Source organism: Ammospiza nelsoni, chromosome 4, assembly GCF_027579445.1.
Source record: "Ammospiza nelsoni isolate bAmmNel1 chromosome 4, bAmmNel1.pri, whole genome shotgun sequence".
Lineage (NCBI taxonomy): Eukaryota > Metazoa > Chordata > Aves > Passeriformes > Passerellidae > Ammospiza > Ammospiza nelsoni.
This window is the reverse complement of record NC_080636.1, coordinates 65,605,554-65,677,642: the sequence shown is the minus strand read 5'-3', so window position 1 is coordinate 65,677,642 and position 72,089 is coordinate 65,605,554. Positions and strand designations below refer to the sequence as shown.

Sequence of the window (72,089 nt, the reverse complement as noted above, 5' to 3'; positions counted from 1 at the left end):
AATTTTGATTTCTTCAGCATGTTTGCAGTGTGTAACAGAAATTATATGGACTTGATTGTCCAAAACTGAAAACACACTGGAACTTGCAGACTCTTAGCAAGGCATTCAGAATCACAGTGGGAAACCAAAAGCTTCACATTCAGCACCTCCAAAGTAAAATCAATAAGACAAGACAGTGCCACTGGAACTAATCTGAGACATCATGATGAGTCTTTTTAAGGTGCAGCCCTTCCATGCAAATTCTGAAGTGGGAATTATTAATGAGGATGGATGCAAAGATTTACCATTACTGGATTGAAACAACCTGACAAAGACTACAGGGTGGCTACAGAACCATACAGAAACAATTAACTTATCTCTCAGTGTTGTAAAAGACATAACAGACTCACTCACTGGAAGAAAACAGAAATAATTTTTGGCATTTGAATTTGGTTTTTATGTTCAGTTAACAAGGATACTACTTTTTATTTATATATAGATATCACCAGAACAGACATTTAAAAAACAGATGGCCACAAAAACACTACACTCTGTTTAACCAGTATATTCCAACAATAAAAACACAATGTTTAGAGCAACTGCAAACAAAGTCAATGCTTCTTTAATAACTTCATGTGAGATCTGAACCAAAATGTCACAGTGCTGCCACTATTAACATACCTACGACAAACAGATTGAATACCAGCAGCAAAAATTTGCCAGAACAGAGGCTTTTCTGTTTTCCTACCATTCATTGTTGGAATGTTGTTTCACTCTCAGAAAATGGCTCATGGCACCTTTTTGTATTTGTATTAAACTAAGGACCTACATTATGGAGTACATCTCATCTTCTAAAACCATGCTTTTTTTGTGCAAACAAAAACCAACTATATAACATGAACACTGTAACCAAGAGTGGTAAAGCAACCTCTGGGAGGTGCAAACTGTGTATGGAATGGGACAAGCAAAGCACATCATTGCTCCACTGCACACAAAGGCCTCTTTATCTCACCTCTAGCATGTCAGTCTTTATACTTTTTATCCATTCTTCTATCTCTTGTCCAACGCTGTATGAACACAGGTCCAAACACTCAGTGTTTTATGCCAGACCCAATTCTAGCCAGACCTAATGAAGGCACACCTGGAGAAGGCATTCAGCTGCCTTGCTTTCTCATCTTTCTTTTCCCTCTATCTCTCTCTTAAAGTTCTATTCTTGCCACATTAATCTCTTCTTCCTGGGCTGCACATTACTTCTGCTGTGTTGTCCTTAGGCAAAGAACATTCTATTTTCAGCAGGCCAAACCTCAGCTGAGTACAGGCACTAAAGAAACTGGAAAGTGCAATTGGTCGAGCAATTCACAACCAAGAGTGTGAATCCAAAAGAATAGTTTTCTGGAAGTATAAGGCCAGAAAATAAAGTGGGAGCAAACATTCCTATGAGATGATAAGGATGAGAGAAAGGGCCTGACAGGGGAAAAAATGAGAAAACACCCGAAATCTACTAATACCTGATCTTACTTCTCTGTCATAATGGGCAAATTTGCCAAGGGTGGGGCTTTTAGTGACTATTCAGACATTGCTGAGCAGCTGAAAATTTAGTATCTGATTAAATGGAGGTGGGGAAGTAGGGGGTGTGAGTTCTCAGCCAAATTTTGGCATTTTAACCTAACAAAAAAATTAAGACATATTAATTTAGAAAAGAATAAAAAAAGAAATTTAACCATGCAGAAAATCAAAATACTATGTTTTGGGAGTATCTACTAATATTTCGCAACATTTTGCACTATTTACAAAGTCATAAGAAATTAAAACAGGAAATTAAAAGTAAGAAAGGGAAACCAAACCTCTTTGACTGAGATTTGAAAGCAAAGAGTATACAAGCAGAAGAAAAGTACAGTTGGTAATATTCTATCAAAAGAGTATTACATGTGAAGCTATTGAACCAGTATATCATAACTGGGGCTTTTGGAAGCCAAATTATAAGTATAAACTGAAAAGGATATTCTTCTGGCATGAGCAAAAAACAAAATAAAAGAGTGAAGTGTTTAAAAGATGGATGTAATGAAACTATCATCAGATTAGACTGTTGCCTTTTAATCATCCACTACTTAAGAAATCAAGGATAATGTGAAGCAACATTTAAAAATTAAAATGAAACAAATATTTCTAATATGCCCTTCAAGAGACGGTGAATTTTTTTTTTTAATTAATCTTGGGATCTTGATAAGTGCCAAAAAAAACCTGAAGTCTTCAGTAGGCCAGATATCTTGAGAGGACTCCAAGACATTAAACTTATGTGGATTAACTTAATACAGAGTTAACAGGAGTCCTCTGCCTTTTCTAATTTTCATATCCAAATATATTTACAATGATTTTCAGAATCCTTGATAGTGAATCTAAAACCCTAAAAAAGTGGGTTTTTTCTTCTTAGTCCCTCTTTTCAGGCTGTGTTAATAAATTTGTGTACAGTAGACAGCTACTGAACTTAGAAATGTAACAAAAGCCAGTTGATAGTGTTTGGGAAAGGAATACTCTTAACAAAGTCACAAAGAATTCTTTCTTATTCCAGAAAATGTAACTGCATGGATGAAACAGATACAGAATTTTATGACATCTCTGATTTCATTCTACATCACATTCAGTTTGAATCTTGAGCAAGAGAAAGGCACCTTAGAAGGCTTAAAACCAAAGTGTTAGTGTCAGTATTAGAAAAAACATCAAACTGCATTACTTGTGTGGGGCTCTGCAGTACTAAATGTCACTCAAGCCTTGTCTACACACTCCAGAAGTCCTTAAGGATGATGACAATAATTATAGTAAAATGCAGCAGTTACAAGGATGACAGGCTTTCAAGACAAAAGTCCTGAATTTCCTAGTAACCTGCCTCCTTTCAGATTGCATTAATTTCTTTTATGGGAAATATGTAGTGATGCATTTTGGACTATGACATGCAGGCCATACCTACAAGACAGGGACCAACCATCAGGAGAAAACTGAATTAATGAAAACCAACTTCTCAAAGCTATGCTGTGACTTAAGAAACTGTCATGCCTTTCAGATGTATTAAGAAGGGAATGCAGGGGAGAGCCAAGACAGGATCTCAGCTCTGCATGGAACAAAGCACAAGGGAGCACCTCATCCACTTTTGGTATCCATGTTTCCTCTGCATTTTTCAGAATTGTTCATAAAGGCATAAGTACAACTGAAAGCAGATTTTTTTGTTTCCTATTCCAAAGTAGAATACAACTAAGAGACGAATCAATATTTTTGGCCAATTTCAGCACATCATACAGTATTTCTAGGAACTGTTCTCTGAGTTCTCACTCCATCCTACTCTAAGCTTTTCTCAGTGTTTAAATGCTGCTGACCATGTGAATGACTTACTGACATTCAATCATGCCCATCCCTGCCACTGATGAAGGATTTTTATGTCCAAGTTTTGCAAAACACTAGGGACAGCTTACCTATATACTGATGTATAGGCATACATTTACATATATTTATATAATAACAGAAAGTGCCAGAAGGCAATGCTGAACAATTTCCATCCAACTTTGTTCAGGAATGAAAATTTCCTTGTTCTAATCTGCGTTAAGACAACTAATTAAAAGGTCCAATGTCAAATCCCTTGAGTAAAATCAAATTATATTAAAATTAAGTATTTTATTCAGATGCCTGTATCTGTAATAGAATTATTTTGTTTGGAAAAGACTTTTAAGGTCAAGTCCAGCTGTAAAACTAACACTGCCAAATCCAGCACTAAACCATCTCTCTAAGTGCCACATTGATACATCTTTTAAATATCTCCAGAGATGGTGACTCCACCACATCCCTGGGCAGCCTCTTCCAATGCTTGACCACCCTTTCAGTGAAGAATTTTTTCCTAATTTCCAATTAAACCTTTCCTGGTGCAAGTTGGAGCCATTTCCATTTGTCCTATCCCTTGTTACCTGGGAAGACAGACCAAATCCCACCCAGCTACAGCCTCCTTTCAGGCAGTTGTAGAGATTGATAAGGTCACCCGTGACCCTCCTGCTCTCCAGGCTGAATAACCTCCTCTCCCTCAGCTTCTCCTCAGAGAGCTTGTGCTCCAGACCCTCCCTCAGCTCTGTTGCCCTTCTCTGGCCACACTCCAGCAGCTCAGTATCTTTCTTGAAGTGAGAGAACCAGAACAGGACACAGCCCTTGAGGTTTGGCCTCATCAGTGCTCATGTATTGTGTGACTCCACAGACACAAGTACACTTAGAACATCCCTTCTGCTATGCACCATTTGCTTCCATTTTCACAGGTAGTCTAGAACACGAATCAGGATAATAATTCACAGGGATAATTTCTCATTCATCATGCTGAAAATAGCTGGATGGAAGGGGACCAATCATATTACCTCTGCCCTTCATGCAAAAGTCTAATAAAGGAAGAAAAGTGCTTACATTACTGTGCCAAATATTATTTTACCATTTTCTACAAAGGAAAATATAAGAGAACAAATACATATGCTAGCTAAACAATGCATGATCTCATTTGCAGTGCATTAGGAAAAATATGTCCAGCAGCATATTGTTTGGACATATGGGTCACATTGACTTCTTGACTGCTTATCAACAAATGACAAACATGGGCCTGCAGAATAACATTTGCTTCTTTCATTCTCCAGCTAATGAAAAGCATTCCCTGAAGGTACTTAAAACATAGGAACCTTAAGGAACACAAAGGCTTCTCCTGCTGCAGGACCTGCTTTTAAAATTTATTTTGTAATCTAAATGTCTTGATATCCAACATGCAGAAAACAAAGAAAATATGAATAGAGGTCTCATTTCTGATTAAACATATACCAGCTAAAAAACACCCTAATTAAGGAATTTGTCTGTGGTTTAAAGACATTCCTATTTTCTAGATTATTTTTTTAATCTCCAGAGTGGACAGATTTACCTGCATAAAATAGAAAATGTTAGCAGTTTGCAGCTCATATGCATTGTTTGGCATCATTTTTTTCTACCTATAGCCTGAGTTGTGTTAGGATGTCAGTGCATTCAAACAAGATTATTGAGAATCCTTGCAATTTTTCAGCCTCTCTAATGCTCTCTTTTGAGCCTGTTACCTTTTAACTTCATACTCTGTGAACATAAATACATGAGCATAATTCTGGTAGTCTTCCAAAGGATAAAATACATTCATATCTTTCTGATGGTCTTCCAAAGAATATACCCAGTGCTTTCGGCACGTGGCAGATCACAAAGTTGATCAAATGAAGGGAGATATGGTGGCTGGTTTTTTTTATTCCTGCCTGGGTAAAGTGAAAGAAGTGGTGACTAGAATCCACTTCTTTGTTTTATATATATTTCTTCTTCTCAGCTCAGTTTCTGATGTTTAAGGAGAATTATTCTTCTCACCATGCCATCATTTATAGAACAGTTCATTTATGGCAGTTTCCTACATATTATACTGCACCATGTTGGTGAACATATTTATTGTAATAAATTTGTTACAAAGAACTTTGTGATACAGTAATAAGACTTCCTTCATTAAAGTACAAACCTTTACTACTCCAGCTACTGCAGAATCCCAGGCAGCACATGACAGCTACACAGTTGTATCCAAGCCCAGCCATAATTTCCTGCTGTTCAACAGAATTTCAGTCTCAAATATGAGTAATGTTGTACCTTTGTGAACATAATAAATTAGATTTCATTTCTCATAAAAAGGAGGAATGTTTTGTTTGTTTTCTTAACATAAAAAATAATATTCCAATGCTGTCTCAGAGCATTTAGTAAGGACCTAAGCAATTAAGTTTGGACCTTTACTGCAGGAAGATACTGTATTTTTTTTAGATTAATTTGCATTTTCTTTCCAACTGACCTTAGTCAAATAAACTTTTTATTCCTCAGATCTTGTCTGAGTTTTCTAAGTCTGTGGAAAGCTAGTCTTATATTAATAGGGCATACCTGGCTGGACATGAAAGCAGGAGGGAGGAAAAAACCCAGCAAAAACAGCATTGCAGATTTGCATTAAGAAATTTATATCTGCCTTATTCATGTGGTTTCCATTCAGCACTGAAACATAACTCTGCATGGAAAAAAAAGAGGTTTGTCAGAAAGTTTTGCTGTTGCTAAATAAGATCTAATTTGCATCTGCTGACAAAAGGTTTTATTAGCATAACACTAGAAAGCCAATGAAACCAACATCAGCAAAATAGCAAACTGTCCAGACAACTTTATTTTTGTTAATGACAAACAGAAAGAACTGCATGATTATTGTCAAACTAGCTCTGGGGCTGATTCAATTCTGTGTGATGTCTGCTAAATTTCAATATTTGACTTCAAGAAGAGTGCTATTATGATTCAAGTGTGTTGCATTGGCAAATATTATAATTTTTAAAAACTCTATCAGATTAGTTGGCTGTGACCTACATTTGGTAAACCCATTTTGTACTTAATTCCATTCTTCACTTGCCTTCAAATTATCCTTTCCTTTGGAATGCTGGATTGGGTTTGTATGGCAAGGTTTTGGTAACACAGGGGTAGAGGGAGGTACAGGAGTACAGGGCTGGCTTCTGTGAGAAGCTGCCAGAAGCATCCCCCATGTCTGACAGAGCCACCAGCAGCAGGCTCCAAGGCAAACCCACTGCTGGCAAGGCTGGGCCATGCCAGTGATGGTGGCAACAGCTCTGGCATAAGGTATTGAAGAAGAAGGAAACTAAAGTTATTGCATAGAAGTTATTGCAGCCAGAGAAGAGAGGAGTGAGAGGAACAGCCCTGCAGACACCAAGGTCTTGCAGAAGGAGAGGCAGGAGGTGCTCCAGTTGCCAGAGCTGGGATTCCCCTGCAGCCATGGTGCAGCCCATGGTGAGGCAGCTGTGTCCCTGAAGGCCCTGGGGGTGCAGGGGGGAGCAGGGACCCACAGGCAGAGTGCGGGGCACAAACGTGCTCTGGTAGAGTGCAAGAACAGGGACATGGGGTCACATCAACAGGCCACTGAGCCCCTGTCTCCAAAAGTGGTCAGACCTGACAAGGAAAGAGTGCAAGAACACAGCAAGCAGCCTGGGACACTGCTCCACAGCATGCTTTCAGCTGCTAATGTTCCTCAAGTTTCAGAGATTTCACAGTGCATTTTCATGAGTGACACTATGGTTACAGCAAGTAACGAAGACTCACTGACCCTGTTGACTAATACAAGTGATCTGCTCAGTGGTTGTGCTGAGAAAAATTTTGTCCTGTATTATTTGCATAGTACAGACATCACAAGCATGGATTTTATGCTGTTTCTTCCATTATAAGAGAGTAAGGCTGTTCTCAGGCACATAACCTCCACTCTAAATGACATTCTAAGCAAGTCTCTATCACTGCAAGTTTTCAAGGGAGCAAAGAAACATAAAAACCACAACCACAAAAAGTAACACAGTAGATAAGAACACTTTATCTCTCAATTTTAAACTTAATAATCAAAATCAACAACAAATATGAAATATTATATTGATCTGTGAAATATTCTGAATATTAAAACCAGATATATAACTTACAAAAAATAATTTGTAAATTTATTTGTAATAAATATAGAAGGGGAATGGTAGTTGTATAACATTTAAATTAAAACACCAACAGTCAGCTGGAGGAAGGATTTATCAAATGGAGTTAATGTTTTGTGTAACTATATTGCAACAGTGCCTGGAAGACCTGCTGAGAACATTATGTATTAGGAGTTGTGGAAAAATAAAATAAAACAAAACAAAGCAAAACAAACAGCTTGAGCTTGGTCCCCAAAGACTTCTTTCTCTGAGAGCAAAGCAGGAAAGCATGGCACAAAGTTACATCAGGTCAAGGACCAAAGAGGTGGTCCTCTGCTGCTAGTTATGTAAAAGTCACAGCTGTTAACAATGTGCTCTTATACTGTGCCCTTTACAGTTAGACTACTGGAAAAATATAATGGATGGAGAGAAATTTAGATATTATAATTACAAAGATGAAAGAGAAATTTAGATATTGTAATTACAAAGAAATCAATCATAATTAAAATATTAAAATTAGAGCCTGGTTAGAAGGCCTTTTCAATTACTGACAGTGAAAACATGGAAATTGGAACTGAAAGAAATATCAGCAGTATTTTTCAAAGTGAGAGAGAACACAGTTATATATTATTAACATGACTGTAATGTCACCTACCCTCAAGGGTAAATATCTACAGTATTTGCACATCATAAAGTGATTGCATTTTTTTTCCTTGTGCAACAAGATCAACTTCTTCATGTCCAAGTGTAGGAAATTATAATCACTTTACCAGATAGGTAACATTTCCTATGTTACCTTATGTTACCATATGTCTTCATCACTGGAATAAAGAAGAAAACACCAAAATGTAACAGAATCTGCTTCAATCCACAGAACATCAAGTAGAACTTAATAGAAATTTGCATTTTTCACACACTACTATAGATTCCTTTCACTGTGCCTATGTGCATTAAAGGAGGTATCAAGAAGATTTGCTTAGTTGTCTGTTATACAAATGACATATAATTATTTAATGCCCAAGCCATTTTAACTCTCTTTGAAATGAGCTATTTTGCTTTTGGAATTTTGTTCATCATAGACTCAGACACTGGTTTAAAGAGAGATGTTTGTTTTGAGTTTTACTGCCATTGTAGTTTTCACACCTTTTAAGCCAGGTCCTATTTTTTTATGCCAGAATGTGCAATTATTTGAAAAGTAGAAGAGCCTGACTTAAACTTGTGTCCTCAGTGCTGACTTCCCAAGGGGGATCCATGATTAGACACTGGAGGGTAATTAAACCAACAACATCCCAGCAAGTGTTTGCTTATCCTGTACTTGTCAGAATGTATATAACACAGCTTTCCTCTCTGACAGGAGCCCTTAAAGCTCTGAAAAATTGGAACCTCCTGCTTCAGCTGATTGTTTGGCAAATTATTCTTGTAAAACATCTGAGTGCAGTACTTTTGACTGCAGATAGAGATTATTCTTACAATTTTTAAAAACACAAACCACTGACAGATTTTTTTTTTTTTAAGTACAGTTTACTGTTGGCTAGTTGAGTGTTTTTATGCAAAGTCCATGCCAGAAAAAAAAACAGTTTATTCCAACAGTTTGGATTGGGACTGAGTGAAAATAAAAGATTATTATTCGCTGAATTGCCAGAGATAAAAAACACTTCAGTGAGGTCCATGCTGTGATATAATCTTTCATTAATAGAATGAACTATCCAACCAAAGTTGCCATTCTGATGCAAGCTTGTTATTGAAAGGAAAATCAGTTGGAAACAACTCTGAAGTCAACATCAAAGATAGTGTTGAGTTTTAGCACAAAAGATGTCCTATCCTCCAGTCTTCACTAAGAGGAACTGCAGTGGAAATTTTTTCTGAGAAAGCAGGACTAATTATTACTGCTCTTAGGATCCATAACAAGTTAAAAACTAGTAAAGATTATATGCTTTATCTCAAACACTGACAAGACTATTGATGGCTTTCTGGGGCCACGGATAGTGTTGCCAAATTTCTGAAGAGCACTTCAGTATCTGATGAACTTTCTGATCCTTTAAACTACTCTTCATGTTCTTCATTAATACTGTGAAGTAATAATTATTAGTCCAACAGATTAGAAAGCGAAGTATCGGGGAGTAATTCTGACCTTCAACCCCGCTTGCTGTGCATTGTCAGTAAATGACTTTTTCCCCGTATTTCTCACTCCTTCAGTTCTACCATTGAGGAATGTTAAGAACCATTTACCACTATTAAATGTGTTTGTATGGCAGGGTTTTGGTTTTTCACTGGTCATCCACATTGGATTGTTATACGGTGACACTTTTGGACATGGCTCTGAATTTCCATTATGTTGTTTATGATTTTCTCTGCTTAAACATGAGGCCCATATTCCAACATGAGTCAGTGAAGACTAGGTACTGATATGATATTTAATACTACTTCACACTTGGAAATGTAATTAAATAGAGTCTAGAAAAGTTAAAAATTATCCATTGAGGAGTCAGAAATAGTAAAGTCATTTATTCTCTGCATCAATTTTGACAGAGATGTCTTTTAATTCAACTCCAAAAAGACATGATTATTTGCATTATATAATTCACTAACAGCCACAGGAAAGTGGTGTTGGGTTACAATATAACTTAATATTTAAATAGAGAGGAAAAAATTCCTTCTAGAGAAAAGATCAACAGACAAATAATGCAAGGCTAGGAACAATGAAACCAGAAGGAGCTAGAAGCCTACGAAGGGCTGGATTCACCAAAAAGGCAGAAGCAATAGCTGGGGTAGAACAGAGAAGCATGAGGTCTCCAGGCTGTGGAAAAGCTGCGGCCCACTCAGCTGGACACCTCTGAACATCAGGTCCAGTTCCTTGCTCCAGATCACAAGGGAAGGAGGCAGCGAAGCCAACGGTGCAGGTGCACCAGCGGCACCACCATTCTTCCAAGACACCGTCTAGCTCTTCACCATAAGAGACCCCTTCTTTTGGAGGGTGAATTTACTAGATTTAGAATAAGAGCAGTGTACAAACAACAGAGACAAGAAGCACGAGTGCTAGGACACAGATGCAGCTTCCCCCCCTCCCCTTGCAGCAGTCATCACTGCAGTCAAAAAGTTTGGGCATCTTTTGTCTTGGGACTTCAGTTTAGTTGGGGAGGGTGGAGGTTGAAGGGGTGGGTGTGAGCTGTTAATTTGTTTTTTAACTAATGCATCTGATCCAGAAGACATCAAGCATTAAAAAGTATAAAACTTCAGTTCCAGATTTCATATTTCCTATGCCAAAAATAAAAAAAATTACACTCACTATCAATGAGTAACCACATCAAGCAAATAAACCACTGTAGAAGGTTACTCCAAGTTTTAAGACAGTCTCAAGTTTGTTAAAAACCAAATTAGTACTACCCATGGTATTTTCTCAATTGCTTTTTTATGAGAATACTTTCCGGGTTCCACCCAACATCGGGATCTGGCAAAGATGTTGAAATAAAGCCAGAAGGACACTTTAATGCTTTTTCCAGCTCCCATTGAGCTTCTGGCATGCAACTTGCTCAGCTGTCTGTGGGATGAGAAGAAAGTGGCAATGAAAAGAGCACAGGCATGACAGCAGTTGGTCAAAGACAGTTCAACAAGGAGACCATTTATGGCATTCAAAGCATCAGGCAGAAGTGGAAAAGAAAAGCACATCCTAATCTGGCACAGTCATGCTAGATGTGATCATTCTGATTTTACCTATTGTTCTGTAGCATGAACCTACACGAGATCTAAGCTTTTGGCTGTTTTGTTAAATGAATATGTCCGTAATTGACATTTAAAAGACACATTAGCAAAGGCCCGTCTTGGATATAATCATAAAGCCGAATCTGCGTGGTACTGAGTGCTTTAGCAACCCTTGAGTTCATTGTCAGTCAAAAATCTCCAGTGCTGCTCTGCAGCAGATGCAAGAAGGGCAGAGATTTTGGGTGGAAACTGGTAGTAATCTGACACAGCTGCTATGTAACAGCTCATTAGTGACTTCTGACTGCTCCAAGGAAAGTTGGTAGATACTTATTTAGAATGAACACATAAGGGAACAATAGAATCATTAAAAAAGGCTAAGAGAAAAATAAAATAATAAAACAATATGCATACAGTTGTTCAACACAGTTGAGCCCTGGTACAAAACACACTTGATGTTCCCTTTTCTGTAAAAATAAGAATACAGGTGAAAGGAGTTATCTCTCGACTACAGTGAGCTTATAGTGGAAAAGAAGTAGCAAAATATTCATTCCCTCTTGACTTACAAGTTCAAGAATCTAGAAACTCAGTTGTCCAACAACGTAAGTAAATCTTCTTAAAATCCCAGCTCCTTCTTCTGCACACAGATCAAGATGGTAGTTTAATATCCTTTCTCCTTCTCCTTAGGAACCATACCATGCCTTCTTGTAAGATGTTCTTTACAGAGAAGCTCATAACAAGAGAAACTGGATTTATGTCTAAACCTTGTGTGACTGACAAGATCATTATTTTCTTTTCTTTTTTCTACATTTCATTGTTCCTCTAAGAAATTAGGTGGACAACATGAAGAGGGGTGTAAAAGACCGTGCTTGGCAGACACAAGGCAGGATTAGTGGAAGAAGGCCAGAGGGATTACAAGACACAGCAGGCCAAAGAGTTCCAGCACAAAACTTCATATAAGGGACAGAGGCACTGAATTGACAATGGTAGGGACAAGCCTGTAAAAACAAAACAGACAGAAGAACTAAGAGGGAGTGGGAGCAGGGGAAACTTTTAAACTTTTCATGCCTCTTCTTACCAACCATCTTTCCTTTACTCAAAAAGTTATTTACTCTAGTTTTATTTTTATTAGTTGGGGTTTTTTTGTTTTTTTTTTTTTTTTTATTTACTGTAGTAATACCCTGCCTTGGTCTTAAATGCATGTGAATCCATTTAATGACAATCATTGGAGGTCTAAGGCAATCTTTGGTGACAAAGTGTTTTCTTACAGTTTGCAGGGATAGCTTCCTTAAGTGTGAGAAAGGCTACAATGAGAAAACAATCAAGAAAATGCTATTTTTCCTAGGTTTTTTTTCTGAAGTTCATTTTTTCTTATCTTTTTTCCCCCTTTTTCCCATCTGCAGATATAATTTAATGAAGATATGGTAACTCCCATTGAACAGATGTTCCCTACAGCTGAGGAAGGTGAAGAAGTACAAAGATAAATAACTTTGTTGAATTATAGGCTGGGGGAAGAGTTCATCTGGATTTTTTTTCCAAGGCATCTCTCAAAATGTCCAGATTTTCTTCCATGGGTCAGTTTTAACACTGCAACACACAATTCATATCAGAGTCATAAGATTATTTTTTTTTAAATAAACCCTTTTGTTCTTCCCTTTTCTCCCCCAGGGTTCATAGAATAATTCAGAAAGGATCTCTGAAGTTCATCTGATTCCTTGCTCATAGCAGGTTACTCAGAACCCTGTCCAGGGGAATTTCTAATATCCCCAAGGATGGATATTTCACCTCCTCTCTGAGCAGCTAGTTTAAATATTTGACTACGTCTCGCTGTGAATATGATTTTTGCTAAAAAACTTCATTAGCTGCCCCTTGTGTCTGCTGCCTCTCAGTTCTTGCTAGGTAGCTCTTTGTCTTCTCTGAACCCTCCTATTGTGCAGCTGTGGACAGACACAAGGTCTCCCTTTAGCTTTCCCAAAGCCTGTTCCCAAAGGCTGAACAAAGCCTGCTCTGCTACAGATCTCTAATGATACTGGTGGCCCTCCCATGGGCTCGTTCCAGTGCATGGCCACACTTGCTTCATGTCCTCCTTCCTGTTTCCTAGGAATCTCAGGTCCTTTTCTGGAATAGTTGTCACTTAACCTTAAAACAACAACAACAAAACCATCATTTTAGGTAGGCACCCTTGTGAAAGATCCTACTGCTTTTCTTTAGCAGGGTCTTAGAATTCTATCAGTCCTCTTCCTGAAAAGCTTGTATCTGGTCTGAAATTGTGGAAAGCTGACTGGGCAAATATTCAAAGAGTCTCAAAAATGCCCTTAGTATACAAAAACTACAATAACACCACTCCTGCATGTGCTATTTGGGCTATTCTACCATAAACTTGCATGGAGAGTAATGAATCAGATATCTTTACTTTCAGTTCAATATCATGTCTTAATAATCATATTTCTATGGAAAATTGAATTGATTCAATGTGAGTAATAAATAAGGGCAATAATTTAATTTGTTTCATTTACAAATAACTTTGGGCTGAAACAAAACTACTTAAAATGTTGACTTAAAAGGTCAGCTAACCAATACTTATTATAGCCAAGGGACTTTTAGCTTTCATAATACCAAGACACAGGAGGAATTTATGAAGAAACTTTTTTGATAGAAAGGCCCTCTGGGGAAAAGATTATGCTATCCTCATCATACATTTTAAAAAAGTATCTATCATTTATTAAAATATTTAAGCAACCTTTACAATGTTTTTTAAACATTTTCATCCTACATGTTGAACATTTACATTCCTGTGTTCACTTATTCAATTTTGCATGTCATAGATAAGTAAGTCTTCCCAGAGATGATTTGCTTAAAAAACTATGATACTTGTAGTAAAACTAATGGGGCCAGGTGGTGTTCATATGAACCTTCCACCTCCTCCCACAACTGTACCTAGCACTGCTTATCAAAATTAATCAAATCACCACCTCAGGCCTCGTTCTGAGGGTAAACAACAGTAGAGTTTTCTTTCAGGCACAGAAAAAAAATAGAGAAATTCAAGAAGTTAATAAATCAGAAATACACTCTGCATTTGTTTTTCATCACAGGATGCCTTATTACCATTACATTTTCTTATCTTGCCATGTTTTCTTCTTGTATGATACTTAAAGGCTGAAAGGTCTGGAAGCAGACTGTTTCCCATTTCCCTCTAAAGCACAATGATCATTTCAGCAGGCATGTGCAATGTACCCCAGCAATAAAACAGCACCTGCGATCTCTGAGATTCTTTTCACCCTCAATAATGGAATGCAGTAACAGCACACTTTGGACCGTAAGATTTTAAGTTATTTTCATTTCAGTCAATTTAAAGGCATCAATAGGTGTGACAACCCATACATCTGAAGGGACTCCCCAGTATACAGAACACAGAGAAGAAGTATTTGAAGTTCTTGCACATCAATTGCATGCAATAGTTTATCTGGATTTTTAGAAAGATTTTACATATATTTTTCTTCTTTTTTATATTTTAGACACTTTTTCTGTATCCTAAGACTCCATTTTTAAGATTAAAGTCTGTGGCAAAAGAGTTTCTTTATCAGAATTACATTTTAACATCCATGGTATTCTATACAGTACAGTTGGTACCATTTTGTGTGTGAGACAACTGTCTAATGGTGACATCAAAATCCATTCTTCAGAATCCTCAGGATTTTGATAAAGAGCTGCAATGGGGGATTTTTTCAAATTACAGTGTTAGGCTAGCCATGGAAATGCTTCAGTTCTTGTAAACAATGTTTTCAATGCAAAAAAAAAAAAAAAGGTTTTGATTTGATCAATCAGGAAAGGTATTCTGACCACAGCAAGGACAGGAGTTATTTTTTTACTAATCTCTGTCTTGCACCTACTTTATACTGCTACTGCTCTCTGTAATAATATCACACTGGCATAGCAGAGCACATAAATCCCAGGATTTTTATATAAATGTTTACTTTCCACTCATTTTCCTACCACCAGATAACAGCGCCCTAGGTAGGGGCTGGACCGTGTGGCTACAGCAACTCTGCAATTCCAAAAGAGCCCTGGATGTGCACACTCAACTTGGGTTATTCCTTCTGAAAGAAAAGTAACTTACCCCGAGGCAGCAGAGGTAAGAACTTGCACACACACACAATTTCCAGGGGCCAGCTTGTTCCCTCTGTGATAAAATCACTCTGCTACCAGACTGTGAGTTTGCACCACTGACCTCTGGGAGTGAATCAACTCTGTCCTTTTGAAAACACTCTGTACACCAGAAGCTGTCAAGCAGCAGTTCCACAGAAAATCATCAGTAAGAACAGTATGTTAAGAGGGCACTATTTGATATAAAACATTCAAGGTTTTTTATATTTTTTTCAGCCACAATGGAGAATCATTTGCAGTTTATGAGCACGGATTTTCCAAAAATGAAGAGTTACAACCCTCTCCAAGCAACAAAACAACACAGTGCTCAGGGCTGGCAGCCATCATGAGAAATTTCAGCTGGGTAAAATTAGAAATGCCTCACATGTGGGAGCTTTGGAATTGACATTTGCCTGGTAAAAACACTAAAATTCTATATACAAACACTTGTTCTAGGAGGTTTTTAAATGCCTCAATACCACAGACATTTATTTCCATCTTTGCAAACTACAGTGAACCAGATTTTTTGTTCAAGGCTTGTATTCATACTTTGTTACAAGAAACACTAATTTTCATAAAGGTTTATTGTGTTTTGGGTTTTTTTAAATTTGCAATTACATTTTCTGTTAGGATTAGATAAACATCCAACCTAGAATTTCCTTCCATCTTCATGTATTTCCTGCTGAAAAATCAAAGTGTGTCTCTCCTAGGTTCTCTTGTTTCTCTGATATTCACAGCAAATGGTTGCTGAGAGTAGTCACTGGAAAACAGCAAAAAGTACAGGTGCTAGCTTTCAAACACAAAGCCAAAGCAGTGTATTAGAACCATCCACACACGTGCATTTCACACTTGCCAACCAGAAGTGTAGAACGGATATTACTGTTTAATAATATGCACATTTTCAAACATCTAACAAGCCATTACCAACAATGGTGGGTAACAAAAATTCAAACTTAACAATGGTAAGCAGCATTATCTTTTGAGCAAAAAAGAGCTAAAACACAGTTTAGCAGTTTTAACTGTGAAATGAGTTCTCACTAGAACAGTCTGCCTGCCTGCTGTTTATGACTTCCATATTCCAAGTGTTTTTCTGTAATGAAGCCACAAAACCACCAGGCATTTACCCCTATTGGCTTTTCTGGAGTTCATAGATACATAATCAGGAAACAAGTTGTTCCACTTTTTACATCAGTATCCTGCTTATGCTCCCCTCAGCCTTATAGGGAAGAAAAATTTGGTCACATCTCAATGTTGCTGCAAGTCTTGTTCCTTTGTCACTGCAGTCAGAGTGACAAATGCAATCTGGGAACTTCTCATTTAGGACACATTTTAGCAGAGATGAATATTTTCTGTAGAGTCCTTCCTGTGGATCAGCTCTATGCTCCTCCTCATACCTACACTATTTCATCTGGATTCTCCTACATCAATCCCAGTTTTGTCTAAATCACCTTTCAAAGGCTTATGGCCTTCTTATGAAACAAAAGAAAAAGAAACCATCACATCTCTAGGTAATCTCATTCAACTCATAATCATGCTAACTAAAAAAGTGCATTCCTATTTCTCATCTTAATTTCTTTGACCAACAGCATGCTGGTGCTGTGTTTCTCTCTGTTCCTTCACAATTTTAACATAATTTGGGCATAACTCATTTCTTTTTTAATTAATTGAATGAGTTACAGAGCATTTAAAATGTACCTCCGTATCATGTTTGCCAGTTTTAAATTTATTTTGATCTTATTTTGATTTTTTTAAAATTTTCTCTTCTTTGCTAACCCATGATAGAATTTAAGGCCAGTCCTCATGGTTCTGTGGAACACCAGAATCCCATCCCCAATCCTAACACTGCTCTTGCTGCCTGTTTATAAAAAGTTAAGAGCTGAAGCAGCCAATATAGCCACACTGCAAATAAAGTTGCAACATATTTTTCACTAGAACACAATAATAGCTTTTAGTGATCACATTCTACAGCATTTGCATGCTGTATTGATCATCCCATTTGAACCACAGTGCTTATGAGGCAAAAAAACTAAACAGACAAAAAAATTCCAACAACATAAGCCCATAAGATGAGCCTCACTGTGCTTGGTAACTATCAATTATGAAATGCTGAGGATTTACTAAGAGTCATTTTCTGAAAAAAGAGTCTTGCATTTTGTCATTGCTCAGTGGAGAAGGAGGGTCAGCTTTATTTTTTAGAAGGCAAAAATCTAAACCAGGGTTACTAAATAAATTACTAGAACTCACAGTTATGCATTACAGTAAGACCCCCTTCCAAGGCTCACCTTATAAGTTATATTTCATTTATTCTGAGAAACTTATCTTTCCCAAGCTCTTCATGAAGCAACTAATGTTTTGATATTAACATCAGCTAAAAGACAAACCAGAGCAATGGTGTTTAAAAAAGAAACCCTAAACACCACACTCCTCAATTGCCTTCCCTATAATTTTTAGCAATAGATAGAATTAATATCTTATAATCAGCTCCATATTCTGCTGCCTTGAGCAATACAGGTGCCCAAAATGCAGATGAAACTTCAAGTTCATGCATACTTTCAAAGGTCATGTGTTTTGGGGTTGTTCCTTTTTTCTCCTTTCTAGTAATCTAAAAGACCCTTGGCTATAAATTGTTCCTTCTAGCAACCACATGCCAGGATTTTGCTGGCTATTTTTATTCATTAATACCAGCTGCCTCACAGTGCCTGGATGTAACAGCAAAAATATGTATATATGTTTTAACCATATGGCAAAAACTGATGAAGACCTTTCATGTAGGATAATCCATATACCCAGAGTGTATGAATCTCTTGTGCAAAGGCCAGACCAAAAGGCCTGTTCTCCACTTGAACCTTCAAGGACTCACATCACTACAAGTTTCTGAGCCAAACCCAAAAGTGCCTGTTTGTAATGCTTCCATGAAGTCAGAAGAGCAACTCCAGCTTCCATCAGTGTGTCTTTTCTGCTCAAGTGGTGAGCACAACCTTCTGTCCAGAGGTAGATTTTACCATTGCACATAAAGATAAAAAAGCACAGACTTCCTTCTAACAACCGTTTGTCATGCTACACTTAGGTTCCAAAAGTGTTCTGTTGCCATCATTGCTAAACAAATAAGATTCACTTTGACATTATCTAATACCAAAGTTTAACACAGATAAAAATTAAAATAGATGAAATAGTTGCAAAAAATCATGTATTCAAAGCACAGGTTCTAATAATCTAAAGTATTAAATAGAGTCAAGGACATTAAATGCTAGCACACAATCAAGTGCAGAATGCTTTACTTCAGCTCATAACATATTTGCACAAAATAACAAGCTCTGTACCTCTTAACCACAATAGTCCTGAACACAGAAGCATAGCTGCACATCAGAACAAAATAAAAGAAGATCAAATTAGAGAAGCAAATGTGACTGACAGAAGACAAACAAGAAAAGATGATGAAAAAAAATTTATTTCTTTTTCAAAAGGTTACAGACTATTCTACATTACTTTTCTTTCCATTATGATCTTCCCTTTCAGTTGATATAATATTTTCAATTCATGACGTTTATATTATGTAACAGTAGATCAGCTTTTTTTTTTTGTATGCACAAGTGCATATATTCATGAGTTTTCTTTCATACCAGTCTCCCATTTCCTCCTTTACTTCTGCCTCCAGGTCTAAAATATTTCTTGTTAATATACCCAGCATAATCTCTAGCATAGGAGAAAAGGACATTCCAGCCTTATGAAGTCCTGAGTATTCATTTGTGCTGCAACTGAATTAAAAAAGCAGACACTGAGAAAATGCTTGTATCATCTGGGACATAATGTCTTCAAGATTTTTCATTTCTAAGTTTGGGACAAAGTTACATCCACTCGAAAAGTCAATTACAGAATCATCAGATCATTAAGGTAGGAAAAAACGTCCAAGATCATTGAGTCCAACTTTTGACTAAATACCACCATATCAACTAAACCATAGGACTAAGTGCTGTGTGCAGTTATTTATCAAACACTTCCAGGAATGGTGACTCCACCACTTCCCTGAGCAGCCATTCCAATGCTCGACAACCCTATCAGTGGATAAATTCCTGCAGAACTCCTCTGTGTTATAGACTAGAATTACTCCTTTTAAATGACACCAAACTGAATTATAACAAATGATTAAATGAAAGTTAACTGTATGCATTTTCCTCACCATACTCTCAGTGAATACTAAGGTAATTCAAACCAGGATTCTTCTACTCTGTGTAGAAGAGGAAAAAGTGGTAAGAGCTTTGCTTGAAGCATTTATGAAATCCTGAACAATAATAAAACCTAATAGTGGTGAAAGATTTTTACTTTTGGCTTAGCAGGGAAAGCTTTTCTCAGTGGTATTATCTATTCTCTCTGTGTCATTGTACACACATCATGAAGTTAAAAATATTGCAAACGCACATTGAGTGTGCTTCTCTGAGTTGGGATAATGCTATCTTGAATTCTAAAAATTTTCCCTTGTGTGTCAAATCTTGGCTTTGCTCTGTAGTGGCCATATTAAGAGGCCTACGAGGTTTGTCAAGGTAACTTTGACAACTGAATTGAGTAACCTGAAAGTGCTTAATATAATATTCTGCATAATCCCTTAATATCCAAGGAACATTCCAATTCTGCAAAAGATACTGTTTGCCCTTCCTTCACTGATTTTCATTCTATTGTTTTGCAATAGTTCAGGCTTAGTTGCCTCGCAAATATCTTTTCCCCAACTGTTAGCAAAGAATGACAGAATCTGAAAATTCATGTTATACTGTTTCTGCCAGAGACTATAGCATCTATCCTCTGCACAAAATAACTAGACTAACCAACCACTTGGCTGATTAAGCAATATGGCATCCAGCTCATTCTTCCATAGCTGTGTTAGCCTGCAATCTCAACAGGGATAATCAAGTGGCTTTGTCACTGAAGAAAACAGATGAATTTCCAGAGAAACATATGTTGTGGTTAAGACACTTTCTCTCTTTTCCCAATCTCTCTCTCCCCCTCTATCTCTTTATATGGATACACAAACACTTAAAAATACCTTGGTATTCCTTGAATGAGAACAACATTGATGAGAAAAAAATGCTGCTCAGTTATCACTCCATGTAAAAGAATTATAAAAAGGCAGAGCTTTATTTTAAAAGGTCTCTTGTATTTCTCAATATATGATTTCTTCTAAGCAACACTTAGCACTAGAACTCTACAGAACTAATTCTGCAAGCCAAAAAGCATTAGTAACAAACTCACCTCTTGAGCAGAAATTGGGATAAAACTCATCTAGTAACATGATTTCACCATACTGAGTACATCTAACTCACCCATCAGGCATCTTGTCCAGTGGAAACAGACCAGCATATCTAGTGCACTTTTCTAATAAATGAGAAAAACATCACAACATGAAAAAATTCAGGCAAAATTAGTTCAAAAAATAAATTGCTTCTAAAAATGGCTGAATTTTTATGTTTAGGGTTTTAATGTTAATTGAAATGGTTAAGCCACAAGTAAAATAATTTTGTTCATGGGTGAGCTCTCTCCAAGGCTGTAACCAAGGAGACCGAGAGAAGAAAGATAAGAGAACCTTGCACCTGGACAAAGTATTTTTAGAAAGTTAGTTGAAGTCACTACAACTTTTCACCAATAGTATTATGTTGACTTATTGTGGCCAATAGTTAGGGTAGAAGAAGCATAAACAATTGGAAAGTGTATAAAAGTCAGCCATGTTCAATAATAAAGAGTTGCCAACTGAGACTGCTTGTGGTCTCTGCTTTGTGTCGTGACCGCCTCGACAGCGACAGGTTCATGGGTGATAACTATGGTTTAGTAGAAATCCAGAGAAACTAATAAACCAAAATTGACAGAAGTTAGATTTGACAAGTTCTCCTGAGAAGCAATAAAAAGCCCTATCAAACTTTAGAAAGATTAATCTAGTATGATATTATCCCCCTTATGTCTGATGAAATAGAACACCAAACAATTACATACCCTAAAAATGAAAATGCAATTTTTTTTGCTTAGGACTTATAGTGAGAAAAAAATTATTCCTTTAATGCACTATTTTCTTTATGACAGAAGTACCCTAATTTCATTACACTAATGTATGCTTCTGTGAGAAGCAAATGAAACAAATCACAAAAAATCACAGATAAAGATCAGATATCTCCTTCTTCAGAAGATAAAATGGAGAGAGTAAAAAGGACCATGTTTCAAAAGTTCTACTCTGATAAATATGACACTTCATGACTGTCTCCAAAAAAACAAAGCTCAAATAAGCCTGTAATTAAATCCTATTCAGTTCCTGCTTTTTATTTGGGCAAAAGATCAGAGGAAATGCAAATAAGCATGTCACATATGAACAACAGGTCTGGCTGGTACTTCATTTTGAGCAAGATTGATACAGTCCTGCTTATTCAGCAGAACGTTACAAAGAGAAGATTTTTATTCTTCTACAGAATAGAATAAACAGAGAATGTTTAATTTTACTAAGACAGAAAAAGAAAAAGAAATTCCTCATCAACCACTAAGTTTTCAACAATATTCTAATCCTCCTATTAAGTTAGTCTAATATACAAGACAGCAAGACTTGTTCAGCAATGTCAGGAAAACACCAAGTACTGACTCCTGCAGTGAAATCACAATGCACTTTCTTTGCACTTACAGAATTACTTTTCCAGGGACAAGATTCACCTCTGAACATAAGAGGGCATCTGCCAGCCCTGGCTGCCACAGAAAGTAAGTCCAAATAGTTTGAAAGCCTCCCAAAGAAAGAACATGCTTAAACAGTTGTTCCCATGGTAGCCTGTTTTCACAGAAATCTATGTAGCATTTTGCACTTCACCCATTAAATTAATCCCAGAGCACGAGCGCTAAGGGCAGATCTGCTGTTAGCCCACTGGGAATGACATCTTCTAATTAGTGCAAGGTCAACAGCCCTCAGAGGCTCTGACAGAGCCCAGAGACATGCTCATGTGTAATAACCATCACTGTGCAGATTAAGTGTTGTGTTTTCAGGCTGGGTTGAAAACAGTCATGGTACCAGAGACAAAGGAAAAATCTGAAGCATTAAGAAATTTATCACTTTACAAATACACTTTTCAGTCCGCCTACAATTCAAAATTTTTATTAATTAAAAAAAATTTAGTAGCTCTTGGATAACTGAAAATCAGTTTAAAAACAAAAAATGGTGATAATTCTTTAAGCAAGTTTAATCTTTCTGCTTTTATGCAACAGTCTCTTTATTAAAGAAATCTGATTAAGAAAAGTATCACTGAAAATACTAAATTCTTTTAGTATTTTGTCTGTATTGATTTGAAATGTTTATGTTCTCCCATCCCCTACACTTACTGCAGGATTGGCATGTTTCTACTTGGAAAAGAGTGGGCTTCTCTTTTGCTCTTTGTTTCCAGTGAAGCCTGTAAAAAACAAAGACTTTTTGACTATTCCCCAGGTTTTGCATCAGTACCACAGATGGTGTTAGAACAGTTCTGTGAATGCTTTGCAAATTAATTACTACTAGATGCAGGTTAATTACTACTAGATACTACTAAAAACAAAAAGGCTCTCCTCATTACCATGATTATTTATTATTTTACCTTGAAGTACTGAGGAATCACAGCCTTTGTGTCAGATTAGTAACATACAAGGTTTAATCTCTTTGATCTATGTTGCTAATCAGAGAAGTATTAGAGACAGCAAAATACAGTACAATGAAGAGGTCAAAAGACGAAGTATGTATTATTTAGAGACATTAGAGAAAAAGGCAATTCAGAGCTCCTTTCTTCAGTTCAACTCCTTCCATGTCTCTTGAGCTTGTAGTGTGCTTCCTCATTTTTCAGGAGAAATCACTCTCATTGTTGTACCAACAAAAGGAATGGCAAGAATAAAAAAACTACAAATAAATGCAGTGTTCTGCTTCCAGATCTGGCACAAGTTCTTTCAGCAGGCTTCACCCATGCCTTGCCACTAGGTGTTCCACAGATACAATCTTTTATAATCAGAGCTAGAAGCAATGGAATTAGAGCAGTCACAAGTATTGCAACTGCCTTTACCATGTGGCCACATCAAAAGAGCAGTTTCTGCCAAATATGGAAATATCCCAGGATATCCAGAGCTAAAGCTGTTCCAACCTTCACAGCTCTTGTGAAGAAACAAAGTTTTACTGGGTTTGTTTGGGAGGGAAATACCTTTCTTTACACCAGCTCCTATGACACCGTATTTTGTATTTGTAACTTAATCAGCACTGGTAGCACACCAGTACTATCCAGCTGCTGCTGTATAATGTGAGCATTTGCTGTTTCTCAGCACGTAGGCTGTTGACTGGAAGCTGTAACATAAAAAAGAGCAGCAGAGGCAGAGAGAGATGGTAAATTAGGACATTTTGGTCTATACTACAGTATCTTGTTTTCAGTTCCACATATATGACGAAGGAGAGGGGGAAACCACATGCCCAAAACCACAGACCACAAAAACATGCTCCAGAAATAATAAAAATAGCAAAGCTCACTGAAAAGCATGCTCAGGAAACCCAAAAATTCTGGCTGTGAGAGAGACTCAGCAACTGCCACAGTTAGGAAGCAGATGAGCCCAAAGAGAAGCTCCTGGAGCCCCTACAGTGCAGGTAAAGCCAAAGTATGAAAGGTCAAGGCCATCAGGTCCAAGACCAATAATCTCAAAGCAGCCATGATTAACATGCAACCACACAGCAGACAATGGTTGCTTTTCTAAAGAGAAAAGCAAATAGAACAATATGAATGCTCTACATTTTCTTCTTATACAGACAAGGCTCAACACATTGTGTAGACAAGACTATTCTAAATGAAGATTCTACCAGAGCAATAGTGGTATTTGGTTTGGCTTCAACTCAGTAGGTAGTGCACAAGAGATCCAATCTCAGAGTTCAGGGTCTCAGTTCCTCTTTACAAACACACTAACCCCTCAAATACTGCCTACTCAATTTATAATATTTTTTTCTTTCTCTCTTTATTCTTGTTTCTTTGTACTTTGTAATTTTACATAGGCAAAATTAATGACAACTTGTTAACTGTTCTTGTAGAGCAATGGTTTAAAACTTGTGAGTTGCGCTTCCCCGAAGGGCTTGTAGACTACCATTAAAAGATGACAGGCTGACTGATGTTTACTAAAACAAACAAACTCCCAAACAAACAAAAAAATCCCTACACAGCTGTAATAGACTGCAAAAAAACCAGACAGTATATTCCTTTTATATTGATCCTGACCAACATCTCCATTGTCACAGAACACTCTCCAGTTCTTTCTCTCATTTTGCACAGCTGACTGATGAAACTGCATGAGGTCCCTTTTAAACTGTGATGTTTCCCTCAGAACATCCGAGCTGAGAACATTTTCGGCCTGAAACAATGATAGTATCTTATGAGAGAAGGAAAAGGATTCAAGAGGGGAATGTATACACTGTTACAATATCTCTGAATGTACGACATTTCGTTAAAATTGCACGCAGAGGTGGAGCAGACATTGAAAATTCCACAGGAATAATGAAATCCAGAATAAATTCATACTGCAAAAAATCCTCTTCAGTGCTGGAATTCTTGACATTAGTGGTAGTGTCCCTGGAGAGTATACAGTCACAAAAATCTGGGTTTAGTAGGCAGACCTTCTTTAATTTGTACTGATCATTTTGTAAGCTGCATTTTTGTCTTTATTTGGCTTGTTAAGATAAGTCTGCTTCTTTGGAAAACGCAATTTTGTCGCATTTTTATAGAAACAGTGGCTTACTCCTTTTCTGTCAAAATAAAAGCTCTGTGTAGGCCAACATTCTGTCACAGCCTGAAAAAGAGAAGATCAGGAAGCTCTCAATACAGTCAGATGAATTTTTCACAGGCAGACAGATCTTTCTTCAACTTCACATTGATGAACATCAAACATGTCTTTCAGATTTCAAGTCAGAAAATCAACATGGAAAACAACCTACTTTCTTAGCACTAGCTTCAAGGGCCACAGACATGTAGGATAATAATCAAACCAAGAGTGCATAGAGAGGCTGAATTTTCTTTCAGTACTTACATGGTTATGTAGGAAAATCTCAAATGAGGAATTACTGCATACAGGTGAAAAAATTCTATTATTTATTTGTTTGCTTGTTTGAAACTGTCCAGTGCAGGATTGGTCTAGATTGACTGGGATTTTCAGTCCTTTGCCAATTCTCACTTAGCAAATTCTCAAACTGAAGACAATGCAAATGGTTGAAAAAGAGAGAGAAAATACATTGATCCCCTATCAAGGGGGGACACTTGAATAAATCAGAACTTCTATGTTTAATTTTTCAAGCACATTAAAAATGTGCACGTGTTTTCGGCAGAACATGCTGCTTTAAATTTGCATTTGAACGTTAATTGTGATTATAGGAACAGCACAATATTATTTTGAATTTGTGCTGGTTGCTAACAGCCCACCAGTGGGGAGGTTAGGGGTCCACAAAAAGCTGTGAGCAGACACAGCCAGGACATCTGACCCCAGCTGATCCAAGGAATATCCCATACCATATGGCAGCATGCTCAGCATAAAAAGCTGGGCGAAGAGAAAGGAAGGAGGCTTACATCTGCAGTGATGGTGGTTTTCTTCCCAAGAACCCATTACACAGGACGGAGCCCTGCTTTCCTGGGAATGGCTGAACACCTGCCTGCCCATAAGAAGCAGTGAATTAATTCCTTGTTTCCTTTGGTTATGTGTGTGGCTTTTGCTTTAGCTATTAAACTGTCTTTACCTCAACACACAAATTTTCTCACTTTTACCCTTCTGATTCTCTCCCCCATTCAGACATGGGGGGAGTGAGTGAGCAGCTGTGTGGGGCTTAGTTGCCAGCGGGGGTTAAACCACATGTTACAAGATGTGGGTTTTTATTGTCAGTGCTTGAATAAGGTTATCCTGGAATTCTCCACCACCAAATCACCATCTTTAAATACTCTTTTCTCCAGTCCATAAAGTATTTGACAAGAAATCCTCACAAAACAAATGAATCCCTGAACAAAAGGCTAATATGAAAAAGGAAAGGGTTAGAGTTGTTTTGATAGTTGATGAAAATTCACCAATCTCTACATGAGACTGATGTTTAGAAGACAACTTTGTACAGAAGGGAAAATTATCAACTACAAAAAGCAAAATAGCGAAGAACAATTACTAAGAAAATCTTTAAAACTTAAATGTTCTTTGCAAATCCATTTCATGGTAGAGCTCAGAAGTGTCCATATATTTAAAAACACTCACAGCAAATCAGAAAAACTACGAAGAATCACTGCTATTCTAAGCGTCTCTAACTACCAAGTAAGGAATACACGTTTTCTGTTTTCAGGAAGAGGGAGTATTTTTCCTTGAAGAAATGAGGAACAAAGGAGTTATAAATAACTGTCTCTAATGAAGAAGTTGTCAATAATACTTACAATTTTGCACTGTACTTACGATGTTGGCTCTGATGGTATGTTTATTGCTCTGCTGTCACATAGTATGATAGGAAATTTTTGCTCATATAACTGCAACACTCTATCTTTGAGACAGTTTATATTTAAACTAGGATGCAGTAATAACACTAAACTTTTTCCTAGTGGAAAGTTAAACATGAACTTGCCTCATAATTGTCTTCATTGTCTGGAAACAATTGAATCAAATCATTAAAATATTGTTTTTCACAGGTCGTAGATGAACTATAAACAAGGCAGAACTCAATAACACATGAGCAATCCTGCAAATAACCTTCCATTGACTAATCAGCTACAGTTTTCCATTCTACAGCAGGCAGCCCATTTGAACCCAATCTTTAAGGGTAAAGGAGTTTCTTCTGCTTCCACTTAAGTCCTTGAGAGAGCTGTCAATGAAATCAAATTAATAAAACAAAGCCTAAATAATTTCTCATTCTCTAAGGAGCATTGTTGAAATCAGAGAAATGTTTCCATGTTAAGAGTAGGTTTGTCCTGAAAAAACTGCCATGTTTTATAACAAATAAAATGTATCAACAATGTTCAGGGAACACTAACACATGGATGCTGGTGTCTCTCATCTGTCTCATCGCAATTTTTGCAATGAACTTTACTACCAAGCATTACAAAAATAATTGATTTAGAGCACAACAATTCAAGCACAAGTCATCTGGGTAGAAAGCCTGGAGATCTGCAGGTGCTCTGTAAAATATAAAAACTCACAGCTTAGACTAAAAGGGTTTTTTTTACATGCACCATAACTGCTGCTATGAGATGAAAATAAATGGATATAGCCAAAATATTTGTATTCCTCTCATATGACGAAATTTATAGTGATGAATGTAGGACTTGACAGAAAAAACGGCTATGCTTGCAGAGGATAAAAGCAAGATTTGGGCACTATTTTCAGCCCTGTAAAGTTTATACTGAAATTGATATTTTTTCCTCATTTTATACATAGACAGGTATCCTTCTTCAAAGCATTGTGTAGATGGATTTTAACATGACAGTCAGGTGACTACTCTTATCCTGGATCCAAGGCTACTTGAGTTTTATGGCATATAAAATCTCTGTACTCTCTGCTTAAAGTTGGAGCCACTAACAGTCTAAGAATTCCAGATGTGGCTTTAAAGCTGCGTTTTCTAGCTTTTCAGTGTAGTTGCCTTTCCCCCTCAACTTCAAAATTATATCAAGATGAGGTTTCTAGGGCAAACAGTTCTGGGAATACTGAATGCATGATTCTGGCTCATGAGCATATATAACCTCCATAGAGAAGAAAAAAGTGATTTTAATAAAGACTAAATAATGAAAAGGGATACAGGTAAAAAAAAAATTAATACAAGAACAGACACAGAGCTTGAAGGAGTAAAAAAGAAACCCCTTCAATGAGGTTTACTTCAAAAGCCTAGTAAAAATCCAGTTTTATTCATAATCAAAAAGTTTTCTGTGAATGAAAAAGCTAATTTAAAAGAGGCGCTGGTATTCCAGCCCTCAGGCTTTCTTCAAGGTAAAAATAACACAAATGAGCAAAAACCTCTGCACAGTCACCCTTTAAATCACATGTTTACCTGGAACTTGTTTAGCTGCTATCAAGGAACCCTCATATCCATTAAAATGGAAATCTAAATTTCCCCTTTGCAGTCTAGCTTCTCAGCTCCATCTGTAAAAACCAAAGCATGTAAAAAAAAAGAATGGGACCAGAGTCACTCTTCTTTTTAATAGTACTTAAATCCAGAACTTTGGTAAGTAAGTTTCGAAGACCAGTTAAAAAAGACAAAATTCTTAATCTGAGCTGTCAGTTGCTTTCATTGCAGTGTTTAATTTGACCAGCTCATTCCAGGCTGAAGTGCCTGGCTCTTTACAGGTGATGGTGAAGGGTTCTACGTCAGGTTTGAGTAGAATGCCATCTCTGCACATTTCTTACAAACATTCTACCACAGTAAATCTCATTCCTATAGACATACGTGCAAAGTTAGATGAAGATCCAGTTTCCATCTTCTTTCTTCCCTATCCACTCTCCCATACTAAGTGAAGGATTAGTTTTACCTTTCCCTGTTTTTGGAGATGGTGCCATAGATGAAGTAATAGATCTTCTGACTCACAGGGAAGCAGAGATGCGAGGTTTTCTTCTGTGTTCCTACAGTTCCTAGCATGATAACTTTAGGGTTCATTACTAGAGATAAAAGGAATGTTGAAAGTAACGCGCACACACTCTTGTTGAAGCTGTCAACATTTATAGGGAAAGGCTGTAATACACTGGTTAGCACCTTTAAACTGTTGAGAAGGAAAAATAATCTTTTAAAAATCTATTAATATTTGTTTAGGATACTCAGAGTAACTTTTATTCTCTGTCTAGCATGGAAAGACAGGAAGTTTAATGCTTTGAATGACCCACTTTTGAAACTTTTTAAAATTACAGAAATTTGAAATGCAAGAGAGGGTCAAATTCAGGCAAATTACAGTATTGACTATCCTTGTCTATTTCCACAACCACTATGCCAGGACAGCCTCTCATTTCCTTCCCCTCCAAATTTCTACTGCATTATTCCAGAGGTAGAAGCTTGATTAGCTCCAAACTGCATCTGAAAAACAACTTGGGACCTAGTCAGCACTCTCCATTTTGCATCTCTAATGCACTACTGAATTTCTAGTGCTCAGATTCCCCATTGAAAGAAAAAAATCAGAAATCAGCATCGTCAGCATTTATCTACTATTTTTACATCACAACCTGTGGATCCTAATGTGAAAAGTTACCCTGAATACACATGCCAGTCAAAAAGAGGCATAAAAGAACTCACAAAGGAAAAAATGAATTCTGAGTCATAAGGTCCTTCAGAAAAAGTTTCTATTTTCTTTAGTTGCTTATGGGTACTGCAGCAATTATTTCAGCTAGGAGATGCAGTAATTTTGTACCATTTATTTTAAGGTTTAGGGTTTGGTAATCTCCACCTACCTTGCTCATCTTGTACTTTGAAAAGCTGACTGTGTTTGTATCATATGGACCAAGAGTGTTACTACTTTCATAGATCACTTGCCCAATACATCAGAATGATCCTATGGAAGAGAATAATTACCTCAAGACTGTATAAAAAGTACAGGATAATTGCCATAAAATATCCTGTACAACAGTAGCAGGTAAAGAACCATTTATAAGGTAAATCAATGTAGAGGCAGAAAGTATCAGGCAGGGGGAACACTTTTTGACATGTGTCATCTTCATAAACAGCGTAAAATTCCTCTTGACTGCTAAATAACCTTTAGAAAGATGGCATGCCTGGAAGTTTGATTTTGTTGCTCTTTGTAGCAACACACCTATACAACTGCTTAGATACTTGATTCCCATACATACCAGCATTTTTCCAGTTAAAAAAAAATTGTTTTAAGAAATTAAGAAGGGAGGCAATGTAGCTTTTAAATTTTCCAGCTGCAAAATTAGGTCCTGCTTACATTGATCAAATGTAATCCTATCAAATGTAGTTCTATCGTCATATGGAATCACATAGAGATCCACGGATCACGTTATTGCTTCCATAACACGTCCTGAGGTGACAGCTCTTTAGTGCCAGAGCAGGTGGGAAGGCACATGTTTGGTGCAACAACCCTCACCTCATTAGTCCTGCTGCTGCCTCTGGAGAACCCCAGCTGCTGACTCAGAAGCACCTCAAATGCCATAGCACCCTTAATGAAGCTGAACCTGCTGTTGAAAGCAGAATGTTAGGACTTGTCAATTGATAATGCTATCCCCTGAAAGAAGACAGGGAAAAGTTAGAGACACTGGCAAAAGAATAATTTCTGGTAGGATAGCCCTTTCTTGTAAGTATGGCTTCCTTAAATATGGAAGCTGCAGACAGGAGGAAAAATTTGAACTCTAGAGTGAAAACTCATATAATACAGGAAAATATTATTGTACAGAGCAAGTCCTGCCTACAAATTGATCAGATGCTCCTGTTCCCAACAGCATTATGCTGGGAATGCTGTGGCTTTAGGTTCACAAAATACTGCAGTTTCTTTAATGCAGAGCCCTCCAAGAAATGCTTTGCAGAGGCACTGTAACAACAACATGGGTTACATCTAGAAAACGAGATATGCTTGTTATCACTGTTTTAATCTGCTTGAAGGCATTTCTGCTTCTAAATTCACTTCACAGGATGATTCAAATTCACATTCATCACTCCCATTTATTTTCCAAGCTTCATATAGCATTTTAAAAACAAACTTCTGTGTTTGCTATTCTGTTAAAAAATTATCTTTCATCACAGCTAGCAAAAGAATCAAACCTGACAGCAAAGAGTCCAAACTGCAACTTCCAACAGCAAATCCCATTTTAGCAGCTAACTCTAGTTCACCCTCATGGTTAAACTTGAAGCTTTCCATGAACAGCTGCACATGGATGAATGGACTCTTTCTTCTGGATTTTATACATCCTATTTATTGATACAACCTAAAAAGAAAGTTCAAGTTTGAAGAAAATCTGTTCAGTGATTCTGAAGAAATATGCTTGACACTACTAAAACAACAATTAGCCAAACAATTGCTGTGGTTTGCTAATAAACAAGCTTCTAGTTTTTCCCAATTTCACCTTACTGTCTATCAAAGTAAAGATTCCACTAAAAAATATATTCTACATCTCTTCAGAGACAGAGGAAGAAAAGACGTCAGTCTCAAAGAATTTGTCTTAAATGCTACTGTGAACAAGTAGACAAACACTTCAAGTAGCATTAGTCCAATTCATTACACAGATTCCCCTCATCACAACCTTCCTGGCATAAAAAAATTAATCTAGACAAACACATGCTTCATCCAGTATCAACATTCTAACAGCAGTTTTGAGCTGGATATTCCTATATACACTGTTTAACAAGAAAAAAGTTTCTGTGACAAGGATATGAGGTAGTTTCTAGCTAAGAGAGGTTATGACTGCTCCAATGGTTACTTGCAAATGCTTGAAAAGACACCAAGAGACACCAGTATTACTTTACACGTGAAGAAATGTTTTACTTTTAATTTCTTATGTTTCTTCAGGATTTTTGAAGAGTCCTAAAAGAACATGTGCTTTGCCTTTAAAGCAAGCAAAGCTAACTCACAAAAATTACTCTTTGGAGACCTTGAAAAATAGACAGAAAATTAATATTTGAACAAAGCATTTTTCCACAGGAAATACCAAAATCTAAGGATTTTCTTTATTTTTCTTGCAATTATTAAACATGAAATTAAGTTTGGGCTGTCATGCTTTTTTAAAAGTTGTAGTAGGCTGATTAAGCATATCTGGACTCAAAAACCAGTAAGTTACATCAAATGAAATAAAACATACCCTACTGACACCTATGGCAGTAAGCATATATGAGAGCAACCAAACAATATGTGAATTTGTTACAATTGAAACTGAAAACTAGGTATTTTCTTTTATTCATTACTTGTCCACCTTTACAGGTCCACAGCAGAAGAGAATCAACATACAACTAAATAAACTCCAAAATTAAACAAAGAAAGCAAAATTTTAATTATGCTACATAAAAAAAACCCTTCTGCTTTTTGATTACATAGTCAGAAATAAATTTTAAGTGCTTCTGGAGATGATAGTAATGAGATAAAGATGAAGACACTTTTACAGACATTTTGAAACATTCTTTACTTTTTTGATTTATAGATAATCTATCCATAGTTAAAGGATTAAGTCTGACATTTTCTCCTACAAACTACTAAAACCAGACACTACCCAGGAGCTTAAACATATGAAAAAGCTGCATCTATTTAACAGCTGCAGAACTCAGGACAGAGGCAGTAAAATATAAAAAAAAATACAGGAGTTAAAAATCCTACTGCATGAATATTAACTGTAATAAAAGAGAAGACATTAAAACCAGCAGCTAGTTAGGTGCCAGGACATAATAGAACCCATAAGGGCAGGCAAAGAATGATGCTAAGTTAGGAAGAAAGAGTCTGTTTTCAGAGAACTTCCTGACAGACACCACAACAAAGCAACATGAATGGTGACTGTGTGGTCCCCTTCTCGTAAATAAATCAGGCGTCAAAGGTTGATCTGCAGTTAATAAGAGGCCTAAGCCTTCTCCAAGGATTTGTAGTACTCTGTCAGCACAGTCCAAGCCTTGGGAGCCATGAAGCCTTCCGGAGGGTTTTGTCCTTCCCGAGCCAGCCTGCGCATGCGGGTCCCCGATATAAAATCAAAGTCTTCATGGCTGACAGGGTAGGGGTGGAGGAAAAGGGAGGGAAAAAAGAACATACATTAAAGGCAGGCAAAGTTGCTCATATTCCTTCTACTTTCTTGATACTTTACACTTTTTTTTCTTGGGCATATAATGCTGTAGAGCAGCTGTCATTTCAAGGCCAGCAATGGCAGTAAATCTCAGGAATATACATCCTCTACAATATTCAGCTTTGGTAACTCCTGAGGTTTTAGCAGTGTAGCCACACTTCTCTTCACAGAGAAAAGCAAGGCACAATTCTTACCAAGAATACTTCTGGGTTTCACATTCTCTGAACGAAAAAACAACTCTTATCTCATTTACTGCTCCTGTGTTTGTTCACAAGTGGAATGCATTGTGGAAGACTGTTTACCTGAAGCGAATTGATAATTGGACTCTGGTGTGAGTGCTTTGATTCACTGACCAACTGGATCCAGGTGTGTGTGTATTGGAACTGGCTGACAGTCACAAGATTCAGTGCAGTGGAGTGCTTGGCAGATTCAGTTTAGATGTAATGTAACATAGTGTAATATAATATAGAATAATATAGTATAATAAAGTAATTAATTAGCCTTCTGACAAGATGAAGTCCTCCTCATCATTCTTTTCCCTCATCAGGGGCAAAAATATCTACTATATAGCAGCATGGTGCAACTGAACCCCTGTGGACTGAATTCAGTCTGGCTTGCTCTCTGTGAGGAAACAAACTCCTGTTGAAGGAGAGCCATCTACTCTACCTACTGTCTGAGCCCTCTGCCAAGGCAACAGCAGCCATCCTGATTTACACCTTGCCTTGCCAGGGCAGGAGACCAGCCTGATGAGCTGGCTGGATGTTCCTGTGCTGGTTCAAGGAGGTCATTTCAGTGCCACTAGAGAATGTGTAAAAAAAATTTGTACATCTTAGTGAGGCACTGTTTGGAGAACAGAGAACGTAAAAGCCTCAGTATCTAGAGGCAAGCTTCCCAGCTGTGCCTCTGCCAGACACTGAGCACACATATACATATTTATGCATATTGACAGCATGGCATATACAGCTCAAAATAAAGAGAAAAGCAATGGAATAATAAAAATACCTTCCCCTAAAGACACCTTTTCCCATAAAAAACAAAATTCAGTTGGACAAATGAAAAAAACTGAAGACAGATTAGGATTGTTTACCATTGTTTACATAAGACTAAATTATTATTAACTTCTCAGGTATGTAGTCATAAGCAGCAAAAGCTCCACAAATTAAGTTACTCCTCACAGGACTGAAAGTAAAAGCAAGACAGGAATGCCAGAGCTCTATTAAATGTTCCAAAGGAAAAAAATATGTATTTCTAAATTAAATATACAATTTTACTTATGCCATTTGCTCAATTTGCAACATGTATGCATTACTCATTCTTTACTTGTCTGTTTGAAATAAAAACCAAGTATTGATCTCAGATGTACATGCCTTAGACAGAGACAGGAGCCAAGTGTGCACATCAGAGGGCAGAACTTGGCTCTAAGTGCTGGTCTATGCTCAGTAGGGTATGGAAGTTAGCAAGATGCAGAAAGCATTCCACAGTTCCCTTTCACAATAACACTAGCCCCATAACTTTTTGATTTGGGCTGTATACATTTACACACCAGCACTGCCATACATGCTCTTTTCTTGTTGCTCTAAATTTGGGACTGTGGGTTCCTGAAGTGTCACAAGACAAAAAAATCCTACTGTGCTTTAGTCCTGCAAAATATAAATCACATAAAAATGAAAAATTAAACTTGGTGTAGCTCCATGGGAGAAAAAGTTGGCACTGCTATTTGTAACATCTGAAAATTTTATGCCTTAGCAGAGAGATGTCTGCTGTTCACTAACACTGCCTGAAGGTAACTTGAGTGCTTTGCAAAGAGCTATTTATAGAAAATATATGTGGGGAAGTGATAAATCTGGTTAATTCTGTCAAAAAAACACCAAGTGTTCAGATGATCAGGAAGAGAAGAGTAAAGCAAGTACTATGAAGTTACTCCATGTGTGGTTTCTCCACACTAAAGCTCGAGCATTAAAAAAAAAAAAAAAAGGTGCTTTATTTCCACTTGTTTCTTAAGATTTCAGAAAAGCACTCAACTTTGTCCCGTACCCTGCAAGTGAAATAATGCTACCAAACTACTACATTTAGATATGTCATAGAAGTTTGCATCAATAACACATACAACTCCTTTAGCTGCTTCTTATCCCTAGCTGCACAAAAAGGTAAGAAGCAGAGATACCAAGGAAGAGAGAAACACGAAGCTAAAGAGATCTATAGAAATTATAAAAAAATGAAATGAAAAAAGTGAGCTTCAGATCAGAAACATAGTACATTCAGCATGTTATAATGTTTCCAAAATGCTATTAAAAATTAAAAATTATGTCCTCACATTATCCTGAAGGTCTGTTTTGAAAGAGTTTTTCTTTAAAAAAAAATTCTTATTCAAATGGAGCCTTGGCAATATATACACAACAAGACAGTATTTTTTGCCTTTTTTAAAAAATTAAAGCATTTAAAAATTTCAATAAAATTTCAGAAACTGAAATTCCTGCTCAGGAGAAAAACCTCATCAGTACTGTGACCACTGTGGCATGTGGCCCACAAGCATTTTGAAATAAAACATATCAGGATGAGTAATTTGCTTTAGTAGAAGGAGATAGTAAAAGGAGTCACCAAGAAATGTCGTTCAGAGTGAATTTTGAGGACATTAAGAGTTACTCTATATAAGGTGGATTTGAGTGGAACATGAGAGGAGGAAACACTTCACCATTAAAGATGCTATTAAAAAAAATCATTCAAATCCCATTCTTGTCAGATTTGAAATGACCCTCAATGAAACTTAACACAAGTCTTTTCTGAGCATGGCATTTTAAGTGCCTTTAAAAATTTTACTCAGTAGCTGCTGGAATCAGCTTTCTTTTAGTCATGCTTGATGCTACTAAATACTCTTAACATTGACTTTTTACTGCCAATTGAGTTTGACTGACACTAACTTTAGTGCCAATTGAGTTTGACTGGTACTAACACAATACTTTGTGCCACTGAAATTAAAAGCATCCTCCAAAAAGAAGGAGGAAAAGAAAGCAGAAATAGAACCACAACAAAAATTTGTCAACAGAAAAACAGTCCTGGAACATTTCACACTGAGGACTGGTATTTGCTCGGAGGCATAGCATCCTAGAACTCTACTACACTCACAGTATGGAAAAAACCATACCTACACACACCGTGAAATTTTGTTACTGATGGAGGACAGGGATTACAGAGACCTAACAGGTCCTGTGGCAAAACAAGGACATCATTAGTTTGCAAGGAGGAAGTGACTGCCACAGGCCTACAGGGAACCTCCTGTGCTGGATCTCTGAGGTGTCAATACAGTGCATTAATACAGTAACTGGAGAGAACATTTCTTCTGCTTCAGTATTCCCTACAAATTTAATCTAAGTATAGACCACATTACATAGTAGATTTTTCATCTGGAGAAAGACTAAAGATGACTAAAGATCAGTCATAATCTTGGGAACCCTGACCTTCTCTCAGGTATGTCCAAATGATCTTCTAGAAACTCCCATTCTCTGTGGAGGGCAATGTCTGGTGCTCTCAAGGTCTTAAAGAATTCCTCTTAAATACAAGACTCATGATATAAGTACAAACCATTCATTCACAGTTTTGCCTTTTTTTTTTTTTTAGGCAAATCGAACAATAGGGAAATAAAATAATAACATTACTTATTCACCCTGTTCTGTCTTTAAAACAACTGTGATGTTCCACTCAGCTACTAGACTTCAGACTAATTTCTGGGACAATTCACAGACTCCTTATCTGGGGTCTAATTCTAACCTTAAACTCCTTCTAGAAGGACTTGCTCTGAATTTAAACTTGCCCTTGCAGCATCAAGTCATGACTTACTCTGTAACTCTTCCAGGAAGTCTACACTGTGCCTTGGGAATGAATGTCCCATGATGCTGAATGAACCAGCTACTGCCAGCTAGGTTCAAATCCCAACCACCCTGGAACAAACTTGTAAAATCAGAACACAATGTTGTGATTAATATCAACATATGCAAAGCAAATCCTTTCCTAATTCCTTTCTGACTGGCAGGAGGGTTAAAGTCTCCGGGCCTGATGCAGAGCTTCAGTGTATCCTACATTATGTACTGATGGTAATTGAAAAACCATATTTCACATAACTAAATTAGGGAGAACAGTAAAGTGTGCTTATTGCAGCCTCTTACTACCACTTTAAAAAACTAATTTGAGAACAGTATGTACTTAGTTGGAACAGCTCCCCCATAAGTATGATTTTATAGGATTAAAGCAGTAATGACAACCATATTAAAGGTCCCAGGAAAAAAATATATAAAGTTAAAATCTCTCTTCTTCACAGATACCCATGCTTCATTTACATTTAATAGACAGCATGAACAATCTGCTCCAGTCACCTTACTTATGGGTTTCTTTTAGCCAAAATGTTCTCTTTGGTTTTCTTTCAGGAAAAAAAAAAAAAAAAAGTAATTTAATTCCAGACACTGTTGTGGCTTTTTTAATTGCCAGACTAATTTCCTTTCTTAATTGCGTTTTTTCTCAGCAGCAGTCTGTGGCTGCATTTTATAGAACTGATCTTCCATAAAGAATTGGGAATCTCTGCTCACAAAACCAACTTCTATTATTAAGCCACCAATCCCAAATTACACTTGTCTGTGGTAACTGTGTGAAGAACACAGTTTGGCTGAAGAATCTCACTAACTGATTTTCTGAAGGAATTTCAGCATTGGGTAAGCTTTTTTTTAGGGGGGGTGGGTGGGTAGGGGTGTTATTTGTTGGTTTCTTGGTTCTTTGGTTGTTTTCTTTACACTTCGCTCTACCAGTTGCTTATAGGTCAGACATTCAATTTAATTATCCATTATTACTAGAGTTCTTCCTATAAGCTTTTCTAAAACACATTTGTATATATTCAGTTACAGATAAAAAATTTTATGAAATATAAAAGCACAAAAACTTTGATAAGGACTATAATAACATTCTTGCTAGCTTTTATATGCATTAATTCAGAATTCTATGCAAGTGGAAACGCTCAAGCTTCCCACACAGAAACTTAGATTAGGCTTTCTATCTGACTTGAGCAACAGCAAAAAATGGAAATTTTATTTTAATCATCCTCATTTTGACCAAAGGGAAAAGAAAATTAAATTAGTTCTACCTGTGCTGCTATACATCACTTCAAATACATTCCTCAAATCACTCTCCTAGATCTAAGTTTCAGACAAATTGTTTTTCAAAAAATAAGTTTCAAGAGTTTAGTTTCATGAGGTGCTAAACCTAGTTCTAAGACGTCCAAGAAACAAATTTAAAGTTGTGCTGGCTTCATGAGGTAAAACATTAATATAATTCTAAGTCATCGGTTGTTCATATGTCTTAATGTTCTAAGGGGTAACTTTATTTAAACATTTTATAAAAGTTAAGCTTTGTGCACCACTTTGCAACTACACTTGCTGTGCAGCTGTTATTAATGCTTTCAGGTCAGTCTTTCCTTACCCCCTCTCCTCACAGACAATGCTGTTATCCTGAATGCAACCAGGGTATTTCTGCCTTTCCTTACCGACAGGGGCCAAGTGACTTCAGCTCCCACACAGCAGCTCAGCACTGTTAAGCAGCAGCACAAGGTCCTGACACACCAAGTCAGCAGTCTCCACACTGGTCCCAAGCAGCCACTGGATCAACTGAAACCCCAAGGGCAGCACATGTTCTGGAGGGTACTAACGGAAGTGAGAAACAAACTGACCTTCTACACCAACTCCACAAAACTGTGCTTGTGCGGTCGCCTCTGGGAACAGAAGACTTTAAGCACAATATCACAGGCAGCACACCAGAGCAGTAAGGGCCTCTGGCACTGATTTGGAGGCAGGGCCAGTGCAGGCTTTTTGGTGCTTCCCAGGCTTGCCAGCAAGGTCATGAGCAGCTGAGGCACAGGCAGGTCTCACACAGTTGCCCAGCACCCTACTGGAGTGGTGACCCAGCCTCTGAACCCATCCCCACAGGCATACAAGGAGTGCTGTCAGCAAGTGTTACACCTTTCTCATAAAAGCTGAGCAAATCAACTCTCTGCCACCGCTAATTCTGTAGCCACAGCTTTTCAGACATCCCTCTGGCAGCTGGACCAAGCTTTTGGCAACCTCTCACCATGAGCCAAAGATTCATCTACCACCATTCTCGTGTTAGGACTTCCCTGAGAAGCCAAAAGGTATTTCACTAATGGCAGCAAAGAGCCCAACTGCAAAATCTCTGCATGTCTTTGCTGCCAAGCCAGGTGTGGGTGCAACTCTACCAAATTACAGACACACTCAAGGCAGCAGATGGGGTCTACTATGGCTTCTCACAAGCACCTTCCCAGACAGAGGAGTCCAGGAGGCCTGAAAGAACAGAAGAGATGGCCACATGGGGAAAGAATAACCACACCCAGCAGCTAAGACACAAGGCCAGCTATAGCTCAGTCCAAGGGGAACCCCCTTGCCATAAGCTTCCACACATTCTTTAGTAATGTAAATTCTGGAATTGTCAAGTTGGCTGTCAAATGTCCAAGTCTCGAAAAACTGAGAAAGGTGCAAGAGATAACCAAATTACCCTTTTCTGATACAAGTCACAGCAATGCTTCTATGCATACAACCCTCCTTCCCACATTTTCACACTGTGTTTTTCACCAAGTGAGCTCAGGAAATATTTCCACAAACATCACTATTTCACATCCAAGGGTCTTCCACCAGCACTGATCATCTCATGTTTCCAGGCAATCCTCTCTTCCCTGCCATCCTCCTTGCAGAGTCAAACACCACATGGTCCAGGAGTCTGCCACATTTTCAGCATTACACAGACTATCTTGGATGGCAGCCAGCTGCACCCACCCAGGCTCTGAGTCTGTCTGGAGCCTACCACAGAGCTCCGTCTGGCAGGCAGAGCAGTGACAGGAGCCTGCACGTGTCTGCATTGCCACCTAGAGGATTGCTGCCACACACCAGCCCATCTACAAACAGCATCCAGGGAAGGACAAAGCAAATGGGCAGCACCAGGGGAGAACGGCATACATTAGTGGCAGCATGGCCTTTTTTCCATGACACTTACAGAACCATGAAAAAAAATGCCCCAAATCAAGGCTTTATAGACACAGTGAAAGGATAAAAGGGCGCACATGATGTGCAGTCTGTGACCGAAGGCAAAATCTGTTCCCACTGCTTTTTATAAGGAAATCTCAGAGCTGTTTGGGTTCTCTTTAATCATTTGCTACACTTAATGACAGAGGTATAATTTTACTTAATTCAAATCACATCTATCCTACTAAGAGTACAGTATTGATGATCAGAGAATCAATATTCTGAATTTTGGCCTGTCACATTGCTACTCCCTTACTATTCTAATTTAGTAAGAATTGATATACCAATAAAACTACTTCACTTTGATCCTTCAGTATTGAAAGATCTTTCTGACCAGCAGGTCCAGGAAGGTGATGTTTCCCTTCTACCCCACTGTTGTGACAGCCCACCTGTACTGCATCCAGACCCTAGGGACCTCAGCATAGGAAGTCCATGGATCTGATGGAGTGAGTCCAGAGGAGGGCAAAAAATTTGATCAGAGAGCTGGAGCACCTCTCCTCTGCAGACAGGCTGAGTGTTTAGTCTGTAGAAGAGAACGCTCCACGGCAACCTTATAGCAGCTTCATGTTCCTAAAGGAAGTCACAAGAGAGCTGGAGAGGAACTTTTTGCAAGGGCATGTGGTGATAGGAGAAGGAGGAATGACTTCGAACTGAAAGAATGTAGGTTTAGATTAGATATTAGGAAGAAACTCATTCCTGTGAAGGTGGTGAGGCACTGGAACAGGTTGCCCAGAGAAGTTTGCATTTCAGTACCAACTTCAACTGCAGTTTGATGTAAAACAAAAGTACATGTCAATAATCTGAATAAAGAGGGTTAAATTAAAATAAGTCATCTTCCCAGTATTATTCATTGTCACCAGAGCAACACATACACAAAGTTTTGAACACTGCTATCCCACACAAGGGAAAAATAACATTGAAGTATGCATACAGAAGATTAAATGAACTGTTCTGTAACTGGATTAAAAATAAAAAACCAACAAAACAGCTGAAAACCCTGGGACACAGAATACTCTTAGCGCATCATTGTGCTTTATTACCAATAGAGAAAATAAATAGGTATTTGCCACCCCATCTTGTCCACTTTCTTTTCCATGCTGCACACTCTCACTGTGTCTCTTCCCTCCTATCTGATGCACACCTGACACCTGAGAAGCTTATTTAGAAAGAAAGCTAATTTTACCATTATAATAAATAATAATATCTTTTTCTGGATTTACCAATCTGTGTCATTATGCTCCAGAATCAGAGAAACTCCAGTACCTGGGGAGTCTTCATGCGGCAGCTAAAGTTAGATCAGGCAGCTGCACTGTGAACCAAATCATGCTGAAATTAAGCTACATTTGTTTAAAATCACATCTTCAACACTGCCCTATTTGAGCTATATAGATTTAATTATGAACAAATTTTTTAATGTGGGCAGGGGTAAGAGGCCGCTATTGCTCAGAATTTCCTTAAAATGAAAATGCAACTTACTGATCAGAGTCATAATAATCCATGCACTTCTTTTTTTTATTATAGGCTGCAACCCTGAAGGGTACAATTTCCAGTGCTCGGAGGCCTGGAGCCATTGTGAGCACTTTGGCACCATGGGTTGGTTCATACAGGTCTTTCCCAGTGTCAGGGTGTGGCATCCCTGCTGGATCTCGCCCTACAATGTAGAAGTTAGCTCCTGCAACCATCCGGGATCTGCAGTGCCACTGAACCTACAACAGAGACAGCAAAAACAATTAACAGAAGAAAAGGCTCCAAAACTGTGGCTCTCAAAATGGGCATGCACTCTGTAACTAGTATTTTTCCTTAATCAGATGTGATTTTTACTATGGAGCCACAACATAATAAAGAACCAGTTAAGATGACCACCATCAAACTTACAGCTAAAACATACTATCCCCTTTTTATCTGCACAGTAGGTACTCAGAAAGTTACTTCAGCACCATCTACACATTCAGAATGAAAAACCACCCATGTTCAGCATTTTCAACTTGTACATATGGCAAGGATATTGTCCAAGGTAGAACTAACACTTTGTCTGCATGAACATTAAAACCCAAAGGACATATAAACCAGGTACACACTGCACATGAATGCTTGTAATAGATTAACTTTCCTAAGCAGATGAATTTATTGCAGTTTGATACAGCTTTCCCTTACAGAACTCTTGCTTTTCTTCCAAGGCACTTGTCAGTAATGTTAAAAATACAAAAAAATCCTAAATTGATACATATTAAAGTTGTCCATTTGGATTTTTAAAGACTGGAAGAACACATCCATCCTGTAGATAACCATATCACCAGCTGCTTGTTCTGTAAAGCATTTATGCTATAGAAACAGATCTGCTACCAATGACTTTTAAATAACCTATGGAAAATTATTAAAGAAATAATCTCTCTTATTACTTGAACAAATATTACTGTCAGGCTGTAGTCTGAGGTCTGGAAATGACCTCATAGGTCACAGGAGGAGAAAAATATGTAAGGAGAAAAAATTTATCCTGTTCAGAATAAGGAATGGGGATTTTGCTCCTCCTCACCCATACAAGAATGACGTAGAAGATTTCTGTTAATTCTCATAAAAGGCCTATGGAGAGCAGCAGAAGATTCCCCACATGAACTCACTCACTAGATCTGGACTGCAGTTCTTTCTCTGGACTGAAAGGCAGAAAAAGCTCTGTTTGACCAGTCAACTGGCCAGCAGAAAATAAGTGGCATCTGCCTAATTTAACTTCACTGGCAAGATCTCCTATCTATGAAAAAAGCTCCCCCAGAGTTAACCTCAGAGCCTGGAAAAAGGAATGAGATGAAGAATCAATATCCCCTCAAGGAATTGTCCTCAACTAAGAACATTTATTCTTTCTGCTGCCTCCCACAAACCTCTAGGGACTCCCACCCAAGACCTGGCTCCTAAACAAAGTGTTGCCAAAGAATTATTTCATACAAAGTCTTGAAACAATTCTCTCTGAATTAAGTTTGCCAAAAAATAAACAGACTGGTTTTTTTCTTAATTTGTGAATGCCCCTCTAACATGTAAACTTCCTGCTTAACAATCATAAAACTTAAGTATTTTTAACATTCAGAACAATCACTTGGTATGTTAACAGATCTTATAATTATTTCTAAAAAAGACCGTAAAAAAAGGAGGAAGGATTAAATTATTATCATATCCTTGTAATTGTAAAGAAAGGAACCTATAAACACAATATTTTCTCCCAGCATTTCCAGCAAAATCCTCCAATATAGAAGTTTCTTCAGAAGATAATGTTTTGGATGGTGACAGAGACTTGATAATCTGCTTTCTCAAGCAAAATTAGTCTCTCCCTCCATTAAAACAACACAACACACAAACATCAGATGTCGCGCAAAATATCTTCGTGCACTATGAAAAGGGTTTTGTTTCACTTTAAACTCCTGATGTATTTACCTCAGTGGGTCCTGCATACATCATGGGGGAAGGGAATATAGCTACCACTGTTGTTTCTGGATTCAGGACTCCCTCCTCCAGCACTGCAGCGTGCTGCTTCATGCGCCACATGAGAGGAACATCATCCTCCTTTGTCCAGCCCCCGAGGGGGTGCAGGAGCAGAACGGGGCGCCGGTAGCCGCGTTCCAGAAGCTGCTTGTGAGTGTCCTGCATCAAAAGCGCGTGCCCGTTGTGCACCGGGTTGCGTAACTGGAATGCAAAGACAGCATCTGGGGAGGAAAAACGAACGAGACAAAAGATATAAGGGAAGCAAGATATTTCATCAGGAGGTGTACAGGCATGGAAAAAGCTTCAGTATATGTTTTTCTCTGAGGTCTATTAAACAAGTGTAACAGCAGTGCTCGCAGGTCATTGAAGAATTATCAATTATTACAAAATCACTGTACTTAGTGTTATAAGTAAAAGTTATGTTAAATTAGGGTATAGTTCAATTATATTATATTAATTATGTTAAATTAATTGTATTATGTTAAGAGTGGGGGGGATTATTAGAAAGTTCTAGGAAAAGGGTCCAGGGCTTGGTGGAAGGGCGGTCTGGCAGGGCAAGACGAAGTCGAAGAGGGATTGGAGAGAAGATCTGACCAATCATTCAAAGCCCTGCAGCAGCGATTGGTCCAGAATGAATGGCGTAAAAGACCAATGGGAAGCCTGGAAATGGACCAATGACCATGCAGATCCAAAATGGACCAATCCTGGATTCCAAGGTGGCTATAAATAAGGGAAGTTTGGTTGGGTTGGGGCTCTTCTTTTTGGAAACTTGTTTTTGGAGGAGAACCCAGTGCACTTGGGGGTAGCGCACTGTTCTGTTTTTCACTCATTGTGTGGGTGCCTGGGCTTATCCTGGGTACTCTGTTCCTTACAGCTATTTTAATAAACAATAACCTCTTTCTCCAGAGAAAGTTTGGTCTCGTTCATATTCATAACACTTAGTAAGAAAAACTAATTAAAAACTGTACAAAAAAAAAAAAATCAGCTTCCTTAACTTCTGAATTTTCTGCAGAATGACTCTAGTTTCTCCGACTTCTATTTGGATTTTTCACTTGCATAAGGGTATTGTATTCTACTAAGAAATAAAACTATGCTACCTATCTTAAAGGCTAAATATTTCATCAAGAGAACAAATGGAGCTGTTTGGAACAAAACTCATAAAAGGGGATTTAAAGTTCCTTACTAAGTTTCCTTTGCCTTAGTTTAGAAGATTTCAAGCATGGTAAGAACCAAGCAAGACTAACTGCTATTCCAGAGTGTTACAAACCCTTCAATGAAAAACCCTGCCACAGGATTTCCCTCTCTCCTGCAAATTCAAATGAACTTGAGTGCCCTGCAAGACAGCAAAACCACTGAAACGAGAGATTTTCCAATATGGAACCAATGAAACCTAGAGAACAGGGATTTTTCAGATCTCAAATATGTGTTTGTTTAGGGATTAGCCAAAAGACTGATATTGCAGACCTACAGCTCCTACACAGAACCTACAAACCACACAGAACAATGACAGGAGCTCAGGACCAGTTGTGCTTTGCACTCTTAATCTCTCTCCTCACATTTACCAGTGCAGCTGCCTGCCAGTCACTGCCACAGTGAAAGCAGCATGTTTGTTCTCTGCTTTATGACATTCCTCAGCCTCTTACTTATCTGCCTAACACAACCACTTCTGTGAAAAAAACTGTTTTATTTTTTGTGCTGGAAAGAAACTTGGCACCAGCCTACCTGCACTACTTTCATAAGCCTTGTTTCCCAGAAGCAGCATGGAACAGACTTAAAAATAGCAGAGCATGAAAGTGCACCATTCAACCATACATCTGTAGTTTTGGCCAAACATGATTTTAAATCACAACTTACCACATTTTAACATCATCTTTTCTTGCATTACTAACATATCTACAGTGCATGGAAAGATAAAGTTCAGAACCTCAGGCATTACCAGCTTCTGTTATGCATTTAGGCAATGCAATTCCTCAGATCATAAAAATTATTTCATTTAAAAGCAAAGAAAGGCGCCTACAAGAGCATTCAAAATTTTCACCTTTGAAACAATGCCAGCCACACTGGTGGCAGCAGGCATGGATAAGCCTCTGCAGGAAGAAAGCAAGCAAAAAAAATTTACTCACCGGCATTCATTTCCTTGAATTTTTGCCTTAGCTCAGCCGGAGTGAGGCGGTATTGATCTAGTCCATCATTCCAATAAATACGATCAAGGACCTGTAGATCTCCACCCACAAGCCAGTTGCCTTGCTCCATAACCATCTAAGAAAAAAAAAGTTCATGTCAGGATTAGTTATCAGCTTCTCTTATCAAGAGCATTGCAATGGGGACACATCTTTACCAAGGATTGTGTTCCAGGTTAATTTTGACAGTTGGAAGTAAAGCATCAGTGTTAAAAAATGAAAAAAAATCCACTGGAGCATAGTCCAGACATGTTATCCCATGATGCAGGAGAGATGCACAAACCTTCAGTAGGCCTTTCTTTCAAAATTGAGATAATATAAAGAAATGCAAATAGCCAATATTATTAACCAACACTCCATGACAAACAAAGATAGAGTCTTGAAAGCTCTATTACAATTTATTTAGCATATATTAGCATATATTTTTATTACTACATATTTTAAAATTTAATTACAATATAGCAATACAACAAAGTTGCACACTTAATAGTTACTGGTCAAAGCAAATGCTATTGAAGCTTTTGTACTCTCTAATATACAAGATTTACAATGCTGCAATAGAAGATATTGCAGCATTTGAACTCTGTAGTTTACAAGATTCTAGTCAAGAATAAAGTAACAAACAAAACAATTCTGATTAACTATTCACCCATTTTAATCTACAAATAAAATCACAATCTTTGAAGTAGAAGAGCTTTTGGAGTTGTTTCATGGTAGCAGTTTACCCAAGTAACAGATGTTGGACAGTCACTACACTTCTTTTCATATCTTTAAATATCACCTCATGCTTTATCAAAAAATAATTATGGCAAGCTGCTTAACATACTCTACAAAGAGACACAGACATTACTGTGAAACCTTTAATTTCTAAGAAATCTTTTTTTTTTGTAGACAAAAATCAAAATACTTTCAAGTTTCATACACATTTCTCATAACTTTTTTAGCCTTATGCAATTATAAATTATAATAAATCTTGATATAACAGAAGATACTACATACTAAACCTAAAACCCAAGGTGTGAAAGTTAGGTGTGATTTTTCAATTTATTTTTTCTTTGACCTGCAGGAATTAAATGATCTCACAGTAACCATTCCCTTCCTGAAGAAAATACCAGATCTTGACAGCTTACAAAGGTGGAGGGAAGGTGTGATAGTGGTACAAGGATGAGAAAAATCTGCACTACAGAATCTCTCAGGTACCCAACTATTTCTGATTAAGAACAGCCACCAAATTAACATGCTGTTATGTTACTGCTATACACCCCAGTACAGGCATAAGAACATAGTTCCTTATCTTCTATATAATTCATTCAAATTTTGTCTGCACAAGATTTTCTTATAAGTTATTAGATCTATGTTAATTTTTCAATAAAAGGATAATCTTATCTTCAACATCACAGAATACATCAAGGGCTTTAAAAATCTTCTATTAGTCATACAGATACTTTTACAACTTTTCAAAGGCTTTCCCTTTTCAAGAGCAAGCTCATAATTTGAGGTATGCTTGATTTCTCTTTACCTAATTTATGTCATACCTGTAAACAAAAATACCTCAGAGACAAATGGGGAAATAAACATATTTTGGCTCTGCAGAGCTGAGATGTAACATTCACATCAGCTTGCATAAGCCAACACAGCATTGTGGTGAGTGTGTTACAATTAGAACATTTCAGTGTGTCATACACAAGGCCAAGATAATAAAACATAATGAACACAATGGATGGGAAATTACTCCCCAGAGAGCTAAATGATGAACTCTCCAGGAACAGGGCCTGTTTGAAAAACATCTAAAGCAGGCAGGTCTCCCGTGCACCACATGCAGGCAGAAAAGAAGTTTTCTATCCTTCCCAATGCATATATCCACTGATTAAGGAGCTTTGATGATCCATCTGGTGACACAGAGGGATGTGTTTCCTAGGCACACTGGAGGGCAAAGTTCCCCCTTCTGTAGCACAGATTCTGCAGTACATTTCTAAATCATTTCATGTGTACATATTGACATTAGATTTTCACACTAAGTACAGACTATTCAACAGCTGCACAGAAAAAAATTACCTTTGTTTCTGCTCAGATATTTTAACTAATTTTCAGAGTGTTTTTTTTGTCAAAGTACATCAATCATGGACATGCACTTCACTGAATTTACATCTCCACAACAGTACAGCGAACAGGACTAGATTTCCAACTTTCAAACACACACCTTGATATAGGGATGTTCCTTGCATGTGGTTCCCCACTGCCTAGCACAGCGTTCCTCTTTCCTGTGCTCGTAGAATTCGGGATTACGGAGAATGGCAACGCGGCGACCTTCGTACACCAGTGCGATTGCTGTGCACCCATCGAGCCTTTCCTTGTCTTCTTGAGTAGCTGTTAGCACTATAGGCACTGACAGATTAATAACTCCCCCTGCAGAGGAAAGGAAAAAAGCCCTTTATCCCTAGTAACAGTCATTGATGTTGTTATAAAAATCTACCTAATTAACATCTTACTTTTAAAGCTGTAAGTATATTATATGACAGGAAGCTGAAACACTTAATTTAACAGGGATTAAGCAACTTTTAGAACGAACTCATTCTTCCATAAGACACACATCCTATAAAATTGAGCAAACATTGAGGTTTGAGAAAGAGTACACTGAGGTTTGAGAACACTGTACTGAAAATACAGCTCAAACACAATACATAGCAAGTACTTAGAGCTGCACAAAAATATTTTAACTGGCAGGATACTGCTTTTTGGGAAACTTAACACCTTTCTTAAGAATCTATATAAAAAGTAGAAATACACAAATAACATTTTAAAATAAATCATCTAAAATATCAGACAAGATTATTACTGGAGTGGATAATTAGTAGAAAGAAAATCGTATTCTCAGTAGACACAATTTGGGCCCCTAAGAAAAAAAACATTGCAATAGGAGCAGCCAAATGTACCTAAGTAGTTACCATGCATAACTGAACTGTTGCAAAAGGTAACTTCTTTTGTATACTTAAAACTGTATTCAGATTCAAGCATTTACCTTCCAGAAAAAACTGCTGAGTCAGGCAAACATTCTGCATAGTTTGTTCAGCTGAAAGTTTACCAGCTACTTCACTTCTAAAACTAAGGCAATATAGCTGAATTTTAAGGTTGTGTGGTCCTTCTTTTTAAGTACCTACTTCACTGCCAGATGCTGAAGTCTTCTTTTTCTTTTCTACAAGAGTGAGGTTTGAGAAACCCAGCAGAGTAAATATTCTAAGTCTTCTACAAAGGCCTGGGTTCTAAATTTTGTGTGGTCTCCAGGAGAAAAGTCATGGACCCTTTAAAGTTAATAGAGTTTTTGGCATTTGCAAAGACTCTAAAATAAGGCTAATTTTGCTATAATTTAAGCAATACATTTTTATTAGGAAATTAAATTTCTTAAGAAATTAAAAATTATAAACCTGGATGAAAAGTTTAAGAGAAAAATAGATCCCCCTTCTTTTATAATGCAAAATATACAATGCATGCTGTGCATCTCCTCCTAAATTCAGTTTTGGTGCCCAGTTATTTTCAAAGCAACTAGGTCATAAAACTGAATTTGGCAGCAATCACACAGAGTGGTTTGACACCCCAAAAAGGATAAAAAATTGCTTTGCAGACAAGTAAATAAATATTTCAATGTATGAAGAGATGTCAAACCTGTTGATTATTTTGTCCATAACCAACAAATAAATACATAATATCTTCTACGTTTTTCTTCAGCGACTGCACAAATAAGAAACTGAGGCAGGGCAGTGAAGCAAGTCTGTTAAATCACACATGAGCACAGTGTCAGGATGAGACTTTTCCAGACAACTTAATCTTTAAAGGGAGACTATCAACACATCTGCACTGCTCTCCACAGCTCAGAAGTCAGTCAGTACGAACACTGCTTTTAAAGCCCAAAGGATGAGATGCACTGCAGGTAATAAACCATTTCCCTCTCTTCAGAATCAAAGCGCTGCAAAATGACTGCTGCTGTAGGACCCAGAACTAACATACAAGCAAGGAGGAAACTTTGAGAGTGTTGTTTTGACTTAACTGTTGCCATTGCTGCAACTAGCAAAGCAGCTTTAAGGCAATCACATGTTTCTAAAAAGATTTGCATATGTAAGTGCTGTAGTAGATCCCTAAAAAGAGAAAATCAGGAGCAGGACATTTAGAGGAACATAATGATTTTATCCAAGCTTAGGACCGAAAATTGTTTCCATCAATAAGTTGCTATTTTTCATTACTTGTATTTTTTGTAGCACAGACGATATACTCAAAACAACAGCAAAAGAAGTTTAAAAAATTGTTACGTTGTTATATCTGAAACAGTCACCCATACAAGGTCTTAAATGCTTTATAAAAATCCTGATTTACAGAAAATTACAGGACAGGACTAGGACCTACAAGCTATTTTAGCAGCTGAATGCATTGCATATCATCTGCAGAGGACTTTTCACCTAGATGGATGTACAGAAGGCAAATGAAATGAGAACAAAACTAGCAGCCCAAAATTATACTGCAAAGTAACAGGATGGCATTATGCTGTCTGGGATCATACCTAGACAAAAGGAAATTAAGAAATATAAGAAGTATGACAGATTTCTGTATTACAGAATTGAGAGAAAAGCAACTTCTTTTTGTTCTGCTATTTGGTCTCTAGCAAGACAAAAGTGATGTAAAAGGAAGCATGAATATAGGAAAAAGGCTGGAGTAAAACAGCCTTGAAAGAGGAATAAATGAAAAATGACAGAGGATCAAAATCAAACTCCAAAATGTGAGGATGTTATGACTTACTATCTTAAAGTTCTTAGCCAACTGGCAATGCAAAATAAAATTTATTCATTTAAATCATCCCTGGAAATTACAGTAATTCAATTACACGTGACAATTGTTCATGCTCAGATTCTGATTTCACACTTGCAACAGCTCAAGCACTCAAGTCAGTTTGTTGTCCTTTCCTTCATTACTAATACAAAACAAATCTTTTGGTCACAGAGCTAAACAACAATTAAATTAGAATTTGGAATTGCAAGATAAATTTCTTCAAAACAAATTAGAAGTATGCATTTTAGAATTAAATGTTTTTCAGAAATTAAGATATTTGAAAAAAAAATTGTAAAGGCAAAAAGACAAAATATTCAAATTCTAATATGATGGTAGGTATAAAAAGAATAAAACCATCACATTTAAAACTGGTTATTTATAATATTCTATTCCCTTATCCCAGACCCGAAGTTGTGCACAAGCCTGATAATGTTTTACCACACCACCACTAGAAAGCAAAGCATCAAAAATATTTTGGAAGTATGATTAGTTTGCTCAGTTTTACAAATGGTGTGTTTTACCCTACCATCAAGGAGACAGTCAAAGTGAAGGCACTGGAGGTATTCTCTCTCTCTCATAAAGCCATTCAGGGGTGTTGCCCAACCTTCTGCTAGCACTTGTACCCACTGCATATCCACCTTGTAAAGAAATGAAGAGATAGACTTAGAGCAGATAAAAGTTGCTGCTTAATTACTGGCATCAGGTATTAATCATAATAGATCATGCTTTAATTCTAAAATGCAGGACAGTACAAATGGAAGATTTCTCAGTGTTACCATTTTTAATCACAAATAATTCAAAGTTTCTACAAGTAAGGAAAAAAAAACTTGTTCCTCACTGTTCATACTTTTGGCTATTTCCCAGTCTCTACACTGGATCAAATTTCCATGTGTTAAAAAAACCAAACCAACAAACACACAACAACAAATTTTATTTATAAATCTTGATAAAGTTCATCTTAGTAAAATTAAAGAATCCCACTTGCCTTTATCTAACAAAGTAAAATAACAAAGATGTTAAAAAGAAAAAGAAAAAATAATAACAATATATATGATTACCACTAAAAAAAAAATCAGAATTATGAAGGTAAATATTAAGAGGTCTAATCTTTAAAGAAATGTGAAATAATTATTTTTCATAAACTAGAGAGACAATCCAGAACTAAAATTCTCTCTGGACTAGTATTTGTTTTAGCATGAGATATCAGTTTACACAGAATTTCCTTCCTCAGCACTCAGTCACACTATGACTTAGTGTGTGGTCTCCATTATTTCTGCATGTGCATTACTAAGACTTGGTCAAGTTTTTGACAAGGACAGGCTTTGCTTGTGCAAGTCTCTTTTGCAAAGGGCATGACTAATTTTATTACACTGTTTAATTATACTGAGGCAAGTACAAAACACAATTTATTCCCAAAGTCACATCAGAATCTTGATTGATATTTAACAAGCCGGTGGTTGGGGGTGGAGGGAGAAATTATTTGTTTTTCTAGATAGGGAGCAATTTAGAAAGGGACCCTACTGAAGTTTAATAATGGTGACCTTAGGTATTTATTCCTCAACAAAGCAATTAATAGTTCTAAACAGATGTATGTGGAAAAAAATAGAAAAATATGAAAGGAAGTATCAATATTCATTACTAGTAGAAGACCAAGAAAATTTTAAAATTACCTAGTTGAATGCTTAGTATGTCATCTCAATCCTTCAAGGTCTACTCACAATAGATGCTGAACTCTGAGCTTAGCCAGCTCCTAGATCAACTGCTTAGCTTTAACTTCTAGTAATACCATCAAAAAGCCAGTGCAAAAACTCATGCACTGTATCTGTGTTTAGGCTTAGTTATACAGAAAAATGAATGAAGTAGAACAAAAACACAGCCAGAAGCAGCTTCATCTAATTGCTCTGAGTTGAAAAATAATGTATTTAACCAAAATAAGAATAGGGCTGATCAAGTTATTCCATGCTTTTCTATATTCTCTCTGCTGGAAACTAGAAACACAGCACAAGTATGCTCTAATCAGCAAAAAAGGCAATAAACTAGATCTGGTCTTTGCAATTGTTTGAGCTTGGTATGCATATTAAAAGTTAATGTTGTTCAGCTGAAGGCTACCAACAGGAAGAATCAAGAAGTAGTAATTGATTTCCCTTATATTTCTAGGCAATTACAATTCACAACAAAATGGTTTATGTAAGTAAACTAAAAAAAAAAGGAAGCAATACTTCTAGAAACAATTTCTCATACAAGACATTCCAGGCATGGTTTCATCCATGGATCTGGAGGGAGTGTGGGAGGAAATCACTGTAGATTTTTGCTCCAGGGTGGGGATAAACTAAGTAACACTATACCAGACATTATTCATGGAAGTATGAAGATGTATTATCTCTGGTAAGTAAACAAAGAAACCACAGATGCTGTTGTTTTCACACAGGGAAAGAGGGAAAAAGTCTATCAAGTTGTATTCTGTAACCACTGCAGGTATTTCTGCTGCATCTACTTACACTAAGCAACAGATCAGACTGTCCTTCAACTGCAGCAATGAGACAGCTGAACACACAATACCTTATTTATTTCCAGGGTTAACAGAGACTCAGCATCAGTTTTGGCCAACTGTAACTTGTTTTCTGGCACATAAAGCTCTTTCACCTCATAAGAGGCATCCACTGGTACAATGTCCTGTATAGAAGGAATAAAAAGAACTTAATGTTTGCTCAGAATGCCTCTTAGGCACTGAACACACATCAAGAAGTAAAATTCTAATGTTGCACTAGACAGCAGCAAGAATTTATTAATTATGCAATTTTTGCTCATCTAAAAGCCAGCACTGTTCCACGATTATGATATATTGTTAGTTACTCAAGCCAGCAGACTGGCTAAAGTGAAACATTCTGACAAGAGTTTTTTTTCTAAACCTTAAGTAACCCATATAACATTTATCTAGTAAATATTTAACTATTGAATTGAATGAAGTTTTTATGACTTCTTAATGCCTACATTATCTACAGTAGAAAGGCAGACTCAATGCTTTTAATATGCTGAAGAAGTAAGAAAAGATTTAGAGACTAAGCACTTATGATTTTCAGTTATTCACTATACAAGACACATTAGAAATGACAACATGAAGGCAAAATACATAAAGCTCCTTCTCTACTGAAAATTAATACAGAAGTACACAATAAAAGTATTTCCTACAGCTAATGCCATAACACCAGTATTTTCATCTATATCCTAACTCTTAGAATATTTAAATGTGACATCATCTGTGCATATATATGCAATGAACCAAAACCTAGCTCTATAACCAACATATTTTTATTTGAAAAAATTCAGTGCTCTTCCATGTGTATTAAGCAAGATATTATCACTCCACAATGCTTAAGACTTTAAACTTGTTGGAAGAGATCAACAAAGATAAAACCATAATTAAAAGAAGAGAGAAGGTCGTTATGATAAAACTGTTAAGAGTTTCCTCCAGCAAAGGATGGTGTAATATGTCAAAACCCAGTCAAATGTTCCAGTGATATTCAGTAGCAAAAAATCAGTGAAAAGAGGCTGACTATTCTATTTAAAACACATTTTTTAGTGTTTGAGAAATCTTTGTAAAATAATGCTTTACTTTTGGAGGAAAAAAGCTCACCCTTAGAGAACAAACAATAATTAAATTATCTTGACTTTTCCAGTATATGCATGGTAGAATAAATAAGCATGCTTGCAGAAAACACAAGGTTACCTCAGGAATTTTAATGCATTTATCAGACCTTAGGCACTACCTCCAAGGAACGAAAAACAAAGGCAGTAGAATAGGCTGACAAGTGAGAGATAAAATGACTAAGGGAGTATCAAGATGTGATGAGTTTCACTGCCTGTTGCATAATTCATATGCTCAAAGACGCATCAAACAAAAACAAATTAAACTAGCACTTAGAAATGATGTTTGATAAGGAAAAGCTTGGTCCATTACATATCAGACATCACTTTGGAAGCAGATTTTAATACATTGTAAGTTAGGCAAAATCAGCCTTTTGTTTTCTCTGCCTGAGCAGCAGCATGACAGCCCAGGAGAGCTGCAGCAGACTCCTGTGACAACAACAACCCCAGAATCAAATGAAGGTTTTGCCTCCTGTAAGCAACACTGTAATGATGGAGAGCACATTAAGCTGCCTCACAGATTTCCCTCTGGACCCTGGCTCATTACCAGGTGAGGATGTCCTAATTTTACAAACCATCAATAGCTTAAAATAAACGTGCCTATTAAAAAGATCTCTTCAAGTATTACCCTGGTTTTAGTGTCCCACTAATGGGCAAAACAAAGGTTTCACAATGCAGTTTCTGTCAACAACCTACTTCATTATACAAATGTAAACAGCTTGAAGACAGTTCTAACAACAGAATCTGACATTGGGAGAACTTGTAGGATTACTAAACCTAGACTCCCTTGCACACATGAAAGTGGTTCTTAAAACATCAACTTAGATTACAAAGACATCAACAAAACAAGAAAACCAGTAACAAAAGGAATCCATGCATCTTTAAACTGCATGAATTTTAGGAATTAGGAAAATGTTAGGCTAGCAAGCCATCTAGTGACCATTCTGAGGCATCAGTTTTACAGAAAGCTTAATTCTACCAAAGGACAAGTTAAAGAATATTCCACAATATTTGTTATTTCACAAGGCATTCATATAAAAAATGACAAAATAATAAAAAATAAACTAGAAGCATTATGGAAATGTGCCTCCTCACACTGGGGTGGTGGGTTCTTTGCTGATGCTGATTGCCTCCAGAAATCATCTAGTCCAGTCTCCTGCTCAAAACTGGTCCCACTACAGCAGGCTGCTCAGGACCTTGGCCAATCAAGAATTTAACATCTCTAAGACAGAGATGTTAAGACAGAGCACCCCAAACACTCAAAGCAACTTCTTCTAATAATTGACCATCTTTATAGCAAAAGGTTTTCTCCCCTATGTCTAATTTTAATCTCCCATATTTTATCTCATGTGTGCTGCTGTGTATACTTGTACACCTCTAAAATAAGTCTTCATCAGTCTTTCCTATACTTTCTGACTTGGATGATAGAAACTGCAACAAGAACTCCTTTAGCCTTCTCCAGTCTGAACAAATCCACTTCCTCCCAGCCTCTCCTTGTGCAGTGACATACTCTAGCCTCTGGCAATCTTGGTGACTTTCTGCTCAGCTCACAGAAGCACATCAATGTCTGTTTTCTTCTGGGTGAAGGAGAAAGGCACAAACCTGGACAATGTATGCACACAAGGTCTTAACAAGTGCCATATAAAATTGGAAAATTGCTTCTCTTGAGTTCCTGGCTATGCCCCTGTTATTTAAAGTAGAGCATGTAGGTAGCCTTCTCTGCAGCACAAGCACGTTTCCATAATGCTGAAAAACGTTTTTATAATGCTGAACAATTTATTTCATAGAATCATAGAAGCATACAATGGTTGGGGTTGGCAGAGACCTTAATGATTATCTAGTTCCAACCTCCCTGCCATGGGTAGTGACACCTTCCACTAGACCAAGTTGCTCAAAGCCCCATCAAACCTGGCCTTCAACACCTCCAGGGATGGGGCATCCACAGGTTCTCTGGACAACCTGTACCAGTGTCTCACCAGGCTCACAGTAATTAATTTATTCCTGATATCTAAACTATCTTTTGTCACTTTAAAGCCTTGCCTTCTCCCTAAATGCCCTTATAAAAAGTCCTTCTTCACCCTTCTTATTCAGACTACAGGAAATCTACAGAAATCATATTTTCAAGATAGCACTGAATTAATATAGTCTAAAACCAAGACATGCCCATTTAGCCTTGCCTCGACTTCACTGTCTCTCACAGAACTAAGCAACCCCTAAGGTATCGTGCCATTCATTATACTGTTATTTTCAAAGAAGAGGAAAAAAGTGCTAGATGTGCCTTAAACAAAGCTGACTGGGCTAGGAGCCAGGAGTCAGCACTGTGTACCAATGCAAGCTTTCGGGAATCATTATCTTGACACATGTGACATAGGTTTCTATAAGTATGAATTGTTCTGAGCAGGAGGCACAGGGCCCCTCCAGGCAGAAACTGCCACCTCTCATAGGTGGGACTCCTACACAGCTCTCCTATTTTCTTCCAAAACAATATTCAGATGGGGGTTTGGGCAAAAATTATCTTATGGTTTTCTGCCCTATCTCCTGAGCAACCCCAAGCAAACAGTCATCCTTGAGGAATTTTCTTGAAAATTTCAGTACAATCTCTCCAGAGCTGTACTTACACAGAGGGTTAAAATTAACTCGTACTGGCTGCATGGTGAGCCTGTTTGCTTGTATCAACTTCAACACTTTATAGAGCTTTATTTACTCAAACTACTGTCTATACTCAAAACTTCCAGAACATCCAACTCACACAACTCACATAAAAAAACCATGAGTTATTATCTGCAAGAGTATCTCAGTTAAAAAGAAATAGTTATCTGGAATATCATCCACCAACCACTGACTATAGATAAGAATGTAAAGAAACACATTTCTTCTACATGAGGATTAGCAAATTCTGGGGGTATGATTCCAAGAGGATAAAGCCATCTCTTTACTGCCTTCACTTTTAGTGTTGGGTTTGGGGTTTTTTGTCTGTTTGTTTTGTTCTCCATGCGGCATTTGTTGGGGGTGAGGTTTTTAGGTTGGGTAATGAGCCAAATCTACTTATCAGGCAACAAGAGAAGGCTTGGAGACTTCAAAAGGGATGGTGTTGATTGCAGGCATGAACAAGGAAAGAGATCTACCTTTTCAGAAGCTATGAACCATAAACTCAACTCAGCCATGTCAGAAGAAGATAGCTTTCTGAGCTGGTCATTACACAATTGCAGGAGTACTTTTACTAGTACAAGAAAAACAGTGGAAACAAGGGAAAGCAGACACAAGCACAGCAGCCCCTATTTAAGTGAGATCAAATCAATCTGTAAGTGCACTCCTGTCTCTTCACATGTGCAGTATATATTAATTTGTACACTATTGAGACAATGTAAAAATTCAGACTCTTTAAAATTGGTTGCTAGCATTTTTAAGTCAGCATTCACTGTTGGTTCTGTAACAATTGAGACAGCCTCCTCTACAGTTATTGATACAAATTAATTTTCCACTTGACCAAATCTTATTTCACTTGGAGATCAATGCTGTGCATTGTTTATACTTAAAAAGGAAACACAATAAGACAAGTTTAAAAGTTTGAATTCAAAGATGCATAAGCCTTTATGTGTCAAAAACTGTCTTTGTTTTTCCCAGCACTTATATTCAGATTGCGTGTACAAATACTTGGGAAAAACATTTCTAAGATATGTCTCCATTTCTGCTCACCCTCTCTTGAAGAAGTTCCACAACTTGTTGTATACAATCATTCACATCACAGGAATCAGTTTTCAGCACAAGCTCTGGGGCTTCTGGTTTTTCATACTCAGAGTCAATCCCAGTAAAACCTACAGAACATAAAACAAAAATATTAGGTGACTTCCTCCAAAAGATGACATCACTTTAATGCTGTTCACAGGCAGTTTTCTATATATAAATGAACACAACAGGCAGGAACATGGAGTTTTAGCTTCCTTAATACAGGAATTCTTAGGGAAATCAGCAGGTTTTTTCTTTATCTTCTTTGTTAATCATAGTATCTGACAGCATCAAACATCAGCATTCTGCAGTACATACAAAGCACTTATTTGTTGGTGAAGCTATTTGATTTTTACTGTGAATTAAAAAAGAGCACTGGCAGAAGAACTGTGCGCATCAACTCAGAGCTTGTCATGCTATCATCTGACTGTTACTCTTAAAAAAATAAATAAAGGATGAAAAAATATTATGAACATCCAGCATATATGTAAATTCACACTCATACCACCAAGCAGTACTCTGAAGTAAGGAATTCCAACACCTTTTACATTAGTTGAGCTAATTTACTCATCTCAAGATAGCTGCTAATGTAAGATTGATGACTGTGTTTATTATAATAGCTGTCACAGACTGTACAAGCTACCAGTGACACTTGTTCTGGCCTACTTAGCTTGCAACCTGCTTTGAAATTGTGGAGATTCTACCACCCATGCATAAACAAGGAAAAATCAAGCCCAAAGGCAAAGAGTATCAGCACTACAAGTCACATCTCCATCAGGAATATCAGCTGGGCTTCAGCAACTCAACACCTGCATCCTCCACAAATGCAAATGCAAACATTAGTACTCCAGTTTTTCCCTTTGGATTTAAATACCCTCAAAATTAGTAGTTTTGTTCCTCCTCTAAGAAAAATATCAATTACTGCAGTACCTCATGTAATAAAGAAAGGCTGGTACCTTTTCCAAAACCTGTATACTTTATAAGGATCTGATTACTGGAGGAGTGGGAACATGAGACAAAGAAAATTTCTCACTACCATTTCCAGAGCAAAACTTGATAACAATTGCTCACTTTCCTTATGAATTGGCAAGTTTGTTTAATTTTCATCCTTCGTATATCAGACAGGTCATAAGATAAAGTCACTGCTACACCCACTTGTATCTTACTCAGGCACTGTTTACCTCACTACCACTTCTTCAGGAACACAGTTCCAGTACGTGGCTTGTAAAATTAACAAAATACTAAGGATGTTCATAAAATAGGCACAAATAAGGATTCTGTACAGAACTGTATCTTTGTATCATGTCAGCTCAAGCCATGTTGCTTTGACTTTGAACAAATCTTGGTTCAGCTTTATTTATTCCTGGTGCTCGCATTAAATATCTTGTAGCACTAGAAGTATCAAGCAACCACTCACACAAAATGTCTTTGATTTCTTGAATTTTGTATCACTTCTGATTAAAGTGAATTCATACAGCATCTGCAAACTCCACCCCCAGAAGAGATTACTTTAAAAAAAACTGCTTTGCTACTAAATACAGAGCTATCTATCATCAGCTTGTGAAACTATAACATAACACAGCAAAGCAGCACTTGAAACAATACTTGTAATGAATGATTGCACAGTTAAGTTTTTTTTACTGCAAGTTATACTTAAATCTTGACCTGAGGCTGGGAATAGGAAATAATGTCCATGGGAACTAGAATAGAACACAGATTTAAAAGTTAGTATCTTCAGAAGTGCTCTTAATGGTCTTTACAGGTGACAGCGGCCATGTTTGACTTTTTAGAAGAAACTAGCAGGTTTTACGAATGCAGTTCTTTAAAGACTTTAGAAAGGATTAGGCTCTTTTCAACTGGTAAATGCACACACAAAGACAGACTAATCCTCAATCATTACGTGGTTTCTATTGCAACCTTTAATGTGCTCAAGGCTTTTTCTATCTGTGGTCAGCCACTTCCTCCCTTTTACTGTCCTACACACTTAGCTACTCAGTTCCATGAGTTAGAAGTTAATTCCAATTTTCTTCCCAGTCCTGTCCTGAATCCATACTCTTTTTAAGGGTGATAGACTTGAGGACATCCACTCATCTGGAATCAAATTACACCAATGGTTCACTAATTACACCAATAATTACACTTCTGTAGAAAGGATGTGATTACAACTAAGTTCACCTTTAATTTCTCCAGCCCTGGCTTTCTTATAGAGTCCTTTAACATCTCTCTGCTCACAGACATGCAATGGGGCATCCACAAATACTTCAAAAAAAGGCAAACTTGCCCCTTCATGAATTCGTCTGGCATTATTACGATCCTGCAAGAAAACAGAAGAAAAAACCTAAAACGTTGCCCCCATATATTTTTACTGGCTTTTGCCTTTGAAATTCATTTTAAAGAAGATGACAGCCCAATGTAAACAAGCTTTCAAAATTTCAAAAGAGAAATGTGATTTGATTATCTGATGCCCTGCAAGGTACATCACTTTGGCTACAGTACATCACATGGTAAAAGCTGACAGGAAGATGTGAGATATTTTACATTAAACTTGATTTATAACAAAAACCCACAACCAAACCCAGCCAATAGAATGCAGGGTTTTCTATATCCATACATATATATCTGAAGAATAACATCTGCCTAGTTGAGTACTGCAGGGAGGAGGTGTTATCTGCTGCTCTTGATATAACCACCCTTCTGTCCCAAGTACCAGTCTTCCCTACATTCCTTAATCTGACAAGACTTGTGTAGTCAAAATATTTTATTATTTCCATTATTTTATCATATTTTTATGGCTTGCCAAGCATTGGAACAATATTGGTGACTTTCACTGAGAGAACAAAAAAGTTCTTCCAAAATCCACTAAAATCTTCTCTTACTAAATAATGTTCATTAGTTATTTTTCTCATAGCTAGAGACTTCTGTTACACTGTAGAGTTTGAGTTCCCCAAATTATTATCAGAAGTGTTTGCACCACTCTAACCAAAGAAATAACACATTCTCATGCTGTGAAACACCTAAGCTTAAAGTCCCTGGGTCATTCTTCAAGAAACTTGGGTGTTCACACATCCTTTTTGTCTCTCCCCTCCAGGTTCTTATGTACAGGTGAAAACAGTCTTAACACAACAATGTGAACATGGATTTACATTAATTTTAAGTTTTAAATAAATGTCATATTGTACACACAACATGAAATAAAGTAAAAAGAACCTACAGGCAATTAAAACACTTTTCCCTTAAGTCACTTGGTAAAAATAAAGTTCTCATCATTCATTCACTAAAAGAGGTAAATTGCTTTTAGAAGCAATTTCTAAGCCTTCAGGTTAAGTGTACACCTAGTCTTCATATTTAAAAAGTACTGGAATCTACATGGATCAAACAAGATATTGCAATTTTAAGAGTCTTTCTTGGAACATCACTTGAGCTTGTTTGTATTATTAGAGTAATAATTCTGTCTAATGGACTGAAGGATAGTTCCACTTATAGAATTATTGTCAGCATTTTATATTTTAAATTACTATTTCTGTTTTGAGCAATCACCTCCATAAAGCACAAACGCCACCAAAAAAAAAAGCAAACAACCAAGTAAGTATTAGATTCTGGCTATGCTCAGAAATGGATTTTTGTAACTAGGATTCTGAATGATATTTTGCATTTTCCCTACACTTCATCTAGATGTTTTTCACACTCACCTGAGCATAAGGAGAGATGAAGCTAGTAATGCACACCAAACCAGCATCTGCAAACAATTTAGCAACTTCAGCAATACGACGCACATTTTCCTCTCTATCTTCTGGTGTGAAACCCAGGTTCTTATTAAGGCCTTGGCGGATATTGTCACCATCCAAAGTGTAGCACGGAATACCATGGCACACTAAATACTCCTCCAGTGCCATGCTCACTGTGGTCTTCCCAGCACCAGACAGACCTAAAATAGTCAATAATAATATAAATATATAAGCATAGGAACAAGTTAAGGCAAGCTGTAGTACATGTACATTGTGAAAATCCCAAAGTGACAGGCATCAGCAGCAATGCCTTCTGGATAAGCTTACTTGGAATATAAGCCAAGTGGCTTTTACACAGACAATAGGTAAAGAGAGAGTAAGGTAAAGGGTTTTCTCCCTCTTGTCTATCTGGGAGGAGGCTGTGGTAAGTTCACTGATGATTTCCTAAGTTAAATCAGCTCAGTGTTGAGTTGGGCAAGAGGTACAGCTTGTGCTAGGCAAGAGAAGGAACACAAGGCAGGAAACAGAATGGTCTTCTTTCGGCAGCAGTTACGTACACCCCCATCACAGAAAATAGGCACAACAATCCAAAAGAAGATTTCAGCAACTTCTTCATTTACTTCTCACTGAGGTCTTTGGCTTGCCATTTTTGTCCCCACATCTAGCTTGCTATTCACTCACATGCTCTGTCTTTTCACACATCATTTGGTCTCCAACATGCAATGAATTGCAAAAGTTAAGGTTATACATTAACGTACTTAAAAACATTCCTCAAGGTGACAAGTCTTTAAAATAACTTACACTCTAAAAATTGCATATTATTTTACACATTAAAGCAATGGTTTTCCACATTTTTCCTAAATTCCTCAGTTTTCTTTACGAGGACCCTCTGACTCAACATTCATTAAAAAAGAGCTCTCAATAAAGGTTACCTTGAAAAATGAAAAGCAATCCCTGAAAGATCTTTCCATGCACTCCAACTCCATGAGTGCTGACAAAGTGAGAGAGTCTTGGAGTGTCCCAATATTTCAGCTTTTATTCTATTACCTATTAGAATTTTGAGACTCATGTTTGCATGGTTCTAGAATGGCTAATATTGCTTACTTCAATGCTTACAGTCCTTTTCACCCTTTCACATTACTGCTCAAACATCTTCAAAAACCTAGCTTCCCACACATATTCTTGATATCTTACCACCACCCTCCTTCCTGAAAAAAAAAGGAAATTGAACATTAAGATTACATTTGTTTAAAAAGAACATTGACTGGAAAATGTTGCCATGCAGATAACTGAGAACACATTTTTATCATGACCTTTTTCAAAATTAGATTAATGAATTACCAGAAGAAACAGAAAGGCAGCCCACCAGATCATTCAAGCATTGAGACAGGCTGGAGCTGTGTGATGCAAAGAGGGAGAGAAAGGGCTCCATTCTTTTCCCAAAGAAATACATGACAGCAAGCAAATCTGCTTGGAGTGGCTCTCAGCACTTTGTTAATGACTGCTTTACATTTCACACACATTTACTAACACTAGTGGAAATCAGTTTTACTTAATGTAAATGTAGTAAGTTTCCCTAATACTTTTTATCTTTTATGTTGCAATACAACAATGTTCTAAATGTTTACAAGCCAATTAAATTATATATTTTGCTATTTTTTAAATTACCAGATTAACTAAAAATAAAAATAAAACAACTTTACAGGGAATATTTTAAAGCTTCCAAAAACTTTGAAAGACAGAAAAAATTTCCTCACTGTTACAAAATAAAAAATGTCTTCCAGAATGTATTTATCTTCTCTATATACAAAATAAAGTCCCACAGAGCTGACTTCAAAACTAACTGCCAGTATGCATTGCCTAAACATGCAATTGCTGTCCAATGGCACAGGTTTATATTGAAATGTTATTTCAAACCAAGGAGACAATAAGAATCCAAAGAGAAGAGGCTTGTACAGAAAAGATCCAGAAGTACAGACTCTTACAAAAACAAAGCTGCGTTGCATTTCATTTCTAAATAGATAAAATAGACAGTACAAAGAGACAGAATTGGTTAAAACAAAAAGAATGGGGGAAAAAAAGCAAGACACACAAAGGAAATCAGAATTAAGTAGCAGACAGTATCAAAAAAACAACCCTCTCAGAGCACTGAACAAAATATATTCTCAAGTTACTATTTGTCCCAGAGTAATTTCCTGCTAGTCTACCTAAAAATAGTAATAAAATTGCATCAAGGTCTTAGATTTCACAAACATTCAGTGTTGCATGCAAAAAAGAGCTACAGCTAAGTAGCTTTTCAAAGGAGTAACTAAAACATAAGGATCCTCAGAAATCCATGGCTGTACCTGTTAACCAGACTGTGCATCCACGAAAACCACTTCTTGTTCCTACCACTTGGCCTCTCTTATTCCTGCTGACATGATGAGCTTGGTAGGTAACATTGGTTGCCCTTTGCATTCCCTGGAAAAGAAGAAGTCGATTAAGTCTTTGATAAAGGGTGAGTTGGCAAAGCAAACAAATTCATTCACAGGCACAAAGAAAGACTTGAGGACAGAAAAATGGAAGTAAAACCAATACTGATTCCATCAGCTCCAGCATGGATCAAAGGCGGCACAGGAAATTAGAAGAGTCGGCCAGAGACAACCACACCCCTTGGGCTACTTCAGTGAAGCTTGGGACTGACAGGTTAATCAACTTCTACTTTCAAATAAAACTTGCTTAAGAAAAATCAACTATAATAAAGAGAGATAAACTGCTAGAGCTGCTTGAGTTGACTTCTATTCAAGTAATGTTAGGGATCTGCTTGATAGAGCACCATGAGATAAAGACCTTAATGGAACAGGGGCCCAAGAAAACTGGTTAATATTCAAGGACCCTCTCTTCCAAGCTCAGGAGTGATTCATCCCAACGAAGAGGAAGTCAGGCAAAAACAGCTAGGAAACCTGCATGGATGAACAAGGAACTCCTGGACAAACTCAAACACTAAAAGGAATCCTATAGAGGGTGGAAGACTAGGGAAAATGTAGGCTTTCTCTGGATGGAAAAGGGAGACATGGCTACCAGAGACATGGAAAAGGCTGAGGTAGTCAATTATATTTTTTGCCTCAATCTTCATTGACAAGTGCTCCAGTCACACCACCCAAGTCATGAAAGGCAAATGGAGGGACTGGGACAATGAAGAACCATTGCCCAAGGTAGAAGACCACATTTGAGGCCATCTGCAGAGCCTGAAGGTGCACAGTCCATGGGACCTGATGAGATGCATACACAGCTCCTTAGTGAACTGGTGGTGGAGGATGTGTCTAAGTCATGATCCACCATATTTGAGAAGCCACAGCAGTTTCTATTGAAAAAGGAGGAACATAATCCTGTTTTTGAATAGGAAAGTAAGGAAGACCTGGACAAGTACAAACCCACCAGTCTCTCTTTTCTGCCCATCAAGATCATGGGGCAGAAGATCCTGGAAACTATGCTAAGACACACAGAAAATAAGGAGGTGATTTATGACAGCCAACCTGGCTTCACCAAGGGCAGATCATGCCTGTCAAATTTGGTGGCACTGGCTCTTTGGCTCATTTTTAACTCCTCAGAGGCCTTTTCATTGCAAACTATGCGCATCTCTCCCAAATTTCAGTTAAGCAAGTGTCTTTATGTGTGGCACAGTCTCCAGTCTATCATCAGTCTCCAGACAAGAGATAGTTATCATTGATTCTAAATGTTTAAAGAAAGTATTATTTCAAGGAACTTTTTAAAAAATTTATTTTAAAGATAGGGGTTTAAAAATATAATTTTAATTAAAATAAAGCTGGTTACCGAGTTTCTTAAAACTATTCAGCATAATAACCTGCTCTACAAATAAATTCAGTAAGATAAGTCTGCTGTCAAACACATGTCACAATCTGAAGTGAGAGAGCCCACAGGAAGATCAGCCTTGGCATCATCCCAGACTTTAATGGTATCTAGTTATATGAACTTTGTGAAAGATCAAGACCTTAGATTGTCAGACCATGCATGAACAATCAAACAAAAAAAAGGACTTTAAAAAAAGAGAGAAGGGGGCAGGGGATGAGAGGGATTAGTGGTATCTTTAATGCTGCTTTGGCTTCCCTTGCTTGCAAATATATTGCCACTACCTTCTCTTTCATCATTGTTTCAGTGCCAGTCAAAAAAAGAAAAGATGCAGTATATTTAATATAAAAGAAAGTAGGGACTATTTTCCTCTATGGAGTACTAGCAGAGAGCTGTTCATAGTTCCAGAGAGGGACACCACAAAGCAGAATTAACAAAAATATGGTATCTACTTGTGGCTTCAAGGACTGCTGCTACATCATTCTTCTATTCAAAGGTTTATCCATAACTTATTTGGAAATCATGAAGTTGTGTGATTTTATGCCCCACTTCTAGACATGGCTGGGCTCACAGCTAGTACAAACAGAAGCCCAAGGTAAGAACCTGTGTTCAGTTTTAAACACAATAACTCTGTAATTCAGTGGTGATAGTCCAGCAACTAAAGTTGGATGAACACTGCATATCAACCCAGAAGAAACCACAATCTGCAAACAAGTTATAGCCATACAAAATGATGTTACGCTTGCTGATCATGTTACTTCAAATAATTTATCTCCTAAAACAAAGCTGGTTTGTGCACAAAGTGCACGCAATACAGCTGACTAAAACCAAAAGTCAAAAAGTCAAAATCTTTCTTCTTATAGCAGGAACAATTATGCAGTACATAAAATTGGAGATCTCAGTGAGCAAATTGTGGAATTAAAACCAACACAAATAATTGAAGTGCTTCAATTAAAAGCTATATAGTGCATAATGAATGTACACAGCCATTCAAACTAACACAGTAATAGCTACATTCTCTCTCATTAATTGCAGTTGTACTGCATTGTACCAGCCACTGGAGAAACAGCAGTCTCAAAGCACAAATCCCATGCCACTGTCTCAGTAAGCTCTCTTACAAGACATAAACCCACACATGCTTGGCTTTTGAACCCTGGCAACAAGTCTGTCATCAGACTCGTACATTAGAGGTCAAATGTCTCATCCAAGGAGACTTCTTCCAGTCCATATTCCATAAGTTATATCAGCTTCCTCTCTTTTCTAGGAAACTAGGAAAGCAGCAATGAAACTAATCAGGGTATTACACTAGGTTTAAAAAACTCACGAAACCCTGAGGAAGTAGGCTGGAGGGATTCTTAAAATATGAAAAAGACACAACATTTATGGAAAAAAAAAAGTATTAATATCTACTTAGCAGAGATGAGAAATCACAGCAAGGAGAAGAAGGCCTTTCTCGAGGATGAGGCACACATGTGCAGCGGAGCAGCCAGTGAGCTGAGCAGAGGGACAATAACTCACCTGTACTCCAGAAGCAGGCACCTAAGACTAAAGGTTAAAAGTGCCCAAAGAGTCTGCATGCACTCAAACACACACCTGCCAGCCACCAGCTGACCCACCTTTTGTGTCTGTGTACAGGCACACAAACAAGGCAGCTCAGCACTAATCCTAGGCAAAGCAGTACCCAAATCCCCCTTATCTTCTGAAAGAAAACCAATTTTAAAGAGGTGCTCTAAAAAGTTAATAATTTAGCAAGTCATTCTCCGTTGCTGAAAAAAGAAAAAAAAAAAAGTAGTTCCCGAATTATGTTCACTTTCCTATTAAATAAATTTGCTTCCCTATGATTTGCCCACACCACTGAGCATATATAGCTGAACATTGTATCTTCAATAACCCAAGTTTTTAATTACTATCCCTGACATACAAATACAAATATTGATGTGGCACAAAAAAATACTCACTGGCACATATTGTTTGTGGTCTTGAATTATTTAGGAAGTCTTCAAATTCTTGTACATGAAATTTGATGACTATCAACTGATGAAATTAAATGACCAACCAAAATTATACCAGACATAAAGAACAGTCATTTCCTTTTACACTATATCAAAGCATCACTTTGGAGATCTATATTAATAATGTTAAAAGAAATGAAAGTAAGGAAACATGGGATAGAAAAACAGTGTGATGAGCAAGTTCTCTTTAAAAAAGCTATTTTCAAATTCTAAGCCCAGTTACATTCACTGTAGTAGTCACTGCTGTAAGGACACAGTATATTTTTGTAAAGTGGCTAATGAAAAAAAGGGCATTAATCACCAAGGTTTATCTGCACTTTTAACAGCCATTGGATATTTCCACTCTGACATCCCCATAAAAATGTCTTCCACCCTGCAACACACTGCTTCTGCATTCTGTAGACAAACACTTCACCTTAATATTTACCCTCCTATTTTGCCACGTAAAACAGAAATAGTGCTTCAGTCCATTGTGCTTCATTATAGCAGTAATGTCAGCTGAGAATGCTGATTTACCCCTCCTTTCTTCTCCCCCACCATGCTGGTTCATTTCTCACAAGAAACTTAAATTGCTCCAAAAGGCAAACATCTTGGGATTGAAGTAAAAAAAGGGTACTAAAGAAATCCTTTCTTGGATGCGCACTGGAGAGCTGCAATGATAAAGAGGGAAGGATAACCCCAGTGTTTACTTTTCCTGCCATGAAGGTAAATTTTAGCTTTGCAGGTAGTTGACCAAGGAAATTAATGATTACACACACCTTGAACAAAAGAAAGAAAGAAAGATGATGGGGGTCAAAAGGAAATACTAACTCTGTCAACTTTTTTATGTACAGACTTCCTAAGATGACATAGTTTTTTTATTATTATTCTTGATGTTTTGCCCAGTTACAGCTATAATTTTTTTATTGCCAAAACCAAATCAGACTTTCAGTGCCAAACACCTTTGATGCAAGAACACAGACAGGCAACCAGATGACGGAAAGCAAACCCAAGCTGCAATGCCAAGATCATAAGACAGCCAAAAGAAGAGATTATATCTTAATTGTTTTATGGTTAACAGACAAATGGCATACACACTGGCATAAGCTGAATTTATTCCTCATTACTTCCAAGCAACAATAAAATATTGTGATTCCACGATCAATATCAAATTTTAAGTTTTCACAAAGCAATTTACTCTCTTCTGGGGAAGGAAGTAAATCTTTCCATGGCAAGCTGAGACTCCCCAAGCTGCATCATAAACTTGGGACAGCTTGAAGCTGGAAGGATCAGAAAACAGACACAGTTTCCATATAAACCACATACACTGAAGAAACTGTAATTCCATATCTTTCTGCTCTAAGATGACAGTATTGGCTTCCCAAGTCAGGAACCCCCATAAGTTTGCAAAAGCCACACATGCAATCTCCCCTCTGAATTGCAGTCTTACTTTCAATGCCTTTCTCACTTCCAGTCTTAACAGAAGTTCTTTAGGTCATTTGTTAACTTGCTCACCATGGCTCTTATAAACCAGTGACTCCCTGATAACAACACATCTTTATGACATTTATTATTCAGCACTGATAACCAATTGGTAGCTTTCTTTTTATTCCCTGCAAAGTGTTCTGCTCAATAGCCAAACAGAAACTCAAAAACATGGAGCAGTGCCCATCTTTTTTGTCTACATACAAACACAAATAAGGAAAACAGAAATGGTTCCAACACAAAAATTCAGCTACCACAGAGGTTATACCTACATATTTATATGAGATTTCAGGACTAAAAGATCTGTCAGGAATACTTCCCATTAGCTACTTTCTCAATTTCTCAAATTCTGGTTTGAAAATCTGTGCTTTGATTAGGACAACTGTGCTTGGGAAGGAAGGGCAAGCCCAGAAATTACACCTGAGCAATATCTTTTACTCTTTTAAACACATAATTCCCCAATCCATATTCTGCCATAGCCTATACCATTACATTTTCTCCCATTTACAACAAGAATTCTTACTTGGATCCTTAAATAGCCCACCAGAAACCAGATTACCACAGTGACAATAAGGCACTTAAACACCTCTACATAAAGCACCACCCAAGCTGCCAAATGCATGCTCTCAACACAGACTAGCTCCCCTTTGCCAGGTGCTCTAAAGTTGGGACAATTTGAAAGATCACAGTAGCGGCAATCACCTAGAATCTTCCTCAGGACTGTGGATACAAGAAATTCAGTGCTAAAGATATTATTAAGGAGCGTGTCTTTGCTTGCCACCTGCTGCCATACCAGTATGACCAAAAGCAGAGACAGCTCATTGACCAGTGATGGAGGGGACTCACTGCCTGGCCTCAGAGGGGATGGATAAAAAATGAAGCCAAAATTACCCTACTGAATATGCTCTCAGAAACAAGAATTGGAGCAAGTTCTCATTCTGAGTCACCTGCAAACTGACATAACAGCTGTTAGGAATGTTAGGAATCCAAGCCACTCTAAAGAAAGTGTTCCACATGTCTCCCTATTAAGCCATGTTTTCCACACTTAATGGCAGTGTCTGTGGCTATGCTGTGCCTGTAAATGGGGAGTAACTGTTTGCTGTGCTCAGAGGTGGGCTTGGCAAGGGCATTTCCACAGGCAGAGGTGTATTTTGAATCACACTGCACACACAGAGAAATACTGAAAGACGGGGCTCTGCCTACTCTCCTGGGGGCTGCCAAGTCCATCAGGGTAAGCTGCTTTGCCTTCGCTCTCAGCTGAACAGATGCAGAGCCAGAAGTGCCAGAACATTTGCCTGTGGAGCATGTGAATCAGCGGCACTTTTGCTCCTGGTGCAGCTTATTGGTTTATAGAGAGCATTTCAGCTGAGGTCTTCTGAAGAAAAAGGGAGAAGTGGAAGACTTCCTCTGCTTGCCACGTAGCACAAAGGGGGTTGCCAACCTCAGCTGAGCTCAGCAAACACTTAATGTCCGTTAAGGAATTGCCCCGTTTGGACAAAGCTATCTTGGCTTTGCTTGTGATGAAGGAAATGATACAGAGTAACTTTTGCATACACTCTGTTAACCCCACGCAGTCATAGTCTATTTCACTATCTTGTAAACATCTGATTTTGCTTTTTTCTAGTGGAAACTGAAAGAATGTAAATTGCCGATTACTCTCTTTGTGAACGAGTTTGAGCTTGTACGCGGTGTCAGAGGCTTGGACAGGCACAACATCTACCCAGAACTACGACAGCAACTTCCCCCGTTTTTCAGGCAACAGCTGCTTTTATCAAGAAAGCTGTGGCCTGCGCTACTCACAGCAAGACTTCAAAGACTGATTTACACTCTTACATCCATATCAAATTTTTTCTGGATCTTATGTCTTGCCTGTTTCAACTCAGCATTGATTGAAAGAAATCATATTTTCTTTTCCATTTCTTTTCACTTGTCTTGCATCATCAGAGGTATCAAATGCTCTCAAAGGCCTGCAATGTCTCTTCTAAATAGCTGCATTTTGGTCTTTGCTGTAAACCGATCTTCCCCCATCTTTATGAACAAGAATGAAGGCTTTGGTTAGATTTTTTTAAGCCCAGTCTCGACAGTTTTCCACATAACACCCGCTATACAAAGAACCCCAGTCTCTGGCCAACTAAGGTTTATGAATGGCCACATTGTAGATCGCATTCTTAAGTCCTCCTTCTTCCAAAAAGCTGGAAGCCGAGGGCTCGCGGCGGAAGAGGCAGGGATGAAGCCTTCAGAGCTGGGTGCTCCCCGGAGGGGCTCCCTGCCCTTCCCCGCAGCCGCCCCGCGGGGCTCCCGGCCGCGCTGCCCCCGGCGCTGCCGCTCCGTGACCGGGCTCGCCCCGCCGCGCCCCCGCCCCGCATCCCTCCCGGCCCGGCGGGCAGCGGCGCCCGGAGCCCCCGTCCCGGCTCCCGCTGCCGCCCCCTGCCACATCACCCCGGCGCTCGGCGCTGCCTCCTCCCCGCTCCCCTGCCCCCACACGCCCACCTGCCCCCCGGTGCACCGCCCGCCCTCCCGCCCGCTCACCCAGCTCGGCACCCTGTTGCTCAGTTTGACTTTCTTGCACTGGCTCTCGGGCAGCTCCATGGCCGCGGGGCAGCGAGAAGAGGAGGCAGGGGAGGAGGACGCGCCTTCCCGACTGATGCTCGGCACGGATGAAGCCGCCGCCGCCGAGGAGCTGAGCCGTCTGCGCACTCGCGCGACTCGGCCAAAGGTGGTGCAGGGAGGAGCCGCGGCCCGGCGGCCGGAGGGAGGGACGGCCGGAGGGAGGGAAGAAGGGGAGGAGGGAGACGGCTGAGGGGAGCGGGAGCCACGGCAGCCCCGCCGCGCGCCTGCGCCGCGCCGTGACGCGCGCGGGGGGGGGCCGCCGCCACTTCCGCCGCCGCCGCCTGGGCTGCTACCCTCGGCCGTGTCCGCGTTCCTGTCGCTCCCTATCCCTGCCCATGTCCATGTCCCTGCGACCCCCCGCTGCCCGGCCCTGCGCCCACGAACGCAGCTCGCTTCATTCAAGAGGACATAGCCCTAAGCTATGACGAAAGGAGACAGCCTGGAGCTGCGCCAGGGGAGGAGGTGTAGGTTGGACGCTGGGAGGAATTCCTTC

General features: G+C 38.0%; 1 protein-coding gene across 1 annotated transcript; it reads right to left on the bottom strand.

Annotated features, from left to right (window-relative positions):
* Positions 1 to 31,726: 31,726 nt before the first annotated feature.
* Positions 31,727 to 71,724, bottom strand: PAPSS1 (3'-phosphoadenosine 5'-phosphosulfate synthase 1). Its single transcript, XM_059470966.1, has 12 exons — positions 71,516 to 71,724; positions 64,007 to 64,121; positions 61,626 to 61,861; positions 60,112 to 60,250; positions 57,907 to 58,025; positions 53,125 to 53,238; positions 51,092 to 51,203; positions 47,951 to 48,156; positions 45,694 to 45,829; positions 43,523 to 43,791; positions 41,579 to 41,808; positions 31,727 to 32,955 (listed from the first exon to the last, which is right to left on the bottom strand). The coding sequence occupies exons 1-12, from the start codon at positions 71,573 to 71,575 to the stop codon at positions 32,817 to 32,819; spliced, it is 1,875 nt and encodes a 624-aa protein (XP_059326949.1). The 5' UTR covers positions 71,576 to 71,724; the 3' UTR covers positions 31,727 to 32,816.
* Between the last annotated feature and the right edge of the window lie 365 nt (positions 71,725 to 72,089).

Bases quoted from the DNA above. Each gene is read 5' to 3' on its own strand.
- PAPSS1 (XM_059470966.1), bottom strand. From the start codon at position 71,575: ATGGAGCTGCCCGAGAGCCAGTGCAAGAAAGTCAAACTGAGCAACAGG. The intron at 64,122-71,515 runs GTGAGCGGGCGG...CTTCTTTTCCAG, and splicing joins GCAACAGGGTGCCGAGCTGG to GGAATGCAAAGGGCAACCAA. The intron at 48,157-51,091 runs GTAGGGTAAAAC...TTTCCTCTGCAG, and splicing joins CTTTGACTGTCTCCTTGATG to GGGGAGTTATTAATCTGTCA.